Here is a 70,503-nt window from a genome sequence, read left to right as displayed (position 1 = left end):
GAATAAGGGTTAGATTTAAATTCATAGTCATAAAAGGTTTATGATTACTAAGTCTATACTTAATTGAATTCCTAGTAGGACTAGGATTTCTAAATTAACATAAGACTTGTTATGGGATTAGAACATCAAATTATTTGGATTAATATTTTCAAAGGTTCAATGTTATTATTGCCAAATGACGTATAAGAACTTCAATTTGAATTAACCATAAGTTTCATATGGTCATTATAGGATTATGAATGTATAAGGTTTATTATAGACTTAGGCCCAATGTGATTATGGATGGTTAAATTATTTTCATGATATTTATTTAATTAAATAGGATCTACGCACCTTGACTTATCTCTTAATTTTTTGAGTTTGTAAAATTCTTTTTTCACCTAATTCCTCTCAAATGTAATTTAAGGTTTCTTTACTCTAAATGTAATTAGTTACATTAAAGTGTAAAATTAGGTTTAGTTAAGAAATTATTTTGTAACTCGAAGATGGAGATCCAAAGGTACCATGAAGATGCAAGGAGATTGCAAGCAAGCTTGGAGAAAACTATGTATGTAATCACCTAGGATTTAACTAACTAATCTCCTTTGATGGCTCAACGAAATTAGATTAGATAAAAGTCCATAATCATCCTAGTAGTATACATGTGATAGATTTATTTTATGGGATATTATAAATGTTATGCATGCCAAATTCGATGAGACCTAAATAACAAGATAAAAGATACAACAAAATCCCTTCTTAAAATACTAAGTCATATGCTTCACATGATTAAATTGGCTTCCACCATATAACAAGATAACCAAGCTACCCTTTTAATTAGAGACTTGTTGAGTCATTTAAGGTCAAACTTTTATATGGGCATGTTTGAGTTATTGATAGGTCTTACTCAACTAAAACTGTATAGTTTGGATGTGTCACAGTTGACCACATGGTCTTAAAAGTAGGTTAGGCAAAATGCATATAATGCATTTAGACAGAGATTTGTCACCTAACAGATCTGAGAGTTGCATCGAATGTAATCAATAAACTATGTTATCTACCTAATTAGGCTTACTATAATTTGTTGAGTTACTCAATATTGCAATAAGTTAAAAGGGGTCTCAGCTTGTTAGAAATGCCTAGTAAAGATTTTTGTATAATAGTGAGGGCTATTACTACGAAAATTAGTGGGAGAATCAATGTAATATTCAATACATCATCTTAAATTGATTAATAACATGAAAGGCTAATACAAATACTTTTTCTATATTTATAAGTTGTTAAAATGGATATAATGATACTTGCTACTTTGCTTGGCCTATGTGATGCCATCAGCCCAAAATGTTTGGATTGGTATATCATTATGACAAAAGCTTTCAATAAATGGAAGAGTGCAACCTTGACAAGTAAAGAGATAACTTTAAATATGATTGAGCTTAACCTTTCTATTGCTCGTTTTAAATCTTGGATAATAGATTCACGATGTGGATCGCATTTATGTACTAACATAAAGGATTTAAGGGATAGTAAAAAGCTCGGTAAAATGAGGTTGTCCTAAAAATGGCCAATGGTGCGAGAATTATAGCCATTGCCATTGGAACTTGTGATTTCATTTTACCATCAGGCTTAGTGCTAGAGCTAAAAGAATGCTACTGTGTACTAGCATTAACTAGAAACATCATTTTGGTTTCATACATAACTAAGAATAATGATTTCGAATTTAGTATAAAGGGCGATCGTTGCACTGTCATTCTAAATAATATCTTTATGCATCCGCAACATGTCATGGAAGACTTTATGTTATGGATCTTGATAGCCTAATGCTCAATATAGATATCAAAAAAGCAAAAAAGATAATCCAAGCCAAACCTACATCTAGCGTTGTAGACTTGGTCATATCGATGAGACAATAATAGCCAAATTGCATAAACAAGGTTATCACGATCCATTTGATTATGAATCATATGGAACTTGTGAATGTTACCTCCTTAACAAAATGACTAAGACTCCCTTTACTAGAAAGGGTGAAAAAGCAAGTGTGCTTCTAAAGCTAATACATTCAAATGTATGTGAACCCTTAAACACATCAACCAAAAAAAGTTATTCGTATTTCATTATGTTTATAAATGACCATTCTAGATTTAGTTATGTGTACCTAATAAAGTACAAGTCTAAAGCTTTTGAAAAGTTTAAAGAGTTTAAGGTTGAGGTTAAGAAATAAATTGGGAAAAGTATTCTCACTCTTAGATCAGATTGGGGAGAAGAATATCTGAACCAAGAGTTTTTGGATTATCTAACAAAACATGGGATTCTGTCATAATAGACTCCACCTAGAACTCCATAACATAATGGAATGTTTGAGAGGAGAAATGGGACCCTGTAGGACATAGTTCGTTCCATGATAAGTAGAGCAAACCTTCTGATATCCTTTTGGGGATATACCCTAAAGATTGTTGCTTACCTTCTTGATAAATTTTCAACCAAATTGATTGATAAGACACCATATGAGATGTGGTATGGCAAAAGTCCAAAGTCGTATTATACAAGGATTTGGGAATGTATGGCTTACGTGAAGTGTGCATCGTCTAATAAACTTGGAGCTAGATCAAACAAATGCAAGTTTGTAGGCTATCCTAAACAAATTGTAGGATATTATTTTTACAATCCCATAAAGTAAAAGGTGTTTGTCTTAAAACATGTCACTTTCTTGGAGAAAGAGTTTCTACTTGAAGGGATTAGTAAAATAACTCTTGGAAAGGTTCAAGAACCACAAACTAACATCCTAATGGAACCTAAGTCAATGGTTAAAGCATTGGATGCTCAAATTGGTGCTTAAGAAACACAAGCTCTTCATAAGTCTACAGGACAAAGACAAACCTCCAACGAGATACAGATTTCTACTTGAAAGATATGCTTTGCCAATTGACAAAAAGCCAACTACTTATGAGGAAGCAATATCTGATATTGATTCCGATAAGTGACTAGTGGCCATGAAATCTGAGATGGATGCCATGCATGTCAACCAAGTATGGACTTTGGTTGATGCACTTGAAAAGGTAAAACCTATAAGATGCAAATGGGTATTTAAGAGAAAGATTGACATGGATGGTAATGTACAAAAGTACAAGGCTAGGTCGGTTGCTAAAGGTTACAGCCAAGTTGAAGGAATCGATTATGAAGAAACCTTCTCACCTATTGTCATGATTAAATCCATTCAAATTTTGTGTGCTATCACTACAAATTATGATTATGAGATATGGCAGATGGATGTAAAGACAATATTCCTTAACAGGAATTTGCAAAAGGAAAAGTATATGACACAACTTGAAAGTTTTACATCCAAAGAGAGTCAACATAAAGTCTGCAAACTCTAAAAGTTTGTTTATGGGCTGAAGCAAACATTTAAAAGCTAGAACATCAAATTTGATGAAAATTATTAAAGAATGTGATTTCATCAAAAATCCTCATAATCCATGTGTTTACAAGAAGGTAAATAGACAAGCAGTTGTATTCTTAGTACTTTATGTTGATGACATACTGCTAATAAGAAATGATATGCCAATGTTACAAATTATCAAGATTTGTCTATCCAAACAATTCTCCATGAAGGATTTGAGAGAATTGGCCTATATTGTGAGAATAAATATCTATAGAGATAGATCAAAGAGACTACTAGGATTGTCCCAACGCACTTACCTATGTCACTTGGCATTCATTTCTCAAGAGATATGTGTCCAAAGACACAAAAAGAGAGGATAAAAATGGAAAAAATACCATATGCCTAGACTATTGGGTCCATCATGTATGCCAAGTTATGTATTAAACCAAATGTGGCATATGCCCTGAGTGTAATGAGCAAATACCAATCAAATCCAAGTGAGAATGGCTAAATTGCTATGAAAAATATCTTTAAATACTTACAAAGAACTAAGGATGTTTTCTTGGTTTATGGAGATGTTGAACTCCAAGTTAAAAGATATAGAGATGTTGCATTTCAAATCGATAAGGATGACAACAAATTACAAAGTGGAGTTACATTTACCTTAAATGGTGGTGCAATTAGCTAGAAAAGTTCTAGAAAGCAATGACTGCAGATTATACAATTGATGCTGAATATATCTCCACATTTGAGGTAGTGAAAGAGGGAGTTTAAATCAAGCAATTCATAACTAAACTTAATGTGGTTCCTAGCATTACTGATCCCATAACTTTGTACTATGACAATAATGGAGTAATTGCACAAGCAAAGGAACCAAGGTCTCATCAACTATCTAAACAAGTATTGTGGCAGTATCACCTAATTAAGGGGATCATTGGTGTAGGTGATATTAATAGAAAGAGTATCCACAGAGGACAACTTAACTGAGCCTTTCACTAAAGTTTTATCCTAACAGAAACATGATTGTCATTTTGAAAGCTTTGGTATTAGATACTTGGGCGATTGACTTTAATGCTAATGGGAGATTATTAGTGTAAGCCCTATAAACCAATCGATTTTATGCTTGTAAAATACTACATTAATTAATCATATTTCATGTTAAATACATTATGGATATTTTATATAATGTGTGAGGTATTCTTTTATCCATGAGTTTATTTCTAAAGAGTTATGAAAGACTTATGTAGATAAAATCCTTGGAACATAATAGCTTTGAAAAGAAATTATAAAGGTTATAATTATGAGATTCTTACGCATCAAAGCCGTGTTTTTAAATATGTTCCTAATCATTGTATTATCAAGAAAAAAGATATTAACAATGCTCAAAGACTAGTACATGCTAAGCCTCCTTACTTTGGAAGTAAGCAATCGATCTTATAGGTTGAAGTATGAGAAATACCTAAGGATAGAATATGGGTGCTTATTAAGGAACAAGTTCATTGAACATAACCAACTATGAGAGTTTCATTTGGTATTTCACTCAAATGTCTATGAAAATACTCTCACGTGTTAGTAGTATAAGTAATCCTTAGACTTGTGATACCATGCCATTTTGTATGAGAATTGTCATGCTTTGACATCACCTTTACAGATCTAAAAGGGACCAGATACCTAAAGAGGGTGCGTTTGAGTATGGCATGAAACATGTGAAAATGAATAAGTTGTCCATAGAAAATTCATCACAAGTCTAGAGAAAAGGACATGTCTCATTTGCCTATGGCTTATACTGATTAGAAGTCCTTAGCCAAGGCAATCTTGATAGATCAATATGAAAGTTGTAAGATTAATATAGATAAGTTAGAAACAAGACGTCGAGTCAAGCTTTCTATCTATATCAGATATATTCTGAAAGGATCAAATTACACTGAGATATTATGCATTGAATTGACTCTCATGACATTTGGGTTGTCATGATGTATTATTAGATGCCTCTCATGATTTATAAATATAAATATAAATTCTTAATTGAATTAATTTATATTTATTGTTAACATGTTGGGCTCTTAATGGGTCACACACATAAGGTGAATTATCGAATTAATTTGAGTTCAATTGAATGTTATCTTATTGATTTTATATAAGCGTAATCCGATTATGTGTTAGGTTAAATCAAATATGATTTAATAGAGCATTAAACAAAAGACCCAATTAGTCCAATACATTTTATAATCCTTGTTGGATATGATGTTTGTCGATTCACTCAATAAAAGAATGCTTTAGTCTCCTCTTGAACGTACAAAAAAGTTTTATTTTATTTTCTCGTGTGTTAAGATAAAATCACAGTCAAAAAGAAAAAAACACAAGGAAGAGCTCAAAGTTGAGAACTTGCTAGCACAAACATTAGCTTAGGAATTTACACACTTTTAATGAAAAAATTTTGATAACTGATTATGTGGATCACCATTAGAGGCAAGATAATTGTGCAATTATGGTTTGATAAGTTCTAGTTAGTGTACAAAAGTAAAAAAAAAAAAAGCCAAGAAAGAAGATATCAAACTTTCAAGTATGTCAAATGTTGGGATTCAACTTCTTGCTCAAACATCAAAATAATCGAGAAATTAAAAATATAACTTAGCGAAAAATTAAAATTAAATAGCATTTAATCAAAGAAATAGCCAAGTCCCACAGGATCAATGCTTGTGTTTTTTCATGTAATTTTTAAATTAATTATGAACATTTATAAGTTTAAGAATTACATACCTTACTCTAGATATCATAATCAAAAGCCAATTAAATCCAAAAGGCTTGTAATAAAGCAAAAACCCCCCCAAAAAAAGCAAGTCAATCTAAAACCCTACAGTCAAAATCTTTGCATCTTCACTTTTAAAATTTGTCAAATCTTTAGTCACCCAAGTGTTTGGCCTCTAACAATAATCCATACAGTGGCCAAATAAGATCTTCTGAAAAATAAGATTTTACTTGTGTTAGTAAGTTTTGTTTCTAAAACAAAAAGACTAAAAATTCTTGTCAAATCTTATTTCTATCAGACAAATAAAATTTTTTTTCTTTTCTTATTTCTTTATGAAACGGCTAAGAAGTAGCTAAAGGCTTAAAGTTTTAATTGGCTAACATAACATATTTATATAGTCAAACTAATTTGTAACCTTTGATACAACAGTTACATTTTTATTCAATTAATTCTTTATGAACTTAATTAATTTTTTCACTTTATTTTGGTCTGTTTTAATTAAATCTAATTTAATTGATTATCCTTATTTAATCTCAATTATGTCACTTGATGTGTGTGCCTATTAAGCTTATAATATGTTCACAATAAATATAAATCCTAATTAAATATCAATTTGATAATTAATTTATATTTATAGATCATGAGTGGTATCTAGGAATACATCATGACCACTCAAATGTTAAACAGTCAATTAAAGAATTCTACAAAACTCTTCAGTACTAAGCCACTCAGTGCAATATGATCTTTTCATCAAATATCTCGAACATGTCATAAAGCATGACTCAGTGTCTACTTATAACATTTCATATTAGTTCTCATAATTCATGACTAACTTTATGAATTTAGAAAACTAACTTTCCTCAAATTCACCATGCTTTGGCCAAAGACTTTATACAAGTTAATTAAGAATTGAGAACAAGTGAGATTCATCCCCTCATATCACTTGGGCTGATGAATCCTCTCTTGACTACTCATCCACCTTCGCATTCTTGATGGCATACCCAAAAATATCCTGTTTAGGTATCTGGTCATCTCCAAACCCGTAAAAGTGAATGACAATATGTCATTACCCATGCAAGATGGTCTAGTGTCTCAAATATGACAACTAGTTGCATCACTATCACAAAAGAACATATTCCATAAACACTTAAGTGAACTACCAAATGGAGTTCTCATAGCAAATCATGTTCAATGAATTTGTACTTTAACAAGCACCTTACATATTATCCTCAAGTATCTCGTATATTTCAATCTATGAAATTGATTGCTTACTTCTAAGTAAGAAGACTTAATATATATCAATTTTTGAGCATTTTTAATACCTTGTCTTGACAATACAATGACCAAGAACAATTTTAAAAACATCGCTTTGATAAATGATAATCTCATAGTTATAACAACTTTACAATTCTCTTGCAAAGCATTTATGTTCCATGAACTTCATCCAATTAGTACTTAATAACTTTTTATTATTGCACTAGTATGAAGAAAAACCTCTATCACATATAGTTATGTAAATAAGTATGTATTAAAGGACAATATATATTCCTTTAACTAATACAATTGATTCAATAGCATATATCAACATTGAAATCTTTCTCTTGTGATTTTTCTTAAATTAAATCCACTGAAAGTAATTCATAATTTAAAGATTAAAATTTTAATATTCCGTTGCATATGATCCATCTTAATATACTATGATTTGAATCCCTTCAAAATCAATTAATATCTGCTACAAATGTGTAAGATATACAATTATGTGAATTGAAGTGAAGGTTGGAATTGAATAGCCCTTGGTTTGTCACTGCTCCACATATGATAACCCTCCTTCAGCCAAGTTCTCAAACAAAATATATAATCATACTTCCTCTTGGATTAATTAAGGCCAATAAAATACAACAACCCAAATCAACCATTTTTCACACAAGCATATATATATATATATATATATATATATATAGAGAGAGAGAGAGAGAGAGAGAGAGTTAAAAGAATTTTAATTGAGTATATGAACTAACAACATCTCCGATTCTGAAATTGTAAGAATAATAGCAAAACTGTGTCAATTATCTGTGTCGTCAAAAGTTGTGTAGGGTATCAATTTCTTCACACTACAGAATAAAAGATGAGCTCGGTAGAGTCAAGCCCTTTGGCTGCCTTGGCACCACAGCTGAGCACGAGGGTTGGGTCTTGAACCTGAACGGTAGAGCAACTGCCAGTCCTGGCTTCATGATGGTAGTCATGATGGCCTTCAGGGTTAGGAGGAGGATGGTAGTACAGGCGTGCAGTTTGCGGGCAATGAGAATGGAACCTCGCTGCTATCCTCACCCCTGCATCCAACAACTCCATGTACTTCCCCATTTCAATCTTCCTGTCTCTTGTCTCTTCTACAACTATTTGATTTATAAGGATCTGCAGCTCTCAAGTCTCTTCCTTCGTTTCTGGAATTCAGAATATGAAACGAGAAGGAAAGAGAGATGGAGGAGAAAAATTGATGTTGCTGGATTTCTGCCAGAGCACGGAAGAGACTATTGCTTTTATAGACTCTTACCTGCCCTTTGACTTTTCTATTCTTTTGCCTTTTGTATTTAAGACCGCATATATGTTTCCTTCCTTTCTATTGCAGTCATTCTAATTTACTGCTCCTATTTATTGATTTTTGTAATTGTGCATCTCACAATTTATGGAAAGATGCTTTTTATTGTTATTCATGGAATTTAAGAGCTTACCAAAATTAACCAAGAAACAATTCATAACACATTTTTTATATTTGCTTTTAACATTTATAATTTCATATTACAATAAATATTTTTGTGTAAAAAAGAACAAAAATGTTTGTATTTCCTAATGTCATATTAGGTTGTTGATTTGGTTGGAGGTATAAATTAGTTTTTTTTTTTATAACATTACCAATAACGTGAAGAAAAGAAAACACAATCTCATGTGCTCACCAAGTAAGCATTTTAATAAGCAAAATAAAAGTTATAATCCACCGGCAAACCTGGTCAAATGGGCGGCTCCCTTCACTTATTCCAACCCAACTCCCTCCTCTCTTAGTGGAAGCATCCAATTATTAATTAAAATTAAATATTTTTAATATGTCCAATTGCAGGGTCAAAAGGCGTAGCCTGGACCGACGAACATGCTGTCTTTCCTAGCTGTAGTCCACAAGGAAGACTGCGTCAGCTTTGGCTGTACGCGTTAAACATTCGCCGCGTGACTTAGACGGCGCTCCACCCCACACAAACCAACTACTTGTTGTTCGTCTCTAAAGTTAGCCCACTTCCTAGGAATTTTGCTTCCTAACTATCAGAGTCCTTGACTATCGCAAACAAACCAGTTTCTACGACACGAAGGAAATGGTTGAGTCTAACCATTTTGGAATTTGACTTGAAATGCAATTTTGCTTGTCATTGTTGCTCATACAAATTTGTTGTCAGCTAACGATGCAATTACTTGTCAATTTTTTCAAGGAAAATGCCACAGTAGAAAAAACATGTATCCAATAATAGTCCATATAGAACAGAGATAAATAATTTTATTTATGATAAGAAATATGGCATGATGAACATAACACGGTTCAGTGGACTATAAAATGTAGAAAGAGGTTCATAGAATTCCTTTTGTTCAATGGTATGATATGTGTAATATAAAATATATGGGTGACAACTAAATAAGTTCGATGGGATCATTTTTTGGTTGAAAAAAACTAAAGTTATTTTTTGAATTCGAATCATTTTAGATAGGAGTAATTTGAGTTTGACATTTGAGTATCCAAATTCTGATCATTCGATTTTAGAGTATTTTTAATTTAAATTTGTTGATATTTTAAAAGTCAGATTAAATTAATTTTTGACACATTATTTGAATCAAATTATTTTGACTTAATTATTAAATTTGTGTCATTTTGAGTTTAAATAGATTCAAATTGTTGACTTTTTTTAATCAAGTTTGAACGGGTTGAATAGACTTTTCAAGTTCAAATTCACTTACCAATTCTAATAAAATATTATTATAAAATTGAATATATTTACTTTACAAAAAAAATGAATATATTTACACGAGTATTAAGTTATTTAATGAAAGTAAGTTTTTACTTTTCTTATAAATACACTGTTGCTATTCGAAAATAAATAAATATACTGTCAGCGATTAATACAAAAAATATATATATTTAGATTGTTCAAGAAATAGCTTAAAACTTTCAAAAGTGACAAACAAATATGTTCGAATCGAATTATTTAAAATTTAAATCAATCGATTTTTAATTTGAATCATTTTAGTTTCAGATCTTCCAGATTCAAGTCATTTGATGTTGAATTCAAGTTTCTCAAACAGATATTAAGTTTGGGTTTCCATTTTTTTCTCCCCTCTAGAAGAGTCCCTCAAACATTTGTTGCCTTTTGGGCCTCGTCTTGGGTTTCTTGCCTGCTTGGATATACTACTGCAAAGAAGTCAAATAATGATGGCCGTTCACGCTAATAAATGGCTACCAACTTAAAACGACTTGTAACCAAATATAGCTTGCCTGAAAGGGCTACCAACATGCCAAATATAAAAATATCGAGCAACGCAAAATAAGATAAACGACTTATTGACATTTTAATACTATAAACTCTGTGATATATGCAGCATATGTATACCATGACTTGTGTTTACCGTATATGTCCATCCATTTACATCTTGCAAATAGCTAGGATATTAAGAACAAATTAAGATATAGGATTAGCTCTAGTATATATCTACTACCATATCAAGTAATTAATAGATTCGCTTTTGTGCTGTTGTCTTATAGTTTTTACCTATCCGTTAGATTAGAATTTCCCTGAGAGCTACTGGGAATGGAATCTTCGCCAATCTACACGTCACCTGGCCTCATGAATTGCCAGGTATACCGTCCTTGTAAGCTCATTCTCATGCTATCTGCAACAAACAATATGTATCCTATTAGAAACCGATTTTTTTATACTTAGGAAGATGGTCAAATTTGCAATTACACCCTGACTCAGTATTAAATTTTATCATTATATCTTAAGTTTATTGAATTTTGTTACTATGTTTATAATCTATTGACGTAAATGATTAATTTTTATCAATTTCATTCAATTTTGTCTAAAAATGATGAAAACCAGAAAAATAAAAATACAATGACAAAATCCAATATTAATTCACAGAATAATAACAAATTTGATCATAATCCCAATAATACTAATTGATCTTTGCTAATAATATAAGATTATGTCAACCTAATTTTGAGACACGTTTAGTTACATGTATACAGTATACTCCACTTGCTTATTCATAATAAGATTAATATTTGCATTTCACAGCACAACGCATAGGTGAAATAGAGTCATTCGAATTGTTACATAAATAATATCTACGTGAAACTAACTAGGCACAATAGAAATGTTATTTCTTAATTCGAATCTAATAAAAAAAAAGACAATTAAAAATAGCATCAAAATTAATTACCGTGTAAATATAAGGGTCTTTTTGCCCTCCAGTCCCTGATCTCTTCACTTCTTCCTGCTTTAACAACCTGCGCAAAATCATATAGTATTAGCACCATCCCCCACCGTTAATTCTTCAGAGTTTTATTAAGTATTCTTGATCAACGGCAAATGATTTGCCAAGTTGATCAATTGACCAGCCAGATTTCATATTATATACCCAGTCAACACTTTGTCTGGATTCATTTCAAACCGTAGGATCTCAAAGAACTTTCTACGTTCCAACGGCCGAGATGTACACAACCACACTGATCTTTGTGCATCTAAGGAACTTAAAAAAAAAAAGACCACGTTCATAATTCAGGTAACACGTGGCAAAGAGTAAGAGAGTACATTCGAAGGGCCTTGCTTGTGTCAGGACTGTCACCTAGCACTCGACGAATGTTAACCTCAGAGAAGCAACCGCCGGAGAGCAATTTCAAAATGGCTTCGGCTCGGCGCCGCATGTGAGTCGAGCAGCCGCTGGGCCTCTTCCTTTGCTTGGCGGCCTGCATTTTCTCGGCTTTGGTTGTTTTACTTCGGATTCGCGCGCTTGAGATGCCGCTGGAGCTGCTCGACAAGCACGACATCTCCGTAGCCATATCGGATGAGGTTAATGACTTAAACGATGGGATTTTCCCGCTATTGGAGCTCCGGTAGATCTTTGATCGCCTCTTCTTCACCACCTGTGAAAGTTCCAAAACATTTTGACTCTAAAAAATGAAAATGAAAACTTGAACCGATCATGCGCTTGTAGAAATATCTTGATTTTGATTGCTATAAGAGACACTTGAATCCAACTTTAAATTTCAACATCCAATAAGAGATTGAAATTTGAGCGAAACTTTAAATCAAAGGCACATAGGCGAAATTAAATTGATTTTAATATTAGTGCAAGCAAAAATGTAATAACATGAATCATCTACAGGCTTGTTTCAATGCTCAGATAGAAAATTCAAAATAATTGCTGTGAAGCTAGTGCAAATCGAGCAAAGTTGAAGTGAACAATGAAGAAATTAGATCAGCTCGCGGTTTGAATTTTGAGACGAATTCAAAGAAGTCTACGATTTAACTTGGTTGAATTTTAAATTATCATCTCAAAATGAGTGATCTCACCTCTAAAATCAAGCTAAACCATCACGTTAGATGTTAGCGGCCAACTTATCCATCAGATATAAGCCAAACACAAATCCAACGGAGTGTTTAAGCAAGTACTAGCACTTAGAAAAGAAATTCAGGTGCAAGTGTTGAAGCAAAAGAAGAAATCACGAACGGTACTTTTGTTGAAGAAGATATATAATTACTTGAGAAATTCAAGGAAAACAAACAGAACTTCAAAAAGCTCTTAAAAGGAAGAGAGACAGAGTAAGGCATGGCAACCTTGAGCTTAATTTCATGGCAGCGAGCCACAGCGGCAATGATCCTTAGCTTTTGCTTTCGAGATGACAACTGATCAGTGGTAAGAGAGGAAGTGCAGGATTTGGATTCACTCGACGACATCAAGCTCAACCTCTCTTCGCTCATGCTCTTTCCTCGCCTCTCGCCATCACAACAACTGATCATCAACCTTACCAAAAACAAAAAAAAAAAGAACATCAAAGTTTCGTTCGACTGAAATACGAAAAGAGATGGATTGAGCTTTCATTTACTTGGAAGGTGGAGTGGAGAGAAGGAGAAGAGCTGAAGCAACGGTTCGTTCGAGAGGAGATGGAAAGGGAGCCATATGTTTGAAATTTGGCGGGGCTTGTTTAAATGTTTGAATTTCTCTCAGCACGGATCGTTTTGTTGCAAATGCAAAGGATTTCCTCTCTCAAGAGGGGAAAGTATAATCTCACACGCCCAAGTATGCAGAAGAGATGCCACGCCTGGTAATTGCTTCGAGTCACCTTGGGTTGTCAGAGCCAGTCATGCTAGAACTGCTGCATTCTGGACCAATTAACCGGTACTCTGTTTTTATTTTTTTTTATAATATCATGATAAAAAAGTGACGAAGATAAAATTTATTTCAAAATAATTAATAATTAAAAATATTTTATACAAGATAATTTAAAATACTGAAAATATTTTTGATAATTTATTAGAACAATAAAAAAATAAAATTTTTACACACAAAATTATATTCAACAATTTATTTTTTCATTATCAAACGAAATCTTAATCCCACCAGCTTCTCATTAATCACAATCAAAGCTACTCTTCAAATAAGCAATAAACCCCTTTAATTAAAAAAAAAGAAAAGAAAAAGATAAAGCAATTCCACCCTTCACCACAATTTATAAGCCCGTTTTCATAAGCCTCAAATGATGCCGAACATTCATCTCATTTGTACCAATTGCTTTCCTTTTCTAATTCAGTACTAATTTAAAAGAAACAATTTTATTGAATTTTTTTATACATCCTTTATAGATAATTGATTTTGATTACTACTTATTCTCTTTTAGAGTTGTTTTACAACATAATGTTATAATAATGAGTACACTAGAATATGTGAAGCATTATTTCACATGGAACAATTAATATAAGTAGAGAAACTACCTCGTACAAAATAACTACTTTATATGGATAATAGTGAAAGTAACTTAGAATAAGTAGTAAAGTTCACAAGTTACTTTCATTTTGAAATGATATGGAGAGTTTGGCTTGGTGGCTCATATATAAAGATAGTTAAGAGGTCTTCCTCTTTACCTTTTCTTCAAGCACAAATGTTTCCTTCTCTTACCTTATTCTATTGTACCTGTTCACGTACATTTTCTTTTCTTATACTTATTCACGTACACTTTTTTCTTTTAACTTGTTCTCATATAGTTTTTCATGTGTACATCTTCTTTATTACCTTATATTCAAGAACAAATCTTATTACACTTAATTACTTTAACAACTACATAATGAGTTTCTAATCATTACTCATTATATGCAATAAAATCATCATTTTAATATTCACATAATAAGTTACAGTAACGGTTACTAATATTAAAACTCTTTATAATAATATCATTCATTATGTGCATTAAAACCTATTATTGAGTAACTGTTATATCTGGCACTATATATGGCACTTTCACAATTTATTTGAGGGATCTTCACTTTTCTAAAGCTATCTCATTCTTACGTAGAGCTTCTCTCTCTAGCACTTTTCTACTTAGTGCTTCTTAGCTTCACTTTACCGCTCACCTATTCTTTTCGCATCCTCAATGATTACTCTACTATTCATCTATCCTCTTCTTCCTACCATGGCATTGAGTACTTCAAGAATTACTCCAATCTTCTTCTCTATCGCTTTCAGTATATCCCTTTTAATTGTTTACAACGTTTCCTCTCCCTATCACAAAAGCCCCATTTACATTTTGTCGACTACAATAGAGATGAGTGATTGCATTAAATAAAACTCTTACTACATAACTTTGTGTTATTGGGAAAGATAGAGAGTTCCACTAACAACCAAGATGCACCTGTTTCATCCTACATTCAGAATCTAATGAGAATCATTCAAGCTTCTCAAGATCTGATGATGGAGACTATGTCTTAACTTGCGTCCTCTACTGCCACCACTTCGCAAGCCCAACATGAATGCCTTAATGAAAGCTCACTTAACGAAGCCACTCCCTTAGTTACAAATACATATGGGAATGAATGATATGGAGAAGGTGTAGTTGATGTAGTAGTTGTTACAAACCCCAATCCAATTAACTCCACTACTACAGTTACACCAACAACTACCTCTACTATAATAATTCCACCATTCACTACTCAAGGCTCTATGACAATGGAAGAGCTCAAAAAGTTACTCAATCAGAAGGATAAAAGCTTCAACTTTTCCATATTTTATCTTAAGTTTCCTTACCTAGCAAGTATAGCTGTTAAGCCATATCCTAAGGATTACAACAGTCCTAAATTCAAGCAATTCAATGGTAAGACTAGTGATGAACAAAAGCATGCTATGAAGTTGTGGAAACACTCGAAGTAGTGAGATTAAATGATAACTTGAAGTTGAAGGAGTTATCTAAATCTCTCACTAAAAAGGCCTATACATGGTATGTTAATCTTACCCTAGGCTCTGGTGAATCTTGGAGTTAAATGTGTAGGATGTTTTGGGATAAATTCTTTTCTACTTAAGAAAAGGTTACTCTCATTAATTTGGGAAGAAAATATCAAAAGTCTAGAGAAGACCTTATTGAATATATCCAACGCTTTAGAACAAGGGTGTTGGATGTATAAGAGTCTCATTATAAGAAGGAATTGGTGAAGCTTTGCATTCAAAGGATGTTTGATGAGTATAAGCTACACTTGGAGAACTCACCTTTTCCAACCTCTGTTACCTTGGTAGAAACTGCATAAAGAACCAATAATACTGTTCTTAAACAAAAAAGAGCTACTCACTTTGATGAAGGAATACCTCAATAGTGAATGCTATTCAAGGAAGACACAAAGAAAAAAAAGGTCTTTTACAATCAAATTTACATTTTAGAAGGGATGATCTAAGGAAATGGCCATGTAATGAGAACAATTTTTCTCCACCATTCTCAATTCCACTAGGATATTAAGAACTTCGTCATGAATGGATTAAGGATAAACATGCGAACTTGCCTTATGTTATTTGACCATTAATAGCAAAAGAGAAATCCAACCTAAGATATTGTGGCTATCACAAAACATTTTGTCATTCACTTCTTAAATGTAAAGACTTAAGCAAAATATTCCATAAGAAAATGCAAGTTGGAACATTATTGATTAGGAACAATAGGGTCTAAAACAACCTGTTTCTCTCTCATGTATGATACTTCTATGACTTTGACACTTTATTACTTTATATATTGAAATTTGACATTTAGAAAGAAAAGAAAGTCATATTTCAAACGCTAACTTTATCACTCATACTTTGGCTGCAATGACATTATGCTACTGGTCGAAAGCTTTATTGCTCATTCTTTGACCATAGCCCATCATTCTTACTTCAGCCACAAGCTTTACTGCTCATATTTTGGCTATAATGATATTTATTTTTATAGGTCGCAAGCTCTATCACTCATTCGTTGGCCATAATTTATCATTCATATTTTAGCCACTAGCTTTATTGCTCATAATTTGATTGTAATGATGTTATACTATTGATCGCAAGCTTTATCACTCATTTATTGGTCTTAGCTTATTACTCATAAATCGACCGCAACAATTTTGCTTACTTATTTAAATGGTTGAATTAATCTCTTTTACATCAAGTTAAGAGTAAACCTCTTAGATGTAAAGTTGAGATTCCCCTTTGGTTGCATACAATAATTTGAGTTGTGAGTGTGTAACATTCATATGAATAGCATTACAAATCTAATAAAGGAGTAAACACTTACCGAGTTCCATAGAAAAGAGTCGTTATTTTTTATGATGGATAAATCATCTAATTATTTTTGAGAAAAGTTGTTATTGGAGGAAACATTTAATCTTTTTCACAATTCTTCAGTAAAACAATTTTTGTTGCAATCTCTTTTGATATATCTAATTATTCTCAAGAAAAATCACTATTGGAGGAAGTATCTAATCATCTTCACAACTCCTCTTCACAATTCTTTAGTATAACAATCTTTATTGCAATTCTTCTTAACTTTAATCTCAGCTTTGCTAGCATCATATATGAACTGTAGCATCAGTTTCCATTTTTGTTGAAATACTTGCTCATGGAATATTGGCAATCGCAAGTTAACTTTCTAATTCTTGTGTTACATATGTGTTACATAAGGACTAGAAGCAATACTAGTAAACAAAAGTTTAAATACAAAAAATCATATGCGTACAACTCTTAAGTTTAGCCAAGAGTACGTAAAGTCTCTGAAAAAGAAATAATGAAACATAAGAGGAAAAGTGGCTAAGAGAAAAAGACACGTGAGATTATCATACTCAAATTGATGGACTACTCAATATGGAATATGAGGAATTTCACCAATTTTACAGACATCAGCCAAAAATGAGATAAGTCCTCATATGCAATATTATTATTTTTATTTCTTTATGCACATTATTACAAATTTGACATAAACTACATATATCTAAAATGTGCCAATGAAATTATTATTAGTTACTTTTTTATGGCATTAACATTATAAAGAATGCATACAATAACAAAGACTATACTTTTATATTACTATGAGAATGGTATTAAAACGATTAAATAATTACATTTTTGAGATTTTATTACATAAAGAAATATATTATCTAAAGAGATATCAAACTTTATTATAATTTTTATTATCATTTTAATATTTTTTGTATTATTGATTTATTTCTTTAAAAAATGCAACATAAAAAATATAAATATAAATATAAATAAAAATTCAAAAAAAATTGTAAAATAAGTTGCAGCATAAGTACTGCAAAGAACAAATAAAAAAGGGTAAAATACCCCCACCCTCTTAAGTTTTAATTCAAATTTAAGTGGATCCATTAGTTTTTGAAATAGACACTCCATCTCAAAAAAAATCTTTCGTTAGACACATGGTCCAACTATTAGTGTTTTCGTTAATTTGGTGATGTGGCATTTTAAAATGATAATTTTACCCTTATTAATTTTAAAAATTACTATTATATAATTTTTATTAATCTTATAATTAATTTTTTTATTAATTAAAAAAAGGAACACCAACTGATGCTCGGAGATCGATGCTCTTTTTTTTCAAGGAGCTAAATCGGCACTTCATTTTTTATTTTTTTAAAAAATATAATAATAATTTTATAAATTAAAAAAAATATTTTAATCATTTCATAACATCTTTTAACAATGTTTACACTTTTTGGGTAAAAGTATTTATTTTGAAAACTAATGGATTTATTTAAAATTTCAATTAAAACTTAAAAATGTGAGGGTATTTTATCAACTAAAAAAAGCATACGGCCTTATGCCCGCAAGCTTCAAACAAAAAAACTCATGACACATGCTGCGAGCCTTAAGAAAATAGCTCACGGCTTGTGCTGCAAGTCCCAAGTAAAATAGTACTATGAGCCTCGAATGAAAGAATATATGTGCCTATTCCTTAATTCTTGTGTAAGATATTCCATGAATTTCCAACCTAGGTATTCTACTTTCTATCATTTAAATCTTTATCATTACTTTGGGGACTTTTTTTTCATCCATTTGTTGCAGCCATTAACATGATTATAAATGCCTTTTTGGTCATCCTTAACCACTGCAATATTACAAGTGTTCATGATAATCTATGCCACAATATCTATGATTGTCCAGCAAAAGCTAAAAATAGAAAAAACTAAAGAGGTAAAGTGTTGATAAACTTATCTGTGGTTTTTCTCTTTGGGCTCAATGTAGTTACAATATCCAAAATTTAAAAATATCAATCTGTTTGAGCATATAAGAAAAACATTTCTTTCAAATAGAAAATTCCATCTTATGCATGAAAATGTTATTTTATCTTTCAATATATAAACAAATTTCATGTAGGGGATGACAAACAAGAAAAATACAATTTTTTTAAAAAGCAAGAAAAATAAAAAAAATTCTTTTCCTTTCAAAATGAAAATTTTATCTTATACATGAATTTTTTTATTAAAGAAATTCATGCAAGAGGCAAAAAATGAGAAATATATAAAAAATAATTTTAGATAATAAAGAAAATAATTTAAAATTACACAATTAATCAATTATTACACAAAATAGTAACGTGTAAGTGCATATGGCACTATTGTATATAGTGTTACTCCCTCGAGTGTTACTGCTTACAACATTACTATCAATGGTGTTGCTGTCTAAAGTACTACTATTTAAGGCATTACTTCATAACGCGTTATAGCCCAAAGTGTTACAACACAAAACGTCATAGCATAAGGTGTTACTGCACAAAGTATTACACTACAATAAGTTACAATAGAAAACACTTCTTCTCCTTAAAAAAATACATAAGAAATTAAATTAGAATTCTTATGCAATGGGCAAAATGTAAATGGTCAATTTTGGTTACTACTTATTCTCTTTAAGAGTTGTTTTACAACGTAATAATATGATAATGAAAAGAATTAGAATAAGTGAAGCAATGCTTCATGCAAAACAACAAATACAACTAGAGTAATTACCTAGCACAGAATAACCATTTCACATACATGGTAGCGAAAGCAACTTGGATTAAGTGACAGCATTCGCAGGTTACTTTCATCTTGAGATATTTTAGAGAGTTTGACTCAGTGGCTTAGATGTGGAGGTAGTTAAAAGATCTTCCTCGTAACCTTTTCCTGAAGTACAAGTGTTTCTTTCTCTTACCTTGTTCTCTTATACCTATGCACATACTCCTTCTTCTTTTGTACCTGTTCACGTACACTCTTTCTCTTAACTTATTCTCGTATAACTTTTCATATATACCTTTTCTCTATTACCTTTCACTCAATAACTAGTCTTATTACATCCAATTACTTTAACGGTCACATAATGATTTTCTTATCATTACTCGTTATATGCAATAAAATCATCATTTTAATATCCACTTTATAGGTTACAGTAACAGTTACTTACATTAAAACTCATCATAATAATGCCATTCATGACATGCATTCAAAATTATTTTTGAGTAATTGCCACTTATGGCACTATATATAGCACCTTCACAATTCATTTGATGGATCTTCACTGTTTCAGAACTACCTCATTCTTACTTAGAGCTTCTCATTAGCACTCTTCTACTTAGTGCTTTTCAACTTCACTCTATTACTTGCCTATTCTTTACTTATCCTTAATCACCACAATACTAAGTACTTCAATAGCTGCTCCAATCTTCCTTTCCATCATCTCTAATACATCCTTTTGACTTGTTTGCAGTGTTTTCTCTCCATTTCACAAGAACCCCATTTACATCTTTTCTCTCTTATCTTGTCATTGATTGACTTTCATGAAATTAAAAAATTCAAGGAAAAAAAAGAAGAAAAATGATATTTCATTATTTTCAATAGGAGTATATTAATAGCATATCCATCATTTATCTAGATTCGATTGACATTTTGTTCACGAATATATCCCACAACAAAAAGAAATTGATTATGAATATAGATCTCAACAACAAGTCTTCTTTAAAAAAACTAATTTTTGAACCATAAGAAAAATTATATACAAACTTAATTTTTTCTTCATTCCCAACATCTTCATCAACTTGGAAACGAGATGTGGGAATTGAACTTTCATTTATAAACTAAATTGGCATGAACTCATTCAAGGTGTTTGGCTGTCTAGACCTTCACACCATGAAATTCTCATGCTTACATGGACTTGTTTTCCTTTACATTGTTTTTGGCATTAGTTCCTTGGGTGGTTGTTTCACTATTTTGGATTTTCTTTGTGTTTTTTTATAGTTGGGAGGATTTTTTTTTTTAACCTCTTTGTTATTGATTTCTCACGCAAGTGCACTTATCATTAACAAGTAATATAATGATAAAGTAGAGTATCATTTCCATAGAGAATTATTTTAATTCCTATTGTTAAGTACTAAAATTGATACACCCTAATCTTATCTAAACAATTAAAATTAAAATTAAAATTAATAAACTAATAAACTAAAACTAAACTAATCTAAAACTTATTTGCAAGTTTATTAAATTCGAGTCATTACCAAATCTAAGATTATGATATCCCTCAATACTTCATCTGATTATTGTCTCTCTCTCTTAGCTCAGTTTAATGGATTAAGTTACTAACCTAGAGTCCTAAATTATTTACAAGTCTTCGAGTTTCTCATAAAAATATCGCTCTTAATTAATTTACTATATATCTATGTAAATTAAATTGAAAAAAGATTTATTAAGTTCATGCTCTAATCTTGGCTACGTATGACTTATAGGTTTATGTGTACCTTATATACAAATCAAACCACCTAATTAACTAAGTGTATTCGATCATACACTATTTTATCTAAGGTCTACTCAAATCTTCTTCGTCAAGGTTTAACCTAGGTTTTCAATTCTATCTAATTGGTAGCCAATCAACTAGAAGCATAAAGAACATAATAAAATATATAACTTAAATCCATCAAACATAATAACAAAAAAGATAAATAAATTAGACTATGTATTGATTTTAATCATAATCTCAAATAAATAATTTAGTTTCTCATCAAGTCACACATCATCGTCAAATTAAGTTTAAACATTAAAAACAAAAACCAAAAAAAGAATAATAAAAAGATACAAGAACAAAAGAATTGAATTCTAGATCTCCAAATCTTCTTGAATCCCCTTGATTTTTCCTCATCTTCAATGACTTTGTGGCTTGATTTCTAACTCTCAGTTTGGTTTTTCATTCCCCTCTAAAAGTTCTCCGAAATATTGTTTTTATAAGGCTTTAAAGTTAAGTTAAGTTGGATAAAGAAAGAAGTCAATTTCAGTTAGGATTTCCTCATCAGACTACGTGGATCATGGCCTTGACCAATTAATTAGCAAAAATCATAATTGCTTTAAGAATACTGCAGTACTTAAATTTCGACAAGATTTTTAACTATATTTCCAACCAAAATGGAGAAGTGGTTAACATGAAAATTGTAACTTTTTCTCTTAGCTTTCCAATAGTCAAAGAATCATCTCATTTAGAGCTCTGTAGAGAAAATTATGATCATAATACCAAAAATGTGCAATGAAAATCTACACCTTAAAATTGCTCTTCTTCTTCCATTCAAATTCTTCCTTCATTAAACACCTACAAAAGCACAACAAATTAATAACAACCTATTTAATCACATTAATACCAAATTAAGCATAAAATTAATTAAGATTATATTAACTCACCTAAATTAACTAATTTAAATTTATTTAAATAAAACTTACTAGCTTCTATCCATTACTATAAAAACTAAGCTAAATTACTATCAAAATTAAGCCCAAATAACTATATATCATAAAGTGATCACTCTTCAATGGGTAACTAGGATCTATTCTTCATTGTCTGGATCCTCAATTGTAAGGCCACAAGCATTGTCTCTATTTACTTGTGTTAAAACATCGAACTAAAAAATACTAAAAAGGCTTCAAGACGTGTATCAATGTCACTATTCTTAAAGTTTTATTTGCCCCACTTGTAGCATGCAAAAAAGTAACTATGTATAAACTTCTAAAATATAATGAAGCCTAGTGATTGATGACATTTTACACTGATGAAATCAATACACTGAGCACTCACTAAAGTATAACAAGATTATCAAATTTCTGTATAATTTTTCTACATCAAAATGATATGAAAGAAAACTTTAAAAACTTTGAAAAAGAAAAGAGAGCTTGTTATTATTATTTTTTGTATGTTCCATTACCTAAATGAGAGTTCTTTTTATAGGCTTAGGTGTTAATTCTTAACAGACACAGTTGTGTCTATTTCAAACAGTCACAACTATTAGTCTTTTCCAACATACGTGACTCTTCCTTTATTTTCTTATTTTCAACAAATATGACCCTTCCCTTATTTTCTAATTTTTAATAGACATGACTTTTTCTTTTATTGCAACATGGGATTGTGTCCTCATATTTATTTGTAAACATCCAACAATCCTGCACCATTTTCAAATTAATCCAAATTTTCAACAATCTTGGAAATCGATTGCATAAATGAAGGTGTTTTTTTATTGAACTTTCACTTACTGAAGACATGTTAAAGTTAATTGAAATTGTATGGTAGATTATGCTTTGAACCAGTTATTCAATTTAATTAACAAAACACATCTCACTCAATTATTGCAACACTAATGAATGCATCGTATCCAATGATGCTTTTATAGCCATGTGTATGCATCTTTTTTTTATGCCTGTTGTTAAAGTCAAGCTCTTGAGCTTTTAGAAGCGGCCACATTTCACACTCATATAAGTAGATCCCATCAAGAATACCCCCACAACTAAAGCACTTTAACAAACTTTATAGTATGAGTCTATTAAGAGTGTATAACTCATTTTTTCTTTACTATTACGGGTACCTAGCATTTTACTTAGTATGAAATATAAATATATTATATTACAGTGCTAACAACCATTTACAGATGATGTACTCTGTCTCATTGAACTTAAGACTTGACATTATACCAAATGTTAAATCAAATTTTCACCATTGGCGACTTTTAATTTATGATCTTGAGCCCTATCCCCTTTAAGGTTTTTTTTTACAAGATCTCTAGTAAAGGATTTGCCAAATTTTTACTAGATCTCACAAAAGTTATAGTGATCACTCCATCAGAAATTTATTGTCGGACATAGCTATGTCCTAATCCAATATGTCTAGATTTTCCATTATACACTTGGCTATATGCTTTTGCTAAAGTTGCTTCACTATCACAACGAATAGAATTGGAGAAACTGGTTTAGGCCTAAAGGCACACCATAAAGTAATTTTCCTAGTCATTCGACTTCCTTGGTGGCAGCAACCAATGCAATAAATTCGATTACCATGGTAGAATCTATTATACATATTTGTTTCTTAAACTCCCAAGAAATGGCACCTCTACTAAACATGAAGATCTATATGCTTGTGGGAGCATGATCTTCTAAACTTGTAATCCAACTAGCGTCTGAATATCTTTCTAGTACTGATGGATATCCATTCTAGCAAAGTCCATAATTGATTGTTTTCTTTAAATACCTTAGTATTCTATTTATATTTGCCAATGCAAAATACTTGGATTACTTGTGTATTGACTTAATTTCCCAATAACAAATGTTATTTTTGGTTTTGTACACGCAATTGCATATATTAGGCATTTATTACAGTTGCACATTCTACTTGTGCTATTGGTTTATCTTTGTTGGGTGGTACCATCCATAGATTACAATCAATTGAATGTCCTCTTCCATGATCATGCCCAACTAGGCATACTTTCACACATTTGTAATGATGAATCAAATCCATTACTTGGTCATAATTATATAAAAGCACTTTTGGATTTGACGCACCTGGATCCAAAGGTAAATGACAATATATAGTTACTTTCTATTTCAAGTTTGTAGTATCTTGAAGTACACCATCCAACCATTCCATTTATTCTTTTCCAACAACTTCGTTAAACATAGGGAACATTCTATCAAGGCCTTCCAATCTTTCTAGGCTATTTTTATCTAAATTTGAACTTTTTTTGCAAGAATTTCAAGGCCTCCAATGTATTTGGATGATCATGAGGTCATCCGATTATATTGATATCATAGCTATCCAATGCAACAAATCTATATTCTGGGGTTGGTGAAAATTCATAATAGCCATGACCACCACCACCAATATTTAGGATTTTCAATAACAGAAGTAACTTATCTCGTGGGAGATTATAAAAATAATGATTTCCAATCATGTGATACACGAGACCATTAAATTTTTTTTCAAACTCACCAACTACTTTACTCATAGTATTTAGAGATTAATCCTTGGAAAAATGTCCATCAACTATATCATCGAAATTAATAGCAAAATTAAGATTCTTTAGGTTGTTCTAACTCGTCACTACCTTTTGTAAAATAAGAATACTATGTCAATAATAGCGAGGAACCTCAATGAAAAAATGGCCGCTAGGGATATCAGTATACTAGACATAAAAAATAATGCCAAAGGAAAATAGAGGATACTTGCCTTGCCCATTTGTTAATCTATGTGCAAACCCCATGTAAAATTCACTGTTTAATTTTATGATATTAGAAATTAATGATTAATCCACAAAGCTTATTATTAAACTAGTGATATGAAATTGGAGCCAGTGAATAGGAGAATTCTTATCCAATCCACAGTCATCTATTAAAATCTAAAGCAATATAAAATGGAAACAAACTCATCAACCATTTCTTAACTGAAGAAATTTTTGTTGCTTACTTGGCCATCCAAGAAACTTCATTGCATATATTCACCAATTAAAAGATTAACCTACCACACCGCATTGTAACAATGGTTTACTATAGCCAAAGTGCCAAATTAGGCATGTGTTTTTGGGTTTCTTCTATCAATTGTTGCAGAACGCAACTCTCAATAGAAAAAATGGCAATAACAAAGGATTTAGAATTTTAATGAAAGGTAGATTCCATGAGTAAAAATTAGCATAGTACTATAATTCATTTAAACTTCCATTTTATCAAAACAAGTTAACAACCTAATTTGGTCATACCAATCCACAAAATTAAAAACCAATTCCTTTAGTATTCCACTTACAACAGCTATTTAAAATGAAATAAAATCTTAAGATTATTAGAACGCTAAACTAAAAAATGCCAAAAATGCTTTAAGACATTTATCAATGCCATAACCTTTAAGGTTTTATTCACCCCCACTTGTAGTGTGTAAAAGAGTTACTAGTGTATAAACCTCAAAGATACAATGAAACCCAGTGATTGATGACATTTTACACTGACAAAATCAATACACTAAACACTCATTAGAGCTTGAAAAGATTATCAAACTTCTATAAGACTTTTTTGCAACAAAATGATATAGAATAAAACTTAGAGAATGTTAAGAAAAGAGGAGAGATTGTTGTTTTTTTTTTCTGTTGTACATTCTGTTGCTTAAAAGGAGGTTCTTTTTATAAGCTTAGGTGTCCATTCCCAACAAACATAGTTGTTTTATTTCAAACAGTCACAACTATTGGTTTTTTCAACATACATGACTCTTCCTTTATTTTCTTATTTCAACAAACATGACCCTTCCTTTATTTTCCAATTTCCAATCAACATAATTTTTCCTTTTATTGCATCGTGGGATTGTGTCCCATATTTATTTGAAAATGTCCAATAACTTAAAGATTGGATGTTTCCTTTGTATTTAAGGTTGACGTGATGTAGTCGAAAGATACAAAGTTTATGGATGTACTAAACACATTTGGTTGAGAAAGCATGCTCATCACTAATGCTGAATATGATGACACCATTTCTTCTTCAAACTCGATTTTCATATCCTTGTATAGCCCCATGATTTTGTCTTTCATGACAAAATATTTTTCTATAGGGTGACCAATCAAACAATGGTATTTGCAATAGTTGGGGTCATCTACTCGATCAACTTTTTCTAGTCACTTCATCTTTAACAATTGAATAAGCTTTGACTTTAGAAATTCTTCTAAGATTTCTACAACATCTAAGTTAGGGAAAAGGTACTACTTATCTTGATTTTCCTTTAAAGATGATTTCTTTTTATCTTGCAAAAGGCCAGACTTTACCTCCTAGGTTTCTTTTGAGTTGATAGTCATCTTGATGGGTTTGGTGTTCACAATCATAGACAAAGTTTTAGGCATAATGCCTCGAAAAAGGTAGCATCATCCCCCATTCATCCATTGGATAAACATATCAGGGGTTGATGATTCGAACAATCGCTCTTTGTAGTTAAGACTAAGATTTCTCCACCTTTGGATGTAATTAATCACAAGTTCATTTTTTCATTGATTTGAAGTTGTGAGTTCAATCATACTTACTACACGTCGAGTGCTATAGAAGCAATTAAAGAACTCACATTTTAGTTGCTCTTAACTGTCAATGGTCTCAAGCTCCAAAGTAGTGTACCAATTAAAGGTGTTGCATTTTAAAGAGTGAATGAACTACTTCACCATAAGATCTCCATCGATGTTAACATTGTTGCAAGTTTTCACAAAGTGTGCAATATGTTGACGAGTTCCTTTACCATCAAACTATTGGATCTTTAGTGGTTGATAGTTTTATAACATCTTGATGCAATCAATCCTTTAAAAGTATGGTTTCGCATAAGTGTAAGAAGATTAGGTAACACTTTCCACCAATTCGTTGACGAATTCCTTCAACTGGTTAGCCATGACCACTTTATTTGGTTTTTGTTGAGGATTGTTTTCAACTTTTGTAATGGAATTCTCATCATTTTCTTGAAGATTTTGGCACTAAGTTTGGCTAAGAGCAACCTATGTCTTTCCAATAAGGTTGCTAATTCTTGCCATCATTGAGGCAACTTGCTCATCATTTTCTCTGCTGCTTGTCGTCAAAGATTCTACAATCTTCGCAAAAAATGCAATTTGTTTTTCTATAGATGTCGTGCCAGTTGTCATAGTAGTCATCATTCTAGAATTTGCTTTTAAAGAGGAATTGTGTCGAGGGAATGAAAGAACAAAGCTATTACTTGAATAAGCGTCCTGTTCCTTGCATAAGAGTTAAAGATTTGTACTTGATCCTTTAGAGGAAGCAAGTTGCAGAGCAAAGACTTCTTCTAAACTTGTAGAAGAAACATCACACAAAAAATTTTGTTTCAGCACTACAGAAGTCTACTTACAAATATTCAATAAAAGCTTTTATCCTTCTCATAATACCTTATTGATGAAATCGAATATTTGTGCCTGATGATGAATTTTGGGAAACTGCAAGATTCGCTTGAGCTATTTGGACAGGTAGTTACTAACGAGGTTCTTGTTTGGGAGTCATTGCAATTTGGAAATTTGAGTTTTTGAAGAAAAAAGATGACAGATAAAGATTGTCCCACTGAGTGTGCTAGAAATATGCATACACAAAATTTGTTTTGAAAATTAGACTAGAAATCCTAAGACCAATAACAAATATTTATCAGACGTAGAGTCTACAATCTTTGATATTCTTTGATAGTCTACAACTTGGTCTGATTCTTCATGCTTTAAGGGTCTACAACTTAATCTTGAAATTTAATTTCTTTGAATTTACTTTAAAATTATATTAATTTGATTAAAGATAAATTATGATGAATCATAAATAGTCTTTTGATTAGTCAAACTTGAAATCTTGAGTCCTAATTGACCGAATTTGCATCTTATTTTCAAATTATCTTAATTTTACAGATAAATTAGATAACTAAAAGGTAAAATTCAATTAATCAAAATTTAAATATTATCTCTAAATTATGTTGATTTGTTTAGAAGTAAATTTGATAATCAATAGGTAAATTTTAATTGTTCTAATTACATATTTTTGAGATAATTTAACTAATAATTATTTATTTTATGACATCTTCCAATACACATGGTTACATTATCCGACTTCTAAAATTTATTAATTTTCGACATGTGATGTTTTGTGATTGAATAAAAATTTTCTCTTTCTTGGAGCGAAAAGCAACAAATGCAAGTTGCTTCACGGGCTGCCATCGCAGTTAAAAGGGAGCTTTTATCGAACTCAAACCAAACCAGTCATGTTTGGGGCGAATGGGTGGCCCCACGGTACAGACTAGCATCATCTGATTTATCTGCCGTCAGCGCGAGGGCTAGCTCACCTTTTCCTTAATTAAATTAAAGGCTTTAGCTCAAATGCCCAATCATCCAACCACAGAAAGGAAAAGAAAATGCCAATAACAATAATAAATGCATGAAGAGAAAATAATAAAAAAAAATTTCCAGAATTAGACAGGACAACGGCCCACCAAACTAGTAGCAGTTGCGTTGCATTTACATTGAAGCCTACGAAACCACCCCTCTCTTCGCTTGTACCTGTCGGCAGCCACATGAGAGCGTGTCCGTCTCTCTGTTCCTTTTAGCCTCTCACGGAGCATAAAAACAAACCCAAACGACAACGAAAACAAAAAGAGAGTTCAAAATAGTGAAGCAGCTGGCTCCATTTTAAGAGTCAAGCAATGAGTCAAGCTGACAGTGAGGAACAGAAGTGAAGATCTACGCAAGAATTTAGCTTCGAAATATCTATTCAGAAGATCAAATGTTGGTCCAAGACCGTGCAGTTCCGAAATCTCCGAAACCTCCCCAGATCAGAACCCTCCCTACACTTCAACAAAGCCGGTTCGCTGAACCCAAAAACCTTGATTTCTCCACATGGGTATCCGAGAATTTTTACAGAATCATAACAATCTTTGTCCTAATTTCCACCATCGCCGCCGTTTTCTTCTTCTACACCTCCACCAACACGGCTTCCCTCCTTTGTCTCCAATCTCAGACCCAACACGCGATCGATTCCATATCTTTCCCCCAAATCAAGTGGAATTCAATCAAGCCCATTGCTGACAAAACGTCGCCGTACGCTAATTTCAGATCAGAGCAATGGGTCGTTGTCTCCGTTGCAAATTACCCGTCCGACGCGTTGAAAAAGATGGTGAAGGTTAAAGGGTGGCAGGTTTTGGCAATCGGGAATTCGAGGACACCCAGAGATTGGAGCTTAAAAGGTGCTATTTTTCTGTCATTAGATATGCAAGCTAATTTGGGTTTTCGTGTTGTGGATCATTTGCCTTATGATTCTTATGTTAGAAAAAGTGTTGGTTATTTATTTGCGATTCAACATGGTGCTAAAAAGATCTTTGATGCTGATGATCGGGGGGAAATAATTGATAATGATCTAGGGAAACATTTTGATGTGGAATTAGTGGGGGAAGGAGCTAGGCAAGAAGTTATATTGCAGTATAGTCATGATAATCCTAATAGGACTGTAGTCAACCCTTATATTCATTTCGGGCAACGGTCAGTTTGGCCTAGGGGATTACCATTGGAAAATGTGGGTGAAATTGGACATGAGGAGTTTTACACTGAGGTTTTTGGTGGGAAACAGTTTATACAACAAGGGATTTCAAATGGGTTACCGGATGTTGATTCTGTGTTTTATTTTACTAGGAAGTCAGGTTTGGAAGCTTTTGATATTAGGTTTGATGAGCATGCGCCGAAAGTGGCATTGCCTCAAGGTATGATGGTGCCATTAAATTCATTTAATACGATATATCATTCATCGGCATTTTGGGCCTTGATGCTCCCTGTTTCTGTTAGTTCAATGGCTTCGGATGTGTTGAGGGGTTATTGGGGACAGAGGCTTTTGTGGGAGATTGGTGGTTATGTTGTTGTGTATCCAGCTACAGTTCACCGGTATGACAGAATTGAGGCATACCCCTTTTCAGAGGAGAAGGATCTTCATGTGAATGTGGGTCGTTTGATTAAATTCTTGGTGTCATGGAGATCAAATAAGCACAGGTTGTTTGAGAAGATATTGGAATTGAGTTATGCTATGGCAGAAGAGGGGTTTTGGTCTGAGCAGGACCTCAAGTTTACTGCTGCTTGGCTTCAGGACTTGCTTGCTGTGGGTTATCAGCAGCCAAGGTTGATGTCATTGGAATTGGACAGGCCACGGGCAAATATTGGTCATGGGGATCGAAAAGACTTTATTCCTCAGAAATTGCCATCTGTTCATCTAGCGGTGGAGGAAACAGGGACAGTTAGTTATGAGATTGGGAATTTGATTCGTTGGAGGAAGAACTTTGGAAATGTTGTGCTTATCATGTTCTGCAGTGGTCCTGTGGAACGTACTGCCTTGGAGTGGAGATTGCTTTATGGGCGAATATTTAAAACTGTGGTTATTTTGTCTGCACAGAAGAATTCAGATCTTGCTGTCGAAGAAGGTCAATTAGATCAAATTTACAAGTAAGTTGCCACAAGAATCATGTCTTACCCTTGACATGATACTTTTATTTTATCACTTTATTTGTCTATGATGCTTCTTGCTTACAATTTCAATTGTTGTATTTGTCTTACTTTTCTTCTCTTTTGTATTTTTGGGAACAAAGTTATATTCTGCTTTACTAGATACCTTTCCTGGCCATTAGAACATTGATTTGCCTGAGTTTCTTTCGTCCTTAGCTGGGCAGGGAGAATATCGCAAAATACCTCCAGATAAATTGTTGTGTAAAGCCTTGGACAAACTGAATCTGGATATCAATTATTAATTGCAATATTATTTGTAGAGAACAATTATTAGTTGCAATGAATTGGGACGTCCAGTTTTCATAATTGCACTTGATCCATGGAAAACTAATATGGAAGTGTCTTGATTTTCTTTCATGTGCCTTTTACAGAAACATAGTTGGCAGTAAATGCATGCATGAGATAGTGAAGCAAATGATATTATGTTGTTCTACTGAAGATGAAGTCGTGTAAATATTGATTAATTTCATTATATACTTGGATTATTCTTCATATTGAATGTCTTAACCTTTGATTTTCTGTTGACCTTGATTCTTTTAATTATATTGTAAAATTGGAGGTGCAAATTTAGTGCAATTTAGAGACTACTAAATAAGAGGCTGTCATATATTAGGTAGTGGAGGTTGATATTGAATTTTTTTGGTTTGTTGTGTGAAGCAACTTTTATACTTAGAATCATTTTATTAGAATTTGAAAATGAAAAATGAGTCTCTTTATGGTAGATGATTGATCCATAACATACTAATTGCCAATTGGGCTGGCCCCTTGTCTGATTAGCAGTTTCCATATTCAGGCATGGTTTTGTTTTTGATATGACCATTCATTGGAAGCTATTAACTCAAAATATACTGGATGTACTTTTTAAGTTGGATTTGACTTGAAGTTTTTGCAAAGGGCCTTTTTTAAGCCTTAGGGGAATGGAAGTTATACCATAAAGAGTCCTTGCATGAAGTAGATGTATTATTTGAAGCTGGGATTTGCTACATTGTAATTGGTCTTTGCTGATTCCAGATGGTATCATTAGTATTTCAAAATCTCAAAAATAGCCATATTTTCTGATTTTCTCCATGATCCTTGACAATCTGTTCCTTTCTTGCCAAGCCACATCTCTTTTTAATTCAAAGTACTACCTCTGCTTTCCCTTGCTAAACCATACCCAGGCTCCCTATTCTACCCTCACTAAGGCTTTGCTTGGTAGGAAGGATTGAGTGGAAAACTTTTCAATCTAAGGCCCAATATTCATAATTACTGTCCTATTTTATAGCATAACCATTGGATTTAGAATTTTTCTCATCCTCCCTACTCAAAGCCTTAGAAAAAATTAATTTCCATCAATATTATTTTCTGAATAAATTAGTTGTATAAACAATTAATGATCTCTTTGAAGAAGTTATCTTACACTGCAAATGGAGTTTTATTAATTATATATGCAATACAATGTGTTTCTGTTTGCTTATTTTTGTCAAAATGTAAGTTAGGTTTGGTAATATGTCAATTAAGTTGTTCGTGTGTTCCTTTCTTCTGAGTAAAGTCTTCCTAAAGGCAGCAAATTGTTGTTATGTGGTCAATTTATGGTTGATAATCATGGAAACTATAGCTGTTAAGTGATAACCTGCCTGTTTTATTGGCATTGAGTCATCCTGTAGTCATGTTAAACCAGAATTACTTGTACAGGGCATCTTTCATCTTATACTAATTATCTCTTAACATTTGGTTTAGGCATCTGCCCAAGATATTTGATCGGTTTTCTAGTGCCGACGGCTTTTTATTCCTCGAAGATGATACCATTCTTAATTACTGGAATCTGCTACAGGCAGATAAGACTAAGCTATGGATTGCAGATAAGGTACCAAAGCTCTGCCTTTTGTCTTAGCATTTATTTTCTTTTGACGCTTGACGTGTTATTTTAAAAAACTAGTTGGGTAAACCTTTTGAGACCTACTCAGGATAGGTTTCTTTTAACCGTTCACATGATTATTAATTGTTCTAGCACTTGCTTGTTTCTTGCAATAGATTTCCTTTTGCTATTTATTTGAAGGGAACAGTTTGAATTGTTATGTCTGTTTATGCATGTATGTAACAATATAATCTTACACAGTATGAAGCATTATGTTCCTAAAAGATGAAAATTGTTTATTTTGAGTAACTACTAAGTCACTACTCTTGCTTGTGCTCTCAATTTCATGGGAATAAGGTATCCATGTCTTGGAGTACTGCATCAACCAATGGAAATTCAGATTGGTATTCAAAGCAAGCGGACATGGTAAAGAAAGTTGTTAGTACAATGCCAGTTCACTTCCAAGTGAATTATAAAGAAGTTGTAAGGAGTGACCAGAGCCTCACAATTTGCAGTTCTGAGATATTCTACATTCCTTGGCGCTTTGTAGCAGACTTTGTTGATCTTGTTAATCTGGTTGGGCATCTAGAAATCCATCAAAAGGTTGCCATACCCATGTTCTTTTTGTCAATGGATTTGCCTCAGAATTTTGATTCAGTGCTTAGTAAAATGGTGTATAAGCAGGACCTACCTTCTACTAATTCTTCTTCGACGCATTATTCTGCACAAGCACCTGCGGTGCATCCATGGAAGGTGTCAAGTGAACAGGAATTCATAAGGCTAATCAGAATAATGGCTGAAGGTGATCCGCTCCTAATGGAGTTAGTTTGAAGGTGAAAGACGTGCAGTAGTGAGGAGGGGAAAGAAACATGTACCTACATTTGTAACTGTGATACCAAATACTGTTTTTTTTTTTCTTCTTCTTCTTTTTATTTCCTTAATTTTTTCAGGGGAAGGGGTGTTCTTTTTGTAACTTCTCTGTAGATTCACCTTTGTATGATTCATTTACTGGTTGGAGATTCCCTCCAAAGAGAAAATGTGTTCATCCTGTTCTGTTGGGCTCATGAATATATGAGTGGAAAATGTCCATTGCCAATCCTGCTTTGCCGATTTTAATGATTTTCATTCAGGAATTGCAGATCCATTTTCTTGGATTCTTGTCCTTTTTCGTTTGTGGTCTTCCTGGACAGACATCTGGAATCCTGTTTCCTGATGTTGAAATAAAAATACCCTAAAAATTGCTACCTTATAATGAATAATAAAATTTAATCTGAACATATAAATGTTCTCATTTTCCTGTTTCTCTCTCTCTTGCATTAATAAAATTAAAAATTTAAAAAAATAATAATAATAAATTTACATAAAAAATTTAGTTAGAAATTATAAAAAAAAATTAAAATTTAAAATCAAATTAAAACTTTAATTAATTATAAATATCAAATCAATGTGATCAAACCAACGTGATTTCAAATGTTTCTTAATTCTCAATTTTTTACATGATTATTTAAATGTCAAATTTAAAATATTATTTTCTTAAAATTAATTATTGTAAATAACAAAGATAACATTAAAAAAAAAAACCTTTTGATGTTCATGTTTTATGTGTTTTAAATTAGTTTTATAATCCGCTTCAAATAAACACATTGAAAATGTTGAAAATATATACATTATATATCTATAACTATAAAAAATATTTTTTGAAAAATTCAAAATTTTCATTTAAAAAAAAAAGTTTACTTATTTAGAAAAATTACATTTATTTATTTGTATTCTTCGATGTAGGGTAGTTTCAGCATATTCAATATTCCAAATCATTCTAGTTTCCCTGACGTTGTGGCCTCCAACCTAAAATTTCCAACTGATTCATATCTTCTTTATATTGTTTTACTTGTTAACAGATTCATTTGATTGTATGAACTACATTATTTCTGAAATAACCTTTTCTTTCACAATATACCAAAGAGTGAAATCACTTATTCTCGTTTTCAAGACCAAAACCTGCTTATGCAAATTGTCCTATAGATTTGAAAATGCAAATTATAGCAAATGGAGGATGAGATGGCTCAAGAAATTGACATAATCACAGAGCAAAGGTTTTTTATAATTAACAATTTGGCATTCCATAAGTTCCTGACAGTTGTTTCAGCTCATCCAAGAGGGAAGGGCCCCAGAAAATAATCAGTGTGAACAGATGTTTGCAATTCCTGAACCTATTTGTTCACAGTTCATCGGTCAATGCCTTCGATCTTGTCTTCAACTTCTGAATACAACTGCCTCAACCTCTCAATATTGTCCTCCGAAGTTTCCCAATAACCACGTCCATTGGCCTCCAAGAATGTTTGCACCAACTTCCGGAATGAGTTTGGATTGGTGCTCATGAGCCTATTCAACATATTCTCATCTTGAATGAACGTTGAATTAGCCTCTTCGTACACCCAGTTATCGACCTGTCCAGAAGTTGCACTCCACCCTACGGTATTAGTAAGGCGCTTCTCAATTTCACGGACTCCTTCATAGCCACTTGACATCATTCCTTCATACCACTTGGGGTTCAACAACTTGGTTCTTGCATCTAGTCTCACGGTTTCAGAAAGAGTTCGAACCTGCAAATGGGAGCATAGTAGGTACAGTGAGACATGTATTCATGGTAATTAAAGTTGTAGAATCAGCATAAAATGTGGGAAGTTTCAGATACAATTCTATATGTTGTCTAACATCCAGAGGAAAATGTAACGGTGCACACCTGGGCATTAGCTGTGGTAGTGTCTGCTATGTATGCACTAGGCTTCTTTCCATCCTTCCGTAGGTTCTGTACTAGATTTGTTGGATCGGAGTCAAAGTAGTGACTCACATCAGTGAGTGAAATTTCTGATGAATCAAGATTTTGGAATGTGGCATCTGCTGTGCTTAGAGCCATCTCGAAGACTTTCCTTTTCTCAGTCATGCCTGCACCAGGGGCATCACTGTCAAAAGCAAAAGATTTCCGGCTCAAGTACATATCTTGGAGCTGCTTCTCATCATTCCATGAGGAGTTTTCAACAGCCAGGTTGACATTGGAGGAGTAGGATCCAGAGGCATTGGAGAAGACCCGTGTTGCAGCTTCTCTAACCTCAATCCCCAAGGCTTGGGCTTGCTCTAATGCATGCTTCCTTACATAGTTCTGCTCCACTAGTTCATCCAATTCAGCTACCATCTTCACAGCTCGATCAAGGAGGTTCATCTGTCAACCAAAAATTAGAAATTAGAATACAAAATGATAAGGAAAGACAGAAAAGATGATCAGACAGAAATGAAGCTTAAATGGTTTGATGCCAAAAATAATTGACACGCCACTGGTTTAAATCCCTTTTTTAAGAAAGATAACTCTGACAAGGTAAGAAAAATGCAATCTCTATGCATGGATTAGTGTATGACATTTCCATTTTTTTTTAAGATAGTAGGACTAATACCTGATTTATGAATAGATCTCTGAAAACTCCAGAGCAATTAACAACAACATCAATCCTGGGCCTGCCAAGCTCTTCAAGACTAACAGGTTCCACCCTGTTGACTCTACCAAATGTATCAGCCACTGGCCTCACTCCAATCATCCACAAGACTTGAGCCAGTGACTCACCATAAGTTTTAATATTATCTGTTCCCCATAATACAAGTGCAATGGTCTCTGGATACTTTCCCCCATTGTCAACCTTCTGTCTTTCAATTAACCTATCTACCACAATTTTTGCACTCTGCATTGCGGCTGTTGTTGGAATAGCTTGTGGATCCAATGCATGAATGTTCTTTCCTGTTGGCAACACTTTAGGATTTCTAATTGGGTCACCACCCGGCCCAGGTTCAACATATTTCCCCTCCAATGCTTGTTTTAAACTGCCCAACTCATTATCAGCAACAACCAGCTTCAAACACTCTCCTAGGAACTCAAACAATACTCTAAGATTTTCCCTATCTGAACGGTAGAATTTCGTTCTTGACAAGTACTGAATCCAGGGTTCATTGATACCAAACCCGAGGATAGAGCTCAACTTATCAGCCACATCAACAACTTGACCCTTCTTGTTGGTCGTTCGCTCCACAAAAGCAGAAATTGCACCACGTGAGGCCTCAGTAATTTGCCGCAGAAGCTCTACATCCTTCAAGATTCCTTTATCACTTCCTCTGTACACATCCTCTATGTTTCTTCCAACAGACCCAGCTAATATAGCTGGCAGTGATATAATTGCATCTTCAGGACGGTCCAATGCAGCAATGTTGACCAACGTTGCAACTGCTTCCATGGCAGATGGCGGCTCACCAATAACATGAAGCCCGCATGGCAAAAGTCGGGACTCAATCTCCATGATCTTGGAATATACTTTTCCAACCACAAGATCCCGTTCTTTTGCTGAAATTTCCTCTCCCTCATCAGGAAGTTGCACATCTTTGTCAAGATTGCATTGTTTAGCTGTGCTGATAATTGAATTAACTATTTGTTGCCCACGACCTGAGTCTTTAAGCGACTGGTACGAGGAGATGAGTTCACTTAATTGCTTGAGTCCCTTGTAAAGCCCAGCATTTTCAGCTGGAGGAGTCAGATAGCTAATGGTATTAGCATAACTACGGCGCTTGGCTATGGTAGCTTCAGAAGGGTTATTAGCAGCATAGTAATAAACATTGGGAATATTCCCAATAAGACTATCAGGGTAACAAACATCACTCATTCCCACCTGTTTTCCAGGCATAAATTCAAGTGATCCATGAGTACCAAAATGAAGAACAGCATCAGCTTTGAAAATCTTCTCAACAAAGGAGTAATATGCTGCAAATCCATGATGTGGGCTAGCTGATTTGGAGAAAAGCAGCCGCATAGGATCACCCTCATAACCAAAAGTAGGCTGGACTCCAATGAAGACATTACCATACTGCTTTCCATATACCAAAAGATTCTCTCCATCAGAATTCAAATTTCCAGGAGGTTTACCCCAGTTTTCCTCCAAAGCAGTAGCATATGGAGTAAGGCTTTGGTACTCGCGGACACTCAGTTTATAAGCAACATTCAGATTAGGGCTGTTAAATTGTGCCTCCTTGTCATGTATTACATCTTCAACTAAAGCTTCAGCAGTCTCTGGAAGGCCCTCAACATTGTAACCATCTTTCTCTAGGTCTTTTAGAACTGAATAGATGGAGGCAAAAACATTAAGGTAGGCAGCTGTGCCAACATTTCCTTTGTCAGGAGGGAAGCTGAATACAGTGATTGCCAACTTCTTCTCAGTCTGCAACAATCATACACTTATCATAAAAACTCCAAAAAAAGAGCACGGATGTGCTAAACAGAAACATAAGGAAACCAGCAACATTAATAAGGTCTAGAAGGCCAATCAAATAAATCAACAGCATATTCTCAAGTTTTATAAAGTTATGTGTCATAGAATGTGGAGAAAGGAAAAGGATATTTTAGTTTCAATCATCATAATCAACATCAAACACATATTGCAAACAAGTGATTGATGACATGGTAATCATGACTAATTTAAGATTTTATACACCTAAATTCTTTATTGAAGGTCAGTTTTAGGTAAATGTGAGAAAAAAACTCCATTATAAAAGGTTTGACAAGTAGATTTAACTAGTAAGCGATAGTATCTTAAATAGATTACATAGACATCATCATTAGTCATCACACATATATGTTCTGTAGTATCTAATATAGATTACATAGACATTGTCATTAGTCATTACAGATATATGTTCTGTAGACTCAAAAAACTTTTGCTGTTAATTTAAACCTTTTGGTTAATTATTTTATGTCTATGCTCTCTTGGAGAACAATAGAAGCCATATAATGTATATAGATTGGAAATTTACGTAGCTTAAAAGCAAATACCTTGGATTTCCTTTTCAGTTCAGCCCACTTGATTGCTCGGGTGCAGAGCTGCTCCACCCTCTTGTGAAGAGCGTGTGATTTCCCTGCAGTTAAAACACGATTTTACTTAACTCTGATCACAATATTTGCTTGAGTCCAAAGCCATATATGAGACAGAAAACAACTATAAGTGGAGCATGCGACGGCAACAAAGAGGCCTCCTAAGATAAAGCAACAGACAACACGGCACAACTAGTGCAATAAAAGCATAGCAGATAAAGGCATAGCTCGAATACCATATTTTAGGCACTTGTCTAAATTCCAAAAGGAGGGAAAAATCCTGTTGTTATCTTCATCTAAATGTATTGTACAGTATCAACAAGAATTTAAGCACACAAATCAAACAAGTTATGACCATTTAAAAAAAGGCAAAATAAATTATTACACAAGAGTCATTCTAAAGTGGGTCACTACACTTGCCTGTTCTGGGGTCACGGCCGGCAAAAACGATAGGCTCCATGCCTCCATCCAGCTCTGGAAGTGCCACTTGCAGAGCTACTTGAATGGGATGTAGCCCCAAAGTACTGTTTAGCCACTCCTCCGTTGTTTGAAAAACCAAAGGCAGTGCAACAATGTAAGGAACATCCAGCTTCATCAGTGCCTCAACAGCCCTTGGATGGTCCTGCCTAGCAGGTCCCCCAACGAGAGCGAAGCCGGTTAATGACACCACCGAATTCACCATTGGCTTCTTGGTAACTGGATCGATCAAGAACCTCTCAACTGGTCCAGAAAAATCAAGTCCACCAGCAAAAATTGGGATCACTTTTGCCCCTCTTGCCTCTAACTCCATAATCACAGCTACATAGTGGCACTCATCACCAGTAACAATATGACTCCTTTGCAAAACCAATCCAATTACTGGTGCATTAGGCCCCCTAAGCTTCTCATTAACGTCCCTCCTGGTACCATACCAATTCAAATACTCCTTCACGTCATCATACATAGAAGGAGCTAGTGGGTGCCAAATCCCACTGTCCAAGAACAAAACTGGATCTGAATAGTCAATCTTTGTCCCTTTAAGTGCTGGCACATAAGAGCCAGATATCATTTTCAAGAAATTCTGAAGATTTTCAGGTGAACCACCAAGCCAAAACTGAAGACTCAATATGTAAAGCCTAGCATCTTGTGCCTTATCACTAGGCAAGTATTTCAAAACCTTAGGCAATGTCCTTACAAGCTTCAACATACTATCAGCAAAACCTGCTCCTTGCTTCTTTCTCTTGAATAACTGAAAAAATGGACTCTTTGATTGACCAAGCTGTGACATACTAAAAGAACCCAACTTGTTTAGCCTCATTACTTCAGGCATGGAAGGGAACACCAAAACAGCATCAAGCCTATCCCTTTCTTTCTCCACAGCAGCCTTTACTTTCAATGCAAGCTCCTCAACAAAAATCAAAGACCCAATAAAGATATTCGCATCTTCGAGATCTTTACAGAAGGTTTTATAAGTACTTTCATCTCTAAGCTCCTCAACCAAGTAACCAACAACTTCAAATGAAGCAAAGTTGGAAGTTTGGTTCAAGGACCGGACTGCATTCGAAAGGGAAGACTGGTACTGAGCTTCCAGGACAACGTAGACAATTTTGACAGTGGGAAGATTGTCTTTCTTTTCTGGCACAATTCTACGAACTTCTGGTGTTGTTTGAGTGAAAAGGCCATTGCCAGTTACTGCACATTTTACTTTCAAGGAAGATTTTGAGTTGGGCTGGTTGTTGGTCTTCTTGGGAAGAAATGAGTGAAGAAAGAAGTGTTTTTGAGAAAGAGAAGAAATTTGGTCAGGCTTGGAAGACGGCAAAGTGAATGGTGAAGACACTAAAGAAGCCATTGTTGGGGCTACTCTGTAGCAACTAAAACAGAGCAATCTGCTTTACTAGGAGAAACGAAGAAGAAAAAGAGCAACAAGAAGGCAGAGAAGAGAATAGTGAACAAAAAATATGCATTTCTCTGCCTGTCTCTCGGCTCTTGTTTCTGTTTGGGATTTTGGGGTGTTGCTGCTTCAGCCTCTGCCTCTTCTCCCTGTTTCTTTCGTTTGGGTGCTGAAACATTGCTGGTTTTATAGTTTTTCTGTGGACAGGGGAATTTTGAGAATTGAAATATGGTTAGTTTTTATGGTTAGTGGTGGGAGAAAGGAACACGTGGCGAGTGGGTTTTATGAGGGGTTGCAATTGGAGCTATTTGTGAGGACGAGTTTGTTTCGAGGCTGGTTCTAGCAAGGAGGGAGAGAGAGAGAGAGAGGAAAACGGGGGTGTCTAGCCTATCTATCTGTTGGGGTTATGGTGATGGAGTTTCTTGAATCCTGATTGGTTGAGTTGGATTTCGAAAAGTGCTACAAGGGAAGACAGAGGGTGGATAATGAGAGAGAAGAGATATTGACAAGATTTTCTCAGAATGTCTTCCTCCCCCTGGCTTGTAAAAGGAACTGATTTTTTTTCTTTTTTATGTGTAATGTGAATGGGACCAGTTCACACAGCTTTTTGAAGTGACATTTACCCACCTCTTGTCCTATCTGCACTTCTCCATTCAATGCTAATGCTTAATTAAACTAAAAATAGTAAACCCAAAGAAACAAAGAAAGAAAAGAAAGCCCTTCGAATCATAGTATGATTGTAGCTTATCAACAATCCAAACCATTTAAAGTCCTAAGCTTTGGGCTCTGCTCAGCCGGAAAAGCAATGAAAATAAGATTTATGTCCAAAATTAACTGTGTGATTGTACTTTAGAATTACCATTCAAGTATGAATTTTGGTTTTGTATTTTAATAAGTTTGGAGTAAAGAGAAATGATCATTATATTCGCGCAACAGATACATACTGTTAGACTTATAAGTATGAATCAAGAAGAATCTCCTCCTTTTTACACGAGAAAGACATAATATTCGTTGCACAGTTAAAGACATCCTGAGTTTACAAAGTGAAAAATTTCTACCGTCGTGGATTTTATAAATGGAAAATCTGGCTTTGTATGAATAGCACTTGTAGCATCCTTGAATCTTTTAGAAAGAAAAAATCAGTGAACATGGAAGGACAACACTTACATTGACACCTAGAGCAGCAGTAGCTCAGAGGTCCGTACGTAAAGAGTGGTGTCCCATCACCCTCGGCTGTTTTCTCCAGATGTGTTTAGGGCTTAAAAGAGGCCACACTTCCAACCTACGTTTCTCCAGATGTGTCCCATCACCCATCGCGACTTTATTTGGATTTGTGCTTTTTTCTATAATTTTTTTAAAAAATATATAATAATAATTTTTAAAATTAATAAAAAAATATTTCAATTTTTTTAATTTTTATTAACAATATTTATATTTTTGAAATAAAATGTTCTTTTCAAAAATTAATAAATTTATTTAAAATTTAAACAGATGAAGGTATTTTACCTTAATAAAAGTATTCCCACCATTGGATTTGGAGTAATCTCTCCCCCAATTCAGACATCATGAAAAAGTATTCTTTGAATGCCCTGTTAATCAATCTCACAGGTTATACAAACTTACATTTTCTTCTTAACTGAATGCAACAAATCCAATAACACAAGCCAAGATGCAATAAGTTGCTCCTCAAAACATCAAAGCCCCCAGAGTGAGGAAACCATGACATCAAACACCCCTCCCCCCAGGGATTCATAACAGTATCCTCAGGGTTAGGGCACTAGTTATGATACTATTCATGACAATATCCACACATTAGATGTAATAGTGGATGATAAGTAATGTGATCATTCCCAATACTGTGAATTAAAAAGGTACCTTTAATTGTAACTTCGTAATAAAACAACAGAACCCAATAAGAAAAAGATAAGAAATTCTTTGGCAACAAGTCCGGGGGAAAGAGATTTTTGGGACCCTAGGGATTGCAATAGCAAGCTGGATTTTAGGTTCTGTTCTCCGTTAATTTCCTTATGAGGAGGAAAGGTGACTTAGGAGGGACAAAGAAAACTGAGGTTGGGATGGGCGGAATGGCAGCCCTTGCAGCCACCACCAGAGTCCAGAGCTAACTCGTCCCCAACCCAAAATTGAAACACGGCTGGGGCACAAGTTGTCAGTTCAAGGTTGAGAGAATCCACTTGGAATCTAGTCAGAAACGGCTTTCTGAAATACATTCCATTAAGCCAAACCAAACAGTTTGGACCTTGCACTAAGTCACATAGGGGACACTGTTGCAATTACCACAAGATCAGGGTGGTCCTCATTCATAGCACTAAAGTTATCAAAGTATCAGTCCACCATTCATGTTTTATCCCTCCCGGAAAGAATATCAATAGATATCAAAAGGCAATAAACAAAATTTTCCACTTACGTATCAGAATTGATTCATTACACTCTCTCCCCCAAAGTCTGTCCTGAACCAGTAAGGTCACTAAACAAACGCAATACAATGAACAATGATAATTTAAAATGACAATTACTACCATTAAACTGCACAAATTGACTGACAAACACCTTAACTGAGTAAACAACAAGATTAGTCAACCTCCATTCCAGAAATGGCTTCCTCTAGAATCGTCTGAAGTTCCTTCACTCTTTGCCGTGTTATTGCAATGCAATCCTGCAACAACAGAAGCAATTTCCTTACCAGCTTTTAGCCCATAAATTTGTTAGAATTTCAATAGGGCATGCACATGCATATCATACTGAAAATGCTTCAGAACACCAACAAATTTGAAATTTTTTTTCTATTATTATGCGAATTGCTCTCCAAGGGCTTGAAATACTGACAGAAGTCAAAAGCTTTATTACAACCATGAACACGTCAACCCACATTCATATACACAGTTTTCCTCATATAAAGAAATGTCCTTTAGGTCTAACATTTCTGTTAAAAATATCCCATCATAAGAACACAAACTTAAAAGTCTTATGCTGCTAAAGCATTGCCAAATAATTTGCATTTAATTAAACATTTTAGTGCCACCAAGACTTAAATTGAACTGACCTGGATAGCTGATGTATATGCAAGAACTGGTCCACCCGGTTTATAGAGCGACACAAGTTGACTAGATGAATCTAAGACTATAGTTACAAGGGTTTCCATAATAGATTCTTCCTCTGCAGTAGGATCTGCCAGAATGTAATTCTTGTGAAGTATACACGTCAATGAGAATGGAATGTTGCATAGTGTAAGTTTTCTCTTCTCCTTATTGACTGGCTCCCTTTCTGACATGCCTTCTTGTTCCTCAGACAAAAGAACTATTTTTCCATCATCATTGAGAGAAACTACTGGGATTTCCACTGTAAGATAGAAAATTTTCATAAAACTAAAGCAATTAGAATATAGTTAGAGAATAATTGTTTATAAGCGCCCAAGTTGAATCAAAAGTATATCAGAGTCCAACACAAAAACAGAATACGCCTTGCTCTAGAATAATAAGTAATTACAGAGAGTAAGGCAAAAAAACCACAGTATTAGACACTCCAAAACCAATCTATTCGCCAACAGTGTAGCTGCAAAGAGAATATCAAGATCTGAAGATATAGAAAAGCTTCGCATGGGATATCAAGATGGGCAAGAATTATATAAGTGTCAAATTTGCTTTTCAAAAAAAAAAAAGTGTTAAGTTTGAAACTCCTGATTAAATGGATTGAAAATTGCAGGCCTAGCAGATAGTTGACCTTGCTTCATATTTTAAATCCTGAAGTCTTAATTACCCTTGTTTTGTGGCAAGGTTTACAGACAGTCACCCTGCTAATGCACCTATTCATGTGGGAAGCAAATTGTCAGCAAGCATATTCTTTTTCCCCAGATTCTGCAGATGGATATGGATTCACCAAGTTTTGATTTAAAATGGCTTAGAAATGTAAAGATCAAAGAGTGGGGCTAATTCAATAGCAACATTTTTAAACCTCCCTGTTCGTCTATACAGAAACACATAAGGAATTTCCAATAGAAAAAATTATTGAATACATGAATTAATCATTAAGTAAAACATTTGTCAATAAAATATAAACTACCACTGGAAAGGGTTTCTTAGATAACAAGCCTTGTAATAGAATATTGGCCCAATTGACACATCTGTAAAATATTCCCCTCAGAAGCCAACTTGAACATTTTCTGCTAGTAAATGAAATTCATTTCCAATTCATCTGATCTAAAAATTGTAGAAAGCCCTTCCTATGTCACAACCATAGAAAGTAATTTGTATATAGAACACAAGATCCTCAAACACACTAATGAACAATGTATGATGCTCCAAATATCGGCCCTGAAACAAAATCAAGCAACATTTTGGGGATTTATGCTAATTCATCCAGTGGATATAGCTTTTCGTAATTTATCACAAAAATCCTTAACAAGAACAGGCAGAAAAGGAGCCTTCTGTTCCAAGAGTGATCTGTCAACCCAGAACCATGCACTCTTGATAAATAAAGGCTCATATGCTACTTTTATTTCACCTTACCTTGGAGGAATTCCTCAGGTGATACATAACTTTTTCATCTTAAATAAAGGCCTTTCACCAGTGCAAACTGTCTTTTCCTTATGTTTCAATTTTAATTCCTTGGGAAGGGTTGGTTGTTTTGAGCAAGTATTGTTATATTTAGACCCATTAGTTGGTTTCTATTGAAATATATGACGGAAACGTGTGAAATTCTTACAATGAGAAAAAGCAGCAACAGCTGAGAGTAATGCAGTGTCAAAAAGAGCACCATCAGCATCCAAGCAGTATACGTCCTGCAACAGCAGAAGACTATGTTACTTTTTTATTCAAGGAGAACAAAGGCACTATGACACTGCCTGAATTTTGGTATTAACTTGTATAACACCAGATGCCAGACTGAAGTCCTAGATAAATTCGAAAGTTCTAAGATGGACAATGAAGACATTTTAAACCACAACCACCTACCATATATGCCATCCAAGCAGCTTTTCCACTAACCAAGCACAGTTCCTTCAGACTTATCATGCCAGAACTGAAATTACACATGTGAGGAGTTGTTTGAGAACATAAACGTCAAACATCGAATCAAGGTGGAGGATTTTGAAACAGAACATAGTTTAAGAGTACGGAGCATTAGCGGAAAAGAAACCACCAACAAATTAAGATAAACGATTGAGCAGCGTGCTTCAGCAAGTACAAAGCCACACAAAGAAGAACTCGGGTTTCAAATTCAAGGCTGATACCTAGTTAACTACATAAATAATCATATGTAAATATCTATGTGAAGAAGAAAATAAGTAATAGAAGGGGAAAATAGTAAATTATAGCCTCTTCATTTGAGATAATTTAGGTATGCCTTAAAATAGTGTCAGATAACTGCTTTGACACAACTGGTGCTGCCTCAGCCGGTCTGCCAGGCCTTACAATTGGAGAACAAATAGGAGGCATGTGGAAATCGATAGCTGAAAATTGAGAAAAAGAAATATTACAACAAAAAGCGAAAGAGAAGTGATATGTTTATGAAAGAGAAAGAGAGATAAGAAAGCATGCAGCTTATGGCAACTAACCTATACAACCCTCATCTGGTGTTTCTGTTGAGGGGGTCATGACCTCCATTTTGATAGCAGCCAACATTGTCTATGGATTGCAAGGAACAAATTATTAAACTCCAGGCTTTGACTGCTGGCCAATCTAAAGCTGTATGTATCGAGACAAAGTGAGAAACTTACAGTTGAGCCAATCTTTGCAAGTGCTGAACCATTAGCAGATGCCACAGCCCCTAGAGATTTAAAGAAATCAGGTTCAAGTATGATGAAAAATCATGCCACAGACCAGTTCAAAGACGGTTTTTCTTTTTCTTGACTAACCAAGGGCAATAGTGGTATCTCTTGCTCTTCCAAGTGGCCGAGCATCAGGGCGTATAGATTCTGAAAGATGTTTCTCATAGAAACGAAGAGGAAAGAGGCGTCTGAAAGCATCTACCTCCACTTCCGTTGACAAGTCCCCACTTGCATTTGACAATCCCATCCTCACTCTATTTGCTTTTGATCAGAAAAGGGGAGAAACATTTAGGATAATTATCAAATGTTGTTTCCCATAGTTTTCTACACAAAATGTTCTTTAGTTTGTACAAAACTACAAGCCAAAAAAACAGCTTTACGCAAAAAAGAGAATATGAAAACACCCGGAATATTTGCTCTAATTTGACCACAATTTTCTATAAAAATAATTCTAATTTCTTATTAAATTAGCATAATCGATAAAATGTGATACTCGGACTCAACATTTGAATATACATTCATGCAAATGAGAATGGAAGCAATAAACAAAGTAGAAACAAAGACCCACCATACAAAGAAGCAAAAGATAAAATATCCAGTTAGAACCCAACGAAACTTGAGAAAGGGGTCTCCAAAATGGCAGAGGGGATTAAATAGTTATGTGTGGTTTCGGCTGTGCTCTTGTCGGAGTGATTCTTCAAAAAAATAAAACCCTCTCGAACTTGAAGGAAAAAAAATACTAAAATAAATTCATACATGCAAGAATGAAAAAAAAATGGCTTCCGGTACCTTATCAAAGTGGTGGCCGGCGACGACGGCGATACGTTCCACCAGAGAAGCGAGAGTTTTCGTTCAAGGAAGGAAAGTGGCAGAACAGCGAGGGCTTCGTGTTAGAGAGTTTTTTTTTTTTTTCCAAAGAGTTATTTAGATCTTGTATTTTTTAATTTTGTCTATTTTTGAACTCAAAATAAAAATAATTTAATTTCTTAATTTTATAAATTATTTTAATTTAATCTTTCCTTTAATGTCATTTAATTTTATCATTAAACTAGATGACATCAGTGATAATATCAATAGAATTGATGTGATAATATGATAAAGTCACATGACACTAATATAATGACGTGACATTAATATGTTAATATGTAAAAATCATATGATAAATAAAAAATTTAAAAATAAAAAATTTTATTATATCATAGAGATTAAATTCAACAAAAATATATAATATATAGATTAAATTGAATAAAATTAAAATATTAAAAAATTAAATTAAAAAAATTAAAAAATAAAAATTGATAAATAGATTTTTGATATCTTTATTAATAAGTTAAATATTTAAATATAAAAAATATAAAATGTTAAAATATATAATTTTTTAATTAATTATTTGATTTTAAAATATTTACATTTATTTATCTTTTTTAAAAAAATTAAATTTAAATTCTCCTTTTATCAAAAAAAATTAAAAAAATTAATTACATTTAAATAAATAACTTAAAATTATATTATAATTTAATAATATAAAATAACTAAATAAATTCTTTTTTCTTCTATTTATAATAATTTAAAATTTTAAAATTTATTTAACTTAGTTTTCAAGTTGAGTTAAATTCAAATTAGTAAAATAGTTTCACAATTTATAAATACCCATTCTTTTGAAATTATTCAACTCTTACCCAATTTACCTTTTATTTAAATTTACTCAAAATTTCTTATAAAATGATTTTATTTAAGTTCAAATGCCACAATCAAATTCTGTTAAATTTAAATTTAAATTATTAATTTAAATTTAAAAAAATTATTAATAAAATAAAATAATACAAATATTTACAATTACATTTAAATTTATCAACCATAAATTCAGTCTTTAATCTAAAAAATTTCGACTTAAAAAATATAACTTAAAATATTAAATAAAATAAAAAATTAGAAGATTGAAACTCAGATTTTATAGTTGTATTAAGAGATTTGTCATGTCTAAATTAAATAAATTAGAACGAGAAATTATTTTTATAATTATCACTAATTTCATATATCCGTTCTTTATTTTAAAAAAAACTAAATCAACCTATTTTGCTAATTTGAGTTTTTAACTCAAATTGATAACTAAATTAAATAAATTTTATAATTTTATACTATTATAAATAGAAAGAAATTTATTTAATTATTTTATATTATTTTATTATAACGTAATACAAATTATTCATTTAAATTTGACTTTGGGTATAAAATTTTTTTAAAATTTTTTTATAAATGAAGAATTCAAACTTAATTTTTGTAAGAAAGAAAATTAACGTATATATTCTAAATTAAATAATCAAGTAAAAAAATATTTATATATTTTTAGACACCATAAATCTTTTATATTTAAATATTTGATCTATTAATAAGTACATCAATAATCTATTTAAAAATTTATATTTTTTAAATTTTTTTCAATTTAATCCCTCAACATCTTAATTTTGTTCAATTTAATTTTTATACAATATTTTTTTATTTAATTTAATTCTCATGATATAACAGAATTTTTTATTTTTAAAATTTTTTTTATCTGCCACATGGTTGACATGTCAACATATCAATGCTACGTCAATATTGCCACATCATTATATTAATACCATATGGCATTGTCACTTCATTATATTGTGTCACATCATCATCTCAATGTCACGTCATCCAAATGTGTCACATTAGTACTGACATCATTTTTTTAATGATAAAATTAGATGACTGATATTAAATTGAATAAACTTTCAAAATCATGAAATTAAATTGCTTTAATTTTGAGTTCAGAGATCAAATTGAATAAAATAAAAAAATACAAAATTTAAATAGGTCTTTTGATTTTTTTAGAGTGAAATAAAAGTAAATAGGTAATTAGAGTCGATTGAAAGTACAACTTTTTTTTTAATTTTTAAATTTAAGTGAAATTCTTAATGTTTTTATCCGTAAATCTGTGACTAGTTCAGTTCGTATGGACTATCAAGCTAATCCACATTTAAGGATCTATCAACTATAATTTTGGTAGCCAAGCAAAGTATTTTAGGACAACTAGAATACTTTTCAAAAATAAAGTCATCCATTACTGGTTTATTAATGAGGTATAATTTTAAGATTTTATTTTTTTTATATTTCAAATAAGTTTAAGTTAAATATTTTTATATTTACTTTTACTTACATATCAAGTTTAAATTAAATAGATTATTATAAATAGTATTTTTAAAATCATTACAAGACAATCAAATCAAATTTTAATTTACTTTGTAGTTAAATTTTAATTATTTTATTTGTTATTGAAATAATATTATTTATTTATTTTCTCTAATCTCTTTTTTTATATTTATTTATTTTATGTTTCTGCGCAACCTCCTTTAGAGCACCAGACTACTGCGCCACATTGAAGTTGGCTGAAGTTCGAAGCCCGTGACGCTTAAACCCTACCTAGGACAAAGATACGGTGATTGACGAAAACAGGGCAGAACAAAAAGTGAGTGATGGCGTGCAATTCGGCGACGTGCAACTCGTCCGGTTGCTACAAAGAGTACGAGGTCGAGGAGGAACAGCGACAACCAACGACAAGAGGAGGAATAAACGGAAGCGCCACAACTCACCAAATTCTGTGCGTGAAGTGCAAGTCCAACGAATTCGTTTGCTGCGGCATCGGTGGGGATGATGCCAGATTTTGCAAGGATTGCTTTAAGACCAATCTGTACGGAAAGTTCAAGCAGGCTGTTAGTTATAACGCTATGATTACTCCTTCAGACAAAGTTCTCGTCGCTTTCTCTGGTGGCCCTTCCTCCAGGTTTTTCTCTCTTTTCCTTTTTTAATATATATTTGTCAACAATTTGGAACATGTTTTCTAAGAATGTTTATATATGTTTGTTGGGATTTTAGGGTGGTCTTGCAATTTGTACATGAGATGCAATGTAGAGCACAGAAGAATTTTGATGCAAGTAAAGATAGGTCATTGCCAGTTTTTGGTGTTGGAGTTGCATTTATTGATGAAAGTTCCATTCATTCATTTGCTTCTCAAGGAGCTGAGAAGGCAATTGAGGATATTAGATCAATTGTGTCGAAATTAGCCCCACCGGAAAAGGAGTTGTATGTTGTTCCAATTGAGAATATTTTCTCTTCAGATAATATTGATGGTAAGGAGAGATTGAAGAAGTTATTAGATGCTGTCAGTGATGTTACTGGGAAAGAAGATCTTCTCATACATTTACGGATGTTGTCCTTGCAAAAGGTTTGGCTCTAAATTTTATGTTTGAACTGTGAATATGGGGATAAAGAGATGAAGGATTGATTAATGGATTTGTTGTAGGTTGCTTCTGAAAATAGGTACACTAGAGTTGTGCTAGGATCGTGCACATCGAGGATTGCTTGCCATGTCATTTCTGCCACGGTGAAGGTAAATTGGTCTTTTATTGGAAAAAACTTACTTCTATTGTCTATGGTGAAAACAACTAATTCATTCTATCAATATGATAACATTTAGCTGTTGGTCTTCAGCTCAAGTTGTGAAGGGGTTGTCTGTTGTCTGACGTAGTTTTGAGGTTGGTCCCAGGTCAAAATCTTAAACTGGTAACGCATTGTGATGTAGAACGCGAAGTAGCAAATTGCTAGGTAGACTAGAGGAGTTGCTTTCAATTGGAGCAACGTCTAACACTACAAGTGTAATTGTTCATCTTTGAACGTATTTTAGAAATTAGAAGTTTTTGTGCTTTTATTCCTAGAACTCATTAGGCACCTGTGCTAGTTTGATGAGGTTAGAGCAAGAAACATGCATGAGATAGAGGTCATTGTGCTAGGAACTGCAAACAAAAATATAACTTGAAGAGGTTCGAAGGGCCATTTTCTCTTCCTAATAAATTAATTTTATACTTTATGGTTAATAAAAATAATATATATTAGTGCAGTTACCCAGTGGTGAAATAAGTATACCAGGGAGCACTAGTCCCATAGCGCACGGATCCCCCCTCATTGGTTATCCTGGATATTTATTCATAATTTCTTGCTCTTTAAGTTCTCATTTTAATTCACTGCCTATCTTATTTGATCACCTTGGCCTTTTCAGGGTCAGGGCTATTCTTTATCTGCAGACATACAGTACGTTGATTCAAGATGGGAGATCCCTGTTGTGCTTCCTCTCCGTGATTGTCCTGCACAAGAGCTCAACACCCTTTGCAGCCTTGATGGGTTTGTAACCTCATCTTTTACTTTCATAAATGAATTTCTTTTGTGCATATATTACTAGTAGTTGGACGTTCTGAATTAATCTGATTTATTCTTTTTATTTATCCATTATGTGGCAACCATATAGCTTCATGGAAATATATCTACGATATACCTGACTAATCAGTTACTCTATAACTGAATGACTGGCCTGAACTCATTCTGGCAGGGCAGTCTCAAGATAGTGGAGTTGCTTAATGGTCCATGGTCCAGCATCAATGGCTTGGTATCATCATTTGTTAAAGTACTGCAGGTAGAATTTCTTGGAGTTTTCACATTCTTTTATTCAGTATTTACTACTTTTAGTGTCTTTTGGGGGCATATTCTGTGCATAGGGAGTCTGGCTGCTGTCTTCCTCCTTGGGGTTGGGAGGGCTTGTGGATAGGCAGAGTGCTGTGCCTCATTGAGCAGTTCAATCTCACCTTTGCCCCCCAAACCACAAAGGAGGTGTTCTTTTAACCTGTTTAAGTTATACGCTATACAATAGCTTATTTTGCTTGGAAAGAAAATTTCTGTCGGTAATTGTTAGACATTAAAAAAGTGTGGCCAGCTACCAGTTTTTTTTCCTTGAAGTTCCTGCAAGTTCCTTATTTAAAATGCTGTTTTTCAGGAAGAAAATCCTTCTCGAGAGTGCACGATTGTACGGACCGCTGGAAAGCTCACTCCATTTCACTTTAACAGGATTCCAGATATCCATGACTCTAGTGTTCCTTCGGCAACTCGTAGACGTCAAAAGAGACATAGTATCAAGCCTAATGGATCTCTGTCTTCAGAGTCATTTTGTCCTATTTGCAATAGTCCACTCAATAGATCAAACTTCTCATCAAGTTTGAGAAGTCTTGAAAGTAACAAAAATTCAGATATTTTTGCTGCTGCTGCCTGTTCAAGTTGCCGGTTTCAGATAATTCCTAAAGAACCCTCATTGACGGAGCAATTTGTTTCCCTCCTACCCCAGCCATTGATTACCAGAGCAAAGCATGGTGATCGAGGGGATTTTAGTTTAAGGTGAGAACTTAAATATTCATAAATAGATACATTTCATACAAATATAAGATTATGTATCCATCACCTTCAACTAATGTACACATATGTGTCCAATGTGTACACAAACATTGTCTATTGTGCACATGTTTACTTGTAATATTCTACTGCAAAAAGTTTTCAGTAAGAGTTGCCAGAAATCATGCTTTCCTGTTCATGGTGCATGTACAAATAGTTTATATGCAGTTATATACCTCTTTACATTTTTTAACTTTCCTTTTCTCGGTTCCTGTTTCTAGGGAGCAAATACAAGAATTTTTGCTTTCAGATGGCGAGGATGAAATCTAAATCAAGTCTGCGCATGCACAGGGTAGTTACCATCCTTTTCAGAAGTTCTTCACTACTGGTGTTTGGATTACGGCTACTATTTGAATGGGAATGGCTAGGCAGTCCCACGGGTATACAGCTTTTACTGGCAAGAACAGCCTACTAAGACTACTTGCCAGTCGCTGCCATTAGGTACATGCCTTTCATATTTCATTTGTGATGTGAAATATGTATGCAAGGACTGGGCCTGCATCATTGTTTGATGTGATGAGGATAATAATAATTATTATGCATTATTCATTGTTTCAAGTATTGATTAAATAAAAATGAACGTCTCATGTATTATAGAAATGGGAAGATATTGATTTGAACTAAATTATTTGATTGAGAGGTTTCTAATATGTAGCACTTGTGCATCTTCGTGTTGATCCATCTAACTAGAACGTGCATCAGGCACAAAATCGTTGTAGAATTTCTTTATGTTAAATTCATTATTCCTTATTATTGCTATCATACCCCATCAGCCATCTAAGAAACATCACAATTCACAAGTAACCCCCAAGGCTCATGAACTAGCAGTCAAATACCCCCGAGGTGGGAAGCCATAGGCTCAGGATACTCGATTCTCCCTACTTCCTTCTATCCACCCATTGGAGTTGCAAACAATAGTAAAGCCATGGGGCAAGGATAGATCAGCTGAGAAAGAGCCGAAGGAAGAACAACTATTAGACTGTCAAGCAAAGAGTTGACACTGCACTTATCAAAGACCAAAAATTATTTCATTCCAATGGAAAATGAAAGAAAGAAAGATTACTCCATCTTGTATATAATATATATGAACAATATTCCATTAAGTTTGCTCGCCTTCATTTTTGCAGTCTGATGCAAACAACACATACAGCTATCAAAACACATTTGCACGGTGGCTGTTCTAAGTATTGCAGATGATGCATCAATCGTGCAAGTTGTTGGCTTCTCCTAGCTAAAAATATCCACCAAATCAAGAAATTTGAGAAACGAATTCCTCAAGCTGTGCTTCACCAAAAACCACACCATGCTTCTGACTAAAAACAGCACTGGTCAAATCAGCTGGTAGATATTTTCCCACATCTGCAGCATGGATCTCAATGTACTCATTTAAGTTGTGCACAGATCCATCTACATAAGCACATTACCAACAACAGTTAAACAAAACCTAAAGTAAAAGCCTTATAGAAATTGCTTAGAATAATTCATATTCTTCCAAGACCTTAAAGAGGAGTTTAATCCTACATCAAAATTTTAATCAACAGTGTAGAGTCTAACATCAACAATAGTAACTATGCATGAGAAAGGAAGGACTGCAGAGAACATGGAGTCAACAACATATACGTCAATAAACAAAATACAAAAATTTGTGCAATATCTTTCTTCCTCGGATAATCCATTAAAAGGTAAGAAGTGATTTGATTTTTGGTATGATTCAACAGAAAACTCCAGCAGAAATCTGACAGCTCTCAATGCACTCATGCTCACAGAAGTTTGGGATCTTAAGTCTTCAAAACCTCTAAAATTTGCAGAAAGGCATTCTCAGTTTACATATTAACTCACATTCCAGCCCATAGGAATTTCTTCTGGTCATTAAATAGGTTAGAGTTTAAACAAAGTCAATCCATTTTGCCCAACTAGCAGTTTATTATTATTATTTTCTAACAAAGGGAAAGGAGCACAAATACAGAACTACAAGAGCAAAAACTACAGACAGACAAATAGGAAGAGACTAAGAGCAAACGAAAAAGAAAAACGCAGCAGATAAAAGGCTCAACAAGCAACCAATCTCTTTGGGATTTAGCTTGGTAAAATATTATGACAAAAGTAATTACTCTCTGAGACTAATTAATCCTCTACATGCCCCAAAACCAGATAGACATTATAGACAAGACCTGAATAAATTTAGAAAATTATGCAGTGTTAACCCAATAGGAGTGGAACAGATGTGCAATTGATAGGGTATATATTGGGCATATAGTTGCCAGCACTGTACCTTCAGCAACTATGGTTTCATATGTAGGAGGTTGAGCAGTCCAATTCCCATCAGAATCTTTCATGTGTCTTCTATCAGATGCAAAGTGATGAAGGAATATTGGAGCATGCACAACCCGGAAAAACCTGATAATAGGGAAAAAGGAAAAAGAGGGTAACAAAAAAGGGGAAGTTTCTCAGAAGAAATGCATGAATTCATGCTTAGACTGTGAACATACTACGTCAATGAACACATAAAGCATCAATTTTTCTGTGCTCAACAGAATGACAAATTGGAAAAGGGTAGAAATGAGATGTGTTTCTAATGATGTTGTAAAAAGCTCCAACATTGGGCAATTACACAATAAATGAAGAGTTTAAAGCTTCACCAGAATGCTTCTATAGCTCAATGCAAGACGCTTTACAAGTGGTAATGTTTTCATTTCATGTTGAGTTAGACAGGACTTTGAACTACCAATGACAACTTGCATGTTTCTTGCACAATTAGAAAAGTATCTAATTACTGGAAACTCATTATATTACAATGGTAAAGATAATGATGTAATGAAAATAATTATCAAAATAATATCAATCAAAACAACTATAGGCATAGAGAAAACTTGGTGACATCAACATTCTTAAGTTTAAGTTATATTTGAAATTTCATCTACACCCTGTTGGGGGTGACCAAGAGCCTCCTTTAGTTGATGTCATATGTCTAAGGAAGCTTCCTAGGAATTTCCTAAAGCAGCATATATACTGTGTGATAATTTGCTTCAAATTCTTTATAAGCACTTCATCCTAACACCAAATATGTTGAAGAACCTATATACTTCAAGTGCATAACAATTAACCATGGGAGGTTTTACAAGAGAAGACATGGATTTAGCAGTTTCATCATCACATTATTTCTAGCTGAGAAGGCAAAAGAAGACCAAAAAGGACAGGTAACTTTATATGTGTTCCTCAAATACAAAATATTAGCAAATACTTTTAAGCCAAATCCAGGTACTCAACAACAACAGGTAATTCTATACAAACATTAGCAGCAAAAAACTAAGCATTACCTCTGAAATTCAGAAAAGAGCTGAAAAGATGGCCGGACAGTTTCAGACATGTACGTAGCTAAAGGACAAGGAAAGGGAAGACTTGAATCCAAGTCCCATACAAAATGAGTGTCACCATCTCTTTTTCTCTAGAAGGAGACAAATGGCAACCATGAATTATAAGTCAACTCATCAACCGATCCAAGAGCTCAGGAGAATGGAAACTAATTTACCAGTTAAGCAAACTGATTTCGCAATACTGAAGATTCAGCTCTCACCTGAATGCAAATAACATGGTAATCCCAGAGGATTACACCATCTGCTCTATGGCTAGCCTTTTGATGCCACAGTGGAATCTACAAAGTTTTATCAATAACATCACAACAATATTTGCCAAAACTATAAACCAAAGAATTCTTCGCTGAAACCAATCTAATACAAATTAGACTTGTAACAAAAAGGTCACTTGTCAATTTGTTGAAAGGCCATTTCATAAAATGCCCCCGATTCACAAAGGAATAATTATTACTCAACAATAAAATGCATTGTTTACAAGAATACCCTTTACAGATTGTTCAATAATCATAAACTTTGTAAAGTATAAGAGATGAGTTTCCCATTCTTTCTTCAAGGAAACATCTTGAAACCGTAACAGGGTATGATGTAAAATTTCAAGCTTTTCAAAAAGAAAAAGAAAATTCCATTATCTGAATTAAAGAAACAATCCCAACGCAAGCGAAAAAACTAAGAAAAAATGAAAACCCAGAAAGGAAACGGAAAACGTACATGCCTGTTTATTGTCATTGGAAATGAAAACGACGAAAAGATCAGATCCTTGAGCATCGGCTATCCCATTAGAGCAAAGTTTCTTGCAAAGAAAATACACATTCTCCTCACTAAAAAAAAAAAAAAACAAAAGAACACAGCCAGTTGAATTTCCAGGGATGAGTCACAAAACATTGAAAGAGTTTCAGTAATGGAAGCAAGAAACACAGGGGGAAAAAAAACCAGTAACAGGGAGTGTGATGGAAGTCAGAAGCGTCCATGCTATTTAGCTGCTGTAATTCCAAAGTCGTCATCTCGCTTTGCTTGATTGTTTCTCCTACTCTCTCTTCTTTTGATCATGAATTGCCATCTCAGAGGGTATACTATACTCTATACACATGGTTTTTTATTTGGATTTGGATATATAATTTTCAATTTTTTAATTAATTAAGTTCTATAAACATATATATTTAAAAATTATTTCATTTAGAGTTTTTGAAGAATATTTTAGTATATTTTTATTAATGATTAATATAAAATAATAAGAGTTTGTTAGTTACTAATATTAGAATATGTTAATGTTGTTAAAGCCCAAAGCACTAAGGCATAGCCAAGTAGCATTTGTATTTTGATAAACAAGTCATTATTGGGCCTAATCCTCATACCACCAATCCTTAGGGGATAAACATCCAATTCCAGTCCAAAACACTTAACCCACCTGAATAGCCTCAGACTCCCATTGAAACCCAAGGCTTGGAGCCCACTTTAATAGGTGACAAGTAGGGATGCATAGCATAGGAGTTAGAGTACTCATTTTGAATTCGGGTAAGTTTCGGACATCACTTTTAAGATAATTATTATCCAAACCTGATTATATTAATTTTTTTTTATATTTTAAACTTGATTATACAAAATATATTAATACTATATATAATATTGACAAATTTTGCTGATAGTGGGATTCAAACCTTTCTTCCTTCACTTACTCATTCTTCTGTTCTAACCTGTGCTGCCGACAGCCAGCGCCCCTTGGGTGGCAAGGGCTAACAGAGGTTATCTTCTTCCTCTGTCCTACCTTACTTACCTAACCTAGAGCTTCACGCATTTCTAGTTAGAGCCGAGTCTCTCTTGACATTGTTTCTGCATTTCGGACCAAGTGTAGCCGTGGGCTAGACCGACCTTATCCTAGCAGCCTCATATCCTCTAAATAGCAAACAAGGCCACTTAGCATCTTCCAACAAAGTTTAAAGGTTAAAAATTGTTTATCAACAAGAGTTAAAATGCGACAAATATTAACTATTTAATTTCAATCATTAGCATTATTTTCTTTTAATTTGGTATTGAATAATTTAATGTTATTTAGGACATATTTATGCTAATTTTCCGTTGTTTTAAAGGTTTCCAGGTTGTTAATTTTTATTTGAAAATAATAAAATTCATATAGTAAGTATTTGAATTTAAATTTCATCGGAATAAGAATTACCTCATTTAGGCGGCGTGCCAGGAAATTTACTTCATGAACCAAAACTAGGCCGAATCAATGGGCCAGGCTAGAGGCCTTGGTGGGTAGCCCGCCCATTAGACACAGAAGAATTTCCCTTGTTTTGAGGTGAGGGCACCCCAAGCTGACAACCTCACAGCCCTCTATGGAAGAACCGGAATACGACACCAACCCAGCCATGCAACCAACTCCCGCCGCCGCAACGCCGCCAACTATGCACCCAGTGTGACCCCCACTTTCATGCTGCCTCTGCCACGTTTTCCCCACCACCCCACTTCAAACAAATCCAAAATTTTAATTATCCGCCACCCTCACGAGTCCCGCCACAAGCTCAACACGCCCCACTCCTCTCCAAAACCCTCCTCAACGCCACTATCATCACTTCCCGCCGCCTCCTCCCTCACCCCTTCCCAACCAATTCGCACCCGCTATCTACCTCTTCCCTCCTTCCTCTTCCACCCTGCCGTCACTCTGTCCCAACTCAAATCCACCAACCTCCTCAATTACCAAACTACCCCTCTCCTCTTAATTGTTTTTGATGCCACGTGGAAGCATGCTAAGGAGATGGTGGGGGCCAGTGAAGGGGTTTTGAAGGGTTTTGCTGTACGGGTTTGTTTAGATGGAGTTGATGAGAGTGTGGCGGGGGGAGTATTTATGATAGTGAATTGGTTTTAAGAAAAGAGCCCTTTGGTGGGTGTGTTACCACTTTGGAGGCTGTGGCCAGGTGCTTGGGGGTCATTGAGCCTAATGGAAATGAGGTTCAAGGGGTTCTGATTGGGATATTGAGGGAGATGGTGAGATTGCAAGCTGGGTTTTTGAAGCCTGTTAAGCCTAGGACTAAGATGTTGAAGAAGAACAAGCGCAAAGAAGAGGAGCACAGTAAGATTGGTCAGTGGATTTCGTCTTTTCTTGATGCTCTGGTTCTGATTGTTTGTTTGGTTTTTGAGTTTGCTACTTACTTTTTTTATTCCAGAGGTAAAAGGTAAAAATACATAATTTACTTGTTGTTTACTCGGCATTTTGGGGATGCAAAAAGCATGTTGTAAAGAAAGTAACAATTAAATGGAACCTTATTAATTTACTTGGAGATCTTGATTGTATAATCTAATGTAGCTTGCTTTGAATGGTTGGTTCATTTTGGATGATCTTGAGTGAAGAGACCTGAACGATAATAAATCAGTAGTTGTATGAGAAAGTTGATTCTTCATTTGGATTTCCAAAGTGCTATAAATATAATCGTGTGCTAAAATTGAGGACTGACATGAAGGTAAGAGGTAAAATCGTGTTGTTAAATTGCAATGAGTCAAGCTAATCAAGCGCCTAACTTCCTGTAGAGGGAACTGCTTTTTAAATATTTGTAGTCAAGTACAATCCTAGCAAAAGTTAACTCTTATGGTAACACCTTGCTTATAAATGAACTGCTATCACTTTGTCTATGATTCATGCTAAAACTTCCTTAAATAAGAAATAAAAGGATTGTTATGTAATGTTACTGGTTTATTGGTATTGACCATTGAAAAGTTGCTAATTTTTTACCCGGATAGAATGGCTAGCATTCATTTCTTAATCTGATGTTACATTTCCATAAATGCAGACTAGAAGTCACTGCAAATGTGAGCGAAAAGCTTATATGCTTCTCAACTTTGATTGCAAGCTGTTGTCTTGGACAACTGTGTTGCAATATCTTCCAGTTATGAACCTCATCTCTGCTACTTGGTGAATACTTTTATTATCTGGCTGAGGTTTTCTAAGGCAAAATGAATGCTTATATTGTTGAAGAAGTGTCAGCTGAAAGAAAAGATGAATGAGACTTTGCGGTCACTGGGTTAGTAGATTTGATTTCAACGTTTTGGCCCCATACCTTGCACTTAAGGTCATATAAAGCTATGCTTAGATGGCGCTACAAGTATTTTGGTGTCATATACATATGGGAATTTTATTAAAAAACATTTAATAAATGTAATTCTAATGGATGTTGGAGAACCAACATGGCACATGACAAGAGCACTTTGAATGAATAGCATTTTATTCGTAGTAAATAAGAATAGCCATGAGAAAACAGTTGGTTTTGGGTCTAATCTGCTAAAATGCAATGATTGCATGGTGGTTTAAAAGCATTCTTTAGACTTCTGGTACCATATTTGCTGTCTTTACACAACATCTATAAAAATGTTACAATTTCTTTAATTTTCTATAAAAAAATGTGCCATGTATCAATCTCTCAATGTTTTATAACGGTCTGAGATTTTCTCTTGGATATCTGGCCATAGGACTTACACAGAGAGGTTAGTGGATGTCTCTTATCTGATTTGATACTATTTTTCGAAACTAATTCCATCAAGTTCCATGCTATAATTTGTAAAAAACAAAATTATCGTGAGAATGAGATAGTTTTGTTATGTCCAGTTTTTAAGAAATGGTATGGAAAATGGATGCAAATTACAAATCATGCAATGTAGGTGGTTATAAAGTGTGATAATAAGAAATTCAATTGGGTAATGTGAGCTAAGCAAAGTAGCTCTTGTTTCTTTTTCAATAAACAATTTTATATTTGTTGACAATGTTCTCTTGAAATACATGTCTATTTTTGTCTTGCAGTTGTACAGCTTTTTCAAAGGAGGGATGGAAATGGGGAAGGATGGAATATTTTTTACTATAATGGTTAGGCTTCATAATCACCTTCCTATTTGGTAGCTTAGCCATTGGATTAAACCTTTTTCACTTTTTCCTTCCTCCTTCCCATCCTCCCAACCAAGCAAAGCCTCGAATCAGTGAAGAAAAATAAAAGGCTTTGAATTTCTGCTCATAATTTGGGTTTGCTACTTGTGTGTAGTAGTTGTTGTTGTTGATCATACTTTGGAAGTGAAAGAAAGGAAATCAAACAAATGGCATGCTAATCTCTTTTCCCTTGCTGATTCTTCCAGTGTCAAGTAGTGTTATTTTCCATTGCAATCTTATGTTATATGGAAGGATGATTCAATCAGGCATTTTGATACTGTAGTTTGGAGTGATCTTTTTCTCATTCTACTTTATTATCCCTCATCCATGTTTCTAATTGTTATGGTATGTTTTAATTTTGTTTTTCTGCAAAATTGTAATAAAAAGGTTGTTGGAAATCATCAGTATTCTGCAGCTCCATCCATATCCAGAGGAGTGAAAGATCAAAGAGGATACCGATGCAAACTGTAAGCACTAACCTTTTATTGAGCTTTTCGAGTATATGTTCTTTAATTCTTTGTTGTCGTAGAATTACAGGGAAGTGACAAGAAAAAATGTTGGAATATAATGTGTTTATAAAATGTAATCTTGTTATTATAATTCGTATAGATCTAGAATTTGTTAATCGTTTATATCATTAAATTTTTTATGCCACATTAATTAATGATGATGTGGTAAGTATTGATCATTGACATGTGACGTTCACTAGTGTTGATGTGAAATTTGTTGGATTTTTTAAAATTAACAGTACAATTACTCAATTTATGTGAATTATAATTGAAAGATTAAATCTTACATTACATTTTAATAAAACAGACCACAGAAGCATCCTGCTCTTTGTAAATGCCAAATGGATGAAATCAGACGGACCACTGACGACAACATGGTGTGAGTGCTCGGACATAGCATTTCCCTTCCTGAAATTTTATGTCGTGGTACATAAAATTTACAAAGGCACACATATCCTGTACGTTTTATTCATACTGGTTAATACAAATTGTAATACACCAACATTTTTTCAAAGGTAAAGGTAACATTGTAATTAAATTACATTAAATATTTGGGTCCACGCCCACCCTCGGGGAACTCCAGAACAACAAGCTCTTCTGCCCCTGCCAATTAATAGAACTAACAATTTTGCTTGAAACCTAACTTGAGTTTGAAAAACATATATGGATGAACTAGTAGTATATGCACAGACATAAGGAGAAAGATTTACGTTGCATGGAATGGTATAAACGTATATGCTTAAACGGAAAACATCAGAAACAATTACTTCCATTTATATAACTCAAACCCAAATTAAAGAAAAAAATCATATAATATCTACCCTGAAATGGAGAAAGATTGGCTCTAACCTCCTAATAATGGTCATTTGCAGGTGCAATCTCAATGCCGTCAAGCACAATCTTAGTAACATGAGCAATCTTGGGCCAATCTTCACCTATTCCTGGTTTGCATCGTTTGCTCAATGTAGGACAAGCTTGAATCGCCAATTGGTTGAGGAAAGTCAAGTGTTGTATTCCATCTGGCAGGGATGATAGTTTGGGGCATCCCGCAATCTGCAGCAATTGAAGGGCTGTGACATCTTGGAACCATTCTGGTAATGCTGTCAAATTCTCGCATCCCATGATGATCAACTACTGCAAAGTCTTGGTGGATCCTAGAAGAAGCCACTGGGGCAATGCCACTAACTTTGGTAATCCTCCGATTGCTAATGACCGAAGGCTGCCATCTTGTTTCCCTTCGAATTCCAACTCCATATCAAGACTGAGCTTTTCACAATCCCAAATCACCAGACATTGTAATGCAGTCAGGTACTTGATGCCATGCGGCAATGAAACCAAGCTTTGGCACCACAAAATCAACATAGTTCGAAGGGATGTGAGATTTTGCATCCCTTGGAACAAATACTCCAAGTTGTCACATTCAGAAAATGACAAATACTGAAGAGACTTGAGGCGTCCTATTTCATTCTCTGGCAAAACCCTCTGTTTTGTAGTTATGAACAACATTCTGAGACTAATCATGTACCTTATACCTCGGGGCAGCTCTTCGATTGCATTGCATCCAGCAAGAAACAACGTTTGCAAACTCTGCAACTTGCTGATAGAATTCGGAAGTTTCTTGATGCTGACATTGTCACTTAGATTGAGATACCTTAGATGCTTCCACTTACCTATATTTCTTGGCATTTTCTCAAAGCTAGACTCACTCGAATCTAGCACTCTTAGTCGAGGACATCTTGACACACATTCTTCAATGAAAGACACACTATTGAACTTTTCCACATTTGGAAAGAAAAGTGTTTGCACACGACCAGCTTTATCCAAGAACCTAGGAGCACCTTGGCGCAATAGATGTGGGTTAACAATTGACAAATGTCTAACCGTTTGGCTCAAATCTTGGCTACATGATTTCACAACGGAGCACTCATCTTTTGCCAGCCTTAGTGCAAAATCATGTAAAAGGTCATGCATTTTAAATCTAATCAAGAAAGGTGTTTCTTGGAATTCTTGAAACAAAGATCTAGCCCATAACTCTCTCAAGTATCGTTTCCCAACAGCTTCTAGCACTTCATTCTCCTTTGAAGATTTAAGAAGACCAAGTGCCACCCAAAATGAGACCATTTGAAGATTGGAAATTTCATAGTCCTTCAGAAACACAGAACAATAAGCGAAGCATCGCTTCAGATGTGGAGGCAGTCGGTCATAGCTTAGTCTTAGAGCTGGAAAGATGCCCTTTCCCTCTTGCTCCAACTCCCACATCTCATTGTCTCTAACTCGTTTCCATTCATCCTCTGCAGTTTCAAAGCAAAGTTGGCTTGCTAGCGTCTTCACGGCTAAAGGAATCCCTTTGCATTTTTTAACAATTTCCTCCCCAATTTTTACGAGGTTCAAAGGTTGTTTCTCACTGCCCTTTTTGAAGGCGTGTTGGAGAAACAAGGACAATGATTCCTCGTAAGGAAGATCTTTTAAGTTGTATTGGGGAAGCGTGCCTGTAATTGCAGCAACTCGATGACTACGTGTAGTGACCATGATTTTGCTTCCATTGACTCTGTCCATTAACAAAGCTTGATCAATCCAATCTCTAATTTCTTCGTTCCAGACGTCATCCAGTATGAGCAAATACCTTTTCCCACCCAGACTACGTCGTAAAACTTTATACAATTGTTCCTTAGTCATGTCACTACAATTTTCACCTGTAGCAGATTTTATGGTTTTCATCATCAATTGCTTAAAATCAACATCCTCTGATACACACACCCATATTTTCAATTGAAAATGCTTATCGATCCTTTCATCGCTGAACACCAACTTTGCAAGGACAGTCTTCCCAAGACCTGCGATTCCAACGATGGGAAGGACGGGGATTGCCTCCCCAATCCCATCAGTTGGATGCATTAACATTTCTATTATCTTTTCTTTATCATCATCTCTACCTACGACATTAGGTTCAAGCGAAGAGTCGCTCTCCCTTATCTGCAGGAGACTCCTACCGTCCTCATGATAGGGGCCATCTCTTTCGACGAGATGAAATTTATCTTTCAAAGCTGCAATTTCGTCAAACCTTTCTCTAATGCTTTTGATCTTATGGCCCATCCTAAAAGCAGAGGCAACAGGGTTTGAGCATGAAAAGAAATGGCACACCTTTCTTCCAAGGCTCCTATGTTTCAGGACTTGACTCCGCAATACTTCAACCTCGAATTCATCCAACACATCTTCTGCATCATAATAGGCATTCTTGAGCTTTGCTAGCCACTCCCGCAGCTCATGATTGTAAGTCTGTTTTTCTTCAGCGTCCAAGAGCACCGCTTTGACAGTGCTTAAGGTGCCTTTAAGCTTTTCCAAGTCACCTTTGATGCCCCATGCTAGGCAGATTTCTCGGTAGGCGGCGGTGCCTAAGTTTTCCGGAAGATTTAGTAGTTTCTCCAAGAGTTGTTCACCGATGGTAAATGCGAGGGATTCAGCCATTTGCCTTTTAGGCAGAGGGAAACACGACTGTGGGTTATTATTTCTCTGTTCAACTTTTGTGTTTGATTTCTTGATTGTGAGGTTGGAATGAAACCAACTATGAAAAATGACTTGAATCGATACCTTTGCGTGCTTCTTTCATGGAGGCATGAAACCAGATGACGTAGAGTATTAATTCTCTACCCCTTTTGCTGCTTAAAGCATTCTTCCTAAAGCAGCAAAAGGGGCTAAGAATTCTTACAAGTTTAATTATACCATAAAGGGTTCTTCATATTCCTTTCCTATACCTTATTCCTATATCGGCATTTGCCTTAGTCCATTCCATGCATCTTTCTATAGGAAGAATTAAAGAGATGAATTTAAGCATGCAAGTTATTAAATAACACGACAAACTATCACGGTAGAATGAAGTAGGACGATGCAGAGAATTTCCCCAGCTGTTACAGCCTCAGCACCATACTCTCAGCTTCAGCTAAGTATAGTATTGAGAAACCATGAAATGGGATTATTGCCAAGAAAGAGAAATACAAAATTAATGCAGTGGCACAGGGACGAGTGATCACGGAGGGACAACTTGGCCCAAAAGATTAAATGAATATATATATATATATATATATATATATATATATATATATATATATAACTGGGGCTAAATTGCTCAGTTTTTATTGACTAGTTGAAGACTGGGTTTCATCAATTGAGTTATTGTGATGAAACCCTTTTTACCTGCTTATGAATGGTTCAACATTTTAATACAATATCTACACAAGAAATAATTCCATTTCTGATGCCACGTCTAGCATCAACAAGATAATTAGTGTTACATTTGGTGTACAGCTTGGGCTTCCAACCCTCTAATTGCAACCTAGTAGAAGTAGAAATGCCGGACATAGCTTTACGTTAAAGCAATTGAATTTTGCGTAGGTTATGTGATATAATGTGATTATTGGATTATAAGTGATTTTTTCATACGAATGATTATATCTCTCGACAAAGTGATATATTGAAAATATATTTTTAAATTTAAAGTTTATGAGACAATTAGAAAAACATCAACTCGAAAGTTTAGATATAAAAAATTATCTTTTCATATTATAGCTAAAATATTTTTTTTATGACATAAATGGTTATCTTTTTATAAAATGATTATTGAAATAATATCTTTATCATGATTATGTGTGTTTTACAAAATGCAAAATATCTTGAAAACCAAAAAGTGTTTTGATGAAAAGATTGTGTTCGTGAAAAGAGATACTTGCAAACCTTATAAAGGACTTATTGCCAACTATATTGATGCATTAAAAACAAGAACAGAAAAATTAAAAGCCATAAAAATGTTATATTTTGAAATAAACATAAATACTTGAGTTTTCATTATCTATTAAAAGAATTTAAATTCTTGATAATTTACTTACTACAAAAAAATAAACTCTAAAGTTAAATAACTTTACAAACCCTAGGATGTATTTAATGGTCTATTATCTTAAAAGGTAGTGAGGAAGTTAAACGTTAATTTTCATTGTATTTTTAAGGTTATTCATATAATTCTGCTTTTTCATACAAAAAAATTAATACAAAATAAATATTAAAATAACATCTATTAAAAAATTCACTTTAAAAACAATTTTACTGATTATTTGAATTCTGTCTAAATTTCATTTGCATCAACACCAAATATATCTTGATAAATGAGGCATCAACCCCAAGCCAACCTCAATTCTAGTTTTGCATTTATTCCAGTAGAGTAGCTTACCCCTGCTATGCTGCCAGAATTGTGTGAAGAGCGTATATTTTTCTTTTTAAATTATTAAATATTTTCTTGTTTAAATGTATATCACAAATTTTTTTTATTTTTTTGTAATCAATTAATATAATTATTAAATGATACTTGATAATCTAGTAAACTCATCTGTAGTGCTCGAAATCTCAATTATTGATGTGTATAGAATAATAATTATAAAAATATTCAAAAATTACATTTTTTAAAAAAAAAATTAGATGACTTGCACGAATGAATATTGATAATTTATTGAAAATGGTCTGCGGTCCAAATTCTTGCATCCTGAAATCCTGTCAAGTCAAATACTTAATTACTTGGCGATTTTATATGCATAAGTTAAAAAAGAAAAATACCGTCCTCACTAATTAATAAAAAAAGGAAAAAATATTTTAATTGATTAAAAAGAATCTTTTTCTTATTTAAAAAATGAAAAAGTAAATAAATGATAAAGACTTTTGTTTGTGCAAGGTCAGGCTGGATTTGCTCTATTGTGAAAAGGCATGGATGAGCAGGTAAAGCCGTAAAGCCTGTGACCGACCTTTTTCTGGGTCCTCACTACTTTTTTCGCCTACCATTTCAAATGGCCGGCACTTCCTTCTCTGTCCCATTATTTCCTTTGCTATAACAAATCTTCTTCCCCTTTCTTCCTTTTTCTTTCCTAATTTTGATATTTCTTCTTAAATTTATTGTAAAATTATGTTCTTAGTGGTTGCCACGTGTTTTTATTTTATATTCACTAACCTATTTTGACATAATACTTTAAAAAAAATTTAAATTATTTAAAAAAATTCATATAAATCTTTATTTTTCAATAATATTCAATCGAATCCATATACTTTTATTTTAAATTAAATAAATTTTTATAACCAAAGTTGATTAAAGATAACTATATAAAATATTACTTAAAATTTCATACTCATATAACATTGACATGATGTTAAATGTAACCATGTTATTATATTACATTAACATGCAACACTATCGTTTACTATGACATGTCAGCATAACTCGTCGACACTACATAACATATAAATAATAAGTGATATTTTAATTAATAATAATTAATTAATTATAAAATAAAAAATAAACTTATTTAAAATTTTTAAATAATTTAAAAACTCTTTTAAGCGTTATATAATTTATTTTTTATTTATTGAACAATGTGTACATCACAATTAATGATTAAATTACCTAAAAATGTTGAAAGTTAATAGGATGTCATAGACAGTAACTAAGCTAAAGCAATTCAAAACGCAAATGGAGAAGAGATATAGTGCCACTAATAAAATGGGAATACCTTTTTAACGATCGTTTTCAATATTGTACTTGTTGGGTCACCGGCCTAACCGTCCTTTAATTGTCATCCTATCTTATGTGTGCTACTCTTTTGTAAATTGACTGATTAAACTAGCAAGCCTTGACAAAATTCATTATTGCACCAACATGAAACCCATACGACTCCGTTTTTATATGCAAATCCTATTACTCTTTATTTTTTTAATTAATGAAGTCTAAATTTGCACAAGTGTATTAATTTTAACAATGTACTTTTAGTTTGGTTAAAAAGATTAAAAAAATTAACAGTCAAATGAATATTTCATAAAAAGTAAAAAAAAAATTCTCTTTTTGTTGCAGTTAATTTTTTTACTGTTTTTTAATCAAATTAAAAGTATAATATTATAATTACAATACTTGATTAAACATCAAGAATAAATTTGGCCCATCACCTTAAATAAACAGATAAATTTTGATTTTATTATCTTTTTAATTTTTGCTTTTATTTTGAGGAATGAAACTTTGATCATATAAATATAAATATATGCAATTACTATTAAATTAAATATTTAATCACTGATTTAATTACTAATTAATTATAGATTTATTGCGCATTAGGACAAAGCCACAAATTTGCATGGCGGATATTTGAATTTATAGAATGGATCGATAATAGGTTTAAAATGGTGTAGCTTGTTTCTTTTTTCAGTACGTGAAAATGACTTTACTGTTACGTGATCATGATCAACTTTTCCTAAGGAAGGGAGACCACCTGTAACGATGTGATTGGCTTACTTAACACTAATGGCAACGTTTGCTGTGAGAGAAGTTATTAACATTCGTTGCAGCCTGAGTGGTAAAAATATTTTAAGTGAAATTATGTAATTAATCTATATATTTTATTGAAGAGATAGATTTCATTTTTATATAATAATTTATATAAATTAAATTTTTAGATTTTTTAAAATTGATAATGTTAATTTAATTATGTTAAAATTTTTTTATTATTTATATTAACATGATATTTAATTGTATTGATACGTGACATTTAAATATGATGATATGGTATTGAATCTAATAATGTGACATATAATAATCATGCAATGATTTTTGTTTAGGGACATAATCATTACATCATTGTTGAATACCACATCATTATATTCAAAGTTATATTTATACAATCAAATACTGTGTAAGCATAAATAGTAAAAAAATTTTAATGTCATTAATGATTAAAATGATATTGTCAATTTTAAAAGTATAAAGACTTATTTCTTATAAATTATTATACAATATTAAATCCACAACTTTAACTGAATATAAACATTAATTATATAATTTTACTAATATTTTATCATGTTTGATAAGAGAAAAAATCAATATAATGAAACATTACATTACGATCACATTACACTTAACAGATATAATCATATTACAACTAAAAATCAATATAATCTCACTTTACCATTTATTCGAAGAGTAAAAAAATTGATTCACCATTATTATCTATTTTCGCTTCAGCAAACAGTCGAAACCCTCCCCCATTTTGTTATAACCCGAGGGGATTGCCATTGGTCTCTTCTTCTTCTTCCTGCTCCTGGTTTGAAATCTAATTGGGTTATTTTGGTTTTGAATTTTTATTGTTGAAATCAAAATTTTTTCAGTTTTTCTTATTCGAGCTTAGGGTTGTTGAAATCTGCTATTATTTGTTTTTCACTTCTATTGTAGGAAAACCAGACTCTAACCAAATCAAACCACTCATGAGGGCATGCTTATTTGGAGGGAATGGAAGAGTCATTCCTCCTCTATTCTCATTCTTGAGATAAAATTTCATTTGGTTCAATAGAATAGTTATTCTTCAAAATAATCATTTCAACAAAAGTCTGAGTAGCCATTATCAATGCCTCCTTTGATAATGACTATTCTAGATTGTTAAAAATAAGAAAAAAATTAATGAGACAAATATACCCCTATTACAATTTTAAAAATTACATTATAAAAAATACTAAAACCATTTTTTCTCTCTCTTCCTCAGTCCTCTCTCTAAAGCACATAAGGCACAAAATTTTTTACTTCATTTTAAAAAAAAGAAATCAAAAAATTTAAATAGTATTTAATATATTAATATATATTATTTAACTATAATAAATATTATACAGAATATTATTTACTATTATTATTTGAATATTATAAATGTAATAAAGAATATTATTTAGTACTATTTAAATTTAATGAAGAATATATTTTGTCTTTTAATATTAAATATTATTAAATTATAATAAAAATATATTTGTATTTTGATGAAAATATTATTTAATTATAGTAAAAGTTATTTTGATTTTATTACTTAAAATATTTTTAACTTTTAAAAAAATAAATTCTTTAATTTTAATAAAGAGTATTTTTTTTCTCATCATAGTATTTTTGTTTTTTAATTAAAAATTTTTTAAATTTTAATAAAAGGTATTTTTATCATTTACCCATTATTTCTTAACTATTCTTAAAATTATTCCTATCAACCAAACAATAGAATAAGTAAT

General features: G+C 33.3%; 9 protein-coding genes and 1 pseudogene across 11 annotated transcripts; 4 read left to right on the top strand and 6 right to left on the bottom strand.

The window, feature by feature from the left end:
• Positions 1-10,771: 10,771 nt before the first annotated feature.
• Positions 10,772-13,332, bottom strand: LOC110414781 (uncharacterized). Its single transcript, XM_089783290.1, has 5 exons — positions 13,249-13,332; positions 12,980-13,166; positions 11,954-12,285; positions 11,583-11,649; positions 10,772-11,030 (listed from the first exon to the last, which is right to left on the bottom strand). The coding sequence occupies exons 1-5, from the start codon at positions 13,320-13,322 to the stop codon at positions 11,022-11,024; spliced, it is 669 nt and encodes a 222-aa protein (XP_089639416.1). The 5' UTR covers positions 13,323-13,332; the 3' UTR covers positions 10,772-11,021.
• A 10,964-nt stretch (positions 13,333-24,296) lies between these two features.
• LOC110414780 (manganese-dependent ADP-ribose/CDP-alcohol diphosphatase-like) lies at positions 24,297-25,194 on the bottom strand (annotated as a pseudogene).
• Positions 25,195-28,968: 3,774 nt separating this feature from the next.
• On the top strand, positions 28,969-33,902 carry LOC110415199 (transmembrane protein, putative (DUF288)). Its single transcript, XM_021426770.2, has 3 exons — positions 28,969-30,909; positions 32,689-32,815; positions 33,164-33,902. Exons 1-3 carry the CDS (start codon positions 29,210-29,212, stop codon positions 33,635-33,637), a joined length of 2,301 nt encoding a protein of 766 aa, XP_021282445.1. The 5' UTR covers positions 28,969-29,209; the 3' UTR covers positions 33,638-33,902.
• Positions 33,903-34,891: 989 nt separating this feature from the next.
• On the bottom strand, positions 34,892-40,825 carry GUN5 (magnesium-chelatase subunit chlH, chloroplast, putative / Mg-protoporphyrin IX chelatase, putative (CHLH)). The gene is made up of 5 exons (XM_021426289.2): positions 39,129-40,825; positions 38,670-38,752; positions 36,256-38,058; positions 35,550-36,026; positions 34,892-35,409 (listed from the first exon to the last, which is right to left on the bottom strand). Exons 1-5 carry the CDS (start codon positions 40,534-40,536, stop codon positions 35,032-35,034), a joined length of 4,149 nt encoding a protein of 1,382 aa, XP_021281964.1. The 5' UTR covers positions 40,537-40,825; the 3' UTR covers positions 34,892-35,031.
• A 2,144-nt stretch (positions 40,826-42,969) lies between these two features.
• Positions 42,970-47,288, bottom strand: LOC110415044 (3'-5'-exoribonuclease family protein). The gene is made up of 9 exons (XM_021426518.1): positions 47,150-47,288; positions 46,448-46,621; positions 46,310-46,359; positions 46,148-46,217; positions 45,937-46,042; positions 45,546-45,612; positions 45,298-45,373; positions 43,640-43,935; positions 42,970-43,252 (listed from the first exon to the last, which is right to left on the bottom strand). Exons 2-9 carry the CDS (start codon positions 46,605-46,607, stop codon positions 43,169-43,171), a joined length of 909 nt encoding a protein of 302 aa, XP_021282193.1. The 5' UTR covers positions 46,608-46,621; positions 47,150-47,288; the 3' UTR covers positions 42,970-43,168.
• A 2,450-nt stretch (positions 47,289-49,738) lies between these two features.
• Positions 49,739-53,327, top strand: LOC110415150 (Adenine nucleotide alpha hydrolases-like superfamily protein). The gene is made up of 7 exons (XM_021426695.2): positions 49,739-50,165; positions 50,258-50,606; positions 50,685-50,771; positions 51,438-51,559; positions 51,770-51,848; positions 52,206-52,600; positions 52,876-53,327. Exons 1-7 carry the CDS (start codon positions 49,858-49,860, stop codon positions 52,922-52,924), a joined length of 1,389 nt encoding a protein of 462 aa, XP_021282370.1. The 5' UTR covers positions 49,739-49,857; the 3' UTR covers positions 52,925-53,327.
• Positions 53,328-53,698: 371 nt separating this feature from the next.
• LOC110415333 (amino-terminal glutamine amidohydrolase) lies at positions 53,699-57,118 on the bottom strand. Of its 2 annotated transcripts, none has more exons than XM_021426954.2 (6): positions 56,959-57,118; positions 56,737-56,846; positions 56,229-56,306; positions 55,972-56,099; positions 54,927-55,051; positions 53,699-54,061 (listed from the first exon to the last, which is right to left on the bottom strand). In XM_021426954.2, exons 2-6 carry the CDS (start codon positions 56,791-56,793, stop codon positions 53,904-53,906), a joined length of 546 nt encoding a protein of 181 aa, XP_021282629.1. In that variant the 5' UTR covers positions 56,794-56,846; positions 56,959-57,118; the 3' UTR covers positions 53,699-53,903. The 2 variants fall into 2 exon arrangements, with proteins under 2 accessions (XP_021282629.1, XP_021282628.1); XM_021426953.2 differs by having other exon boundaries at positions 56,741-56,846.
• A 1,086-nt stretch (positions 57,119-58,204) lies between these two features.
• On the top strand, positions 58,205-59,951 carry LOC110415493 (DTW domain-containing protein). Its single transcript, XM_021427165.2, is given in 9 exon segments — positions 58,205-58,406; positions 58,408-58,444; positions 58,447-58,491; positions 58,494-58,553; positions 58,556-58,618; positions 58,621-58,674; positions 58,677-58,853; positions 58,856-59,104; positions 59,811-59,951. Coding segments are annotated over 9 exon segments (735 nt in total). The 5' UTR covers positions 58,205-58,361; the 3' UTR covers positions 59,816-59,951.
• On the top strand, positions 59,900-62,440 carry LOC110415494 (uncharacterized). 2 transcript variants are annotated; one of them, XR_016351175.1, is made up of 6 exons: positions 59,900-60,041; positions 60,815-60,877; positions 61,050-61,105; positions 61,322-61,401; positions 61,751-61,901; positions 62,316-62,440. XR_016351175.1 is itself a non-coding variant. In XM_089783479.1 (5 exons), exons 1-5 carry the CDS (start codon positions 59,978-59,980, stop codon positions 61,824-61,826), a joined length of 339 nt encoding a protein of 112 aa, XP_089639605.1. In that variant the 5' UTR covers positions 59,900-59,977; the 3' UTR covers positions 61,827-62,286. The 2 variants fall into 2 exon arrangements, 1 of the variants encoding a protein (XP_089639605.1); XM_089783479.1 differs by lacking the exon at positions 62,316-62,440 and having other exon boundaries at positions 61,751-62,286.
• On the bottom strand, positions 62,296-64,943 carry LOC110415492 (putative disease resistance protein RGA1). Its single transcript, XM_021427164.1, is given in 1 exon segment — positions 62,296-64,943. A coding segment is annotated over 1 exon segment (2,613 nt). The 5' UTR covers positions 64,909-64,943.
• Positions 64,944-70,503: the final 5,560 nt, after the last annotated feature.

The sequence above is a fragment of the Theobroma umbraticum genome, unplaced genomic scaffold, assembly GCF_002168275.2.
Source record: "Theobroma umbraticum cultivar Fairchild unplaced genomic scaffold, ASM216827v3 scaffold_147.0, whole genome shotgun sequence".
Lineage (NCBI taxonomy): Eukaryota > Viridiplantae > Streptophyta > Magnoliopsida > Malvales > Malvaceae > Theobroma > Theobroma umbraticum.
This window is presented reverse-complemented; position numbering and strand designations above follow the sequence as displayed.

Excerpts from the sequence above, each read along its gene's own strand:
- LOC110414781 (XM_089783290.1), bottom strand. The coding sequence starts at position 13,322 with ATGGCTCCCTTTCCATCTCCTCTCGAACGAACCGTTGCTTCAGCTCTT. Across the intron at positions 12,286-12,979 it reads GCCATGAAATTAAGCTCAAG|GTGGTGAAGAAGAGGCGATC; the intron begins GTTGCCATGCCT and ends GAACTTTCACAG. Across the intron at positions 11,650-11,953 it reads ACAAGCAAGGCCCTTCGAAT|GTTGTTAAAGCAGGAAGAAG; the intron begins GTACTCTCTTAC and ends GATTTTGCGCAG.
- LOC110415199 (XM_021426770.2), top strand. The coding sequence starts at position 29,210 with ATGTTGGTCCAAGACCGTGCAGTTCCGAAATCTCCGAAACCTCCCCAG. Across the intron at positions 30,910-32,688 it reads CAATTAGATCAAATTTACAA|GCATCTGCCCAAGATATTTG; the intron begins GTAAGTTGCCAC and ends CATTTGGTTTAG. Across the intron at positions 32,816-33,163 it reads AGCTATGGATTGCAGATAAG|GTATCCATGTCTTGGAGTAC; the intron begins GTACCAAAGCTC and ends CATGGGAATAAG.
- GUN5 (XM_021426289.2), bottom strand. The coding sequence starts at position 40,536 with ATGGCTTCTTTAGTGTCTTCACCATTCACTTTGCCGTCTTCCAAGCCT. Across the intron at positions 38,753-39,128 it reads CGGCCGTGACCCCAGAACAG|GGAAATCACACGCTCTTCAC; the intron begins GCAAGTGTAGTG and ends TTTTAACTGCAG. Across the intron at positions 36,027-36,255 it reads GAGATCTATTCATAAATCAG|ATGAACCTCCTTGATCGAGC; the intron begins GTATTAGTCCTA and ends TTTGGTTGACAG.
- LOC110415044 (XM_021426518.1), bottom strand. The coding sequence starts at position 46,607 with ATGGGATTGTCAAATGCAAGTGGGGACTTGTCAACGGAAGTGGAGGTA. Across the intron at positions 46,360-46,447 it reads AGATACCACTATTGCCCTTG|GGGCTGTGGCATCTGCTAAT; the intron begins GTTAGTCAAGAA and ends TTAAATCTCTAG. Across the intron at positions 45,613-45,936 it reads TTATCTGACACTATTTTAAG|TTCTGGCATGATAAGTCTGA; the intron begins GCATACCTAAAT and ends GTGTAATTTCAG.
- LOC110415150 (XM_021426695.2), top strand. The coding sequence starts at position 49,858 with ATGGCGTGCAATTCGGCGACGTGCAACTCGTCCGGTTGCTACAAAGAG. Across the intron at positions 50,607-50,684 it reads GGATGTTGTCCTTGCAAAAG|GTTGCTTCTGAAAATAGGTA; the intron begins GTTTGGCTCTAA and ends GATTTGTTGTAG. Across the intron at positions 52,601-52,875 it reads CGAGGGGATTTTAGTTTAAG|GGAGCAAATACAAGAATTTT; the intron begins GTGAGAACTTAA and ends TCCTGTTTCTAG.
- LOC110415333 (XM_021426953.2), bottom strand. The coding sequence starts at position 57,029 with ATGACGACTTTGGAATTACAGCAGCTAAATAGCATGGACGCTTCTGAC. Across the intron at positions 56,307-56,740 it reads TTTCCAATGACAATAAACAG|ATTCCACTGTGGCATCAAAA; the intron begins GCATGTACGTTT and ends AAAACTTTGTAG. Across the intron at positions 55,052-55,971 it reads CTCTTTTCTGAATTTCAGAG|GTTTTTCCGGGTTGTGCATG; the intron begins GTAATGCTTAGT and ends CCCTATTATCAG.
- LOC110415494 (XM_089783479.1), top strand. The coding sequence starts at position 59,978 with ATGCTTATATTGTTGAAGAAGTGTCAGCTGAAAGAAAAGATGAATGAG. Across the intron at positions 61,106-61,321 it reads AAAGGAAATCAAACAAATGG|GTTGTTGGAAATCATCAGTA; the intron begins CATGCTAATCTC and ends TGTAATAAAAAG. Across the intron at positions 61,402-61,750 it reads AGAGGATACCGATGCAAACT|ACCACAGAAGCATCCTGCTC; the intron begins GTAAGCACTAAC and ends TTAATAAAACAG.